Source organism: Carcharhinus amblyrhynchos, chromosome 5 (genome assembly GCF_965287045.1).
Source record: "Carcharhinus amblyrhynchos chromosome 5, sCarAmb.v2.hapA, whole genome shotgun sequence".
NCBI lineage: Eukaryota > Metazoa > Chordata > Chondrichthyes > Carcharhiniformes > Carcharhinidae > Carcharhinus > Carcharhinus amblyrhynchos.
This window is the reverse complement of record NC_137328.1, coordinates 48,837,462-48,898,409: the sequence shown is the minus strand read 5'-3', so window position 1 is coordinate 48,898,409 and position 60,948 is coordinate 48,837,462. Positions and strand designations below refer to the sequence as shown.

General features: G+C 42.6%; 2 protein-coding genes across 4 annotated transcripts; one reads left to right on the top strand and one right to left on the bottom strand.

Annotated features, from left to right (window-relative positions):
* Positions 1-609: 609 nt before the first annotated feature.
* On the bottom strand, positions 610-40,067 carry lyrm7 (LYR motif containing 7). 3 transcript variants are annotated; one of them, XM_080188744.1, is made up of 5 exons: positions 40,044-40,067; positions 39,255-39,327; positions 33,007-33,077; positions 28,730-28,811; positions 610-701 (listed from the first exon to the last, which is right to left on the bottom strand). In XM_080188744.1, exons 1-5 carry the CDS (start codon positions 40,059-40,061, stop codon positions 670-672), a joined length of 276 nt encoding a protein of 91 aa, XP_080044870.1. In that variant the 5' UTR covers positions 40,062-40,067; the 3' UTR covers positions 610-669. The 3 variants fall into 3 exon arrangements, with proteins under 3 accessions (XP_080044870.1, XP_080044867.1, XP_080044869.1); XM_080188741.1 differs by lacking the exon at positions 610-701 and adding an exon at positions 22,399-24,284; XM_080188743.1 differs by lacking the exon at positions 610-701 and adding an exon at positions 22,399-22,744.
* Positions 40,068-46,458: 6,391 nt separating this feature from the next.
* On the top strand, positions 46,459-52,340 carry hint1 (histidine triad nucleotide binding protein 1). The gene is made up of 3 exons (XM_080189662.1): positions 46,459-46,598; positions 47,745-47,849; positions 52,015-52,340. Exons 1-3 carry the CDS (start codon positions 46,488-46,490, stop codon positions 52,177-52,179), a joined length of 381 nt encoding a protein of 126 aa, XP_080045788.1. The 5' UTR covers positions 46,459-46,487; the 3' UTR covers positions 52,180-52,340.
* Positions 52,341-60,948: the final 8,608 nt, after the last annotated feature.

The window sequence follows — 60,948 nt, the reverse complement described above, 5'->3', positions numbered from 1 at the left end:
TGACTGTATAGCACGGAAGAAACAACACTTTTCGCTGTATGTTAATACATCTCGGTCAACGTTGTCTACCTGATACGCTGCAGGAAAGGATGTCCCGAGGCATGGTACATTGGGGAAACCATGCAGACTCTACGACAACGGATGAATAAATACTGCTCAACAATCATCAGGCATGAGTGTTCTCTTCCTGTCAGGGAACACTTCAGCGGTCACGGGCATTCAGCCTCTGATCTTCGGGTAAGCGTTCTCCAAGGCAGCCTTCACAACACGCGACAACACAGAGTTGCTGAGCAGAGACTGATAGCCAAGTTCCGCACATATGAGGACGGCCTCAACCGAGATCTTGGGTTCATGTCACACTATCTGTAACCCCCACGATTTGCCTGGGCTTGCAAAATCTCACTAACTGTCCTGTCTGGAGACAATACACATCTCTTTAACCTGTGCGTAACCCTCTCACCACTCACATTGTCTGTACCTTTAAGATTTGATTACCTATAAAGATTCGCATTCCAACCATTATCTTGTAAATTGAGTCTTTATATGCCCTATTTGTGAACAGAACTCCCACTTACCTGATGAAGGAGCAGCACTCTGAAAGCTCGTGGCTTTTGCTACCAAATAAATCTGCTGGACTTTAACCTGATGTTGTGAGACTTCTTACTGTGTTTACCCCAGTCCAATGCCAGCATCTCCACATCCTGTTAATACATGTGACAATAATAAATCAAATCTAATCAAATCAAAATGTTTAAGTGCAATAATGTTCGACATAGATACAGGGGAGGAAGGTAAAAACAGAACAGCCATTTGCAATTGACTGCACAGGGAAATTATTTGTCCATTTGTAAATTTAGAGTAAACCTTTCTTCTGAGGCGATGGCCATGTTAATTTTCTACTTTGCGGCCAAATTAGTTAACAGAATGCACCTTTGATAGAATGGCTGCAGCAGAACTGTAGCAAAGGCTTGCACCCAGCACTTGGCAGCTGCAAGTATAGAGCAGATCAGCTCCCAAACAGGCAATGTTTAAACCAGCTGCATTTTTTTTATTTCCTATTCGAGCAGCTTAATTGAAAACCGGGCAGTTTTATAAAGCAGTGGGTGGTGAATCAGAATGGACTCTGATGCCAAACCTGAAGTTGGAGTATAACTTCCTCAGATAAAGAGAAAATCAGCGCAGCTGTTCCTGTTTATTTAGAAGTATTCATACAAGAGCCTCAATGGAAGAAGATTGGCAGCATTTTGTGTTTAGGGAATGATGCACAATGCTGGCTGAAACTTAAAACTGGATGAATTGAAGTTCAATGTGCTTATTTTCTAATATTATGAATTCTGGTGAATATTTGATTTTAGACAAAGCAGGAGTTTGGACATCTGTTACAAAGTTAAATTTTAGAATGTTGATATTTTATTCCTATCAGAAGTCTCCATTTTAATCTGATTTCCTCAGAAGACAGTGTATGAGCAGAAATCAATGTTTTTAATTATTCTGTAGCACTATTTGAAAAAATGCACCAATTAATTCCATCAATTAACTCTGTCACTCCATGTCTCATTGCCTGATTGCAATATTGAAAGGCGTTTCATAATTTTTGCTACTTCTTGGAAATCTTAGTTCAACTAGATTAAATGCACTCATGTAACAAAACTCTTGCAAAAGTTAATCTATTCTATTAATCAGAAGCAAGTACATAATTTCAAATCTGTTTGTCTGAACAATCAATATATCTTGGTGCTGTTGTGTTTACCAGCTTTGCTGCAGTGTTTCCAGCCACAACTTGCATTATTCACTGTTTTGTGTGCAGAGCCTCAGCTTTGGGGGAATATCATCAGTGAGGAGGAAAACATAGAATCATAGAACATAGAACTTCGAACCCTACAGTGCAGAAAGAGGCCCTTCGGCCCATCGACTCTGCACCGAACACAATCCCACCCAGGCCCTAACCCCATATCCCTACATATTGAGCTATGAGGAGAGGCTGAATAAACTAGGCTTGTACTCATTAGAGTTTAGAAGAATGAGGGGAGATCTCATTGAGACGTATAAGATGATGAATGGGATGGATAGGATAGAGGTGGAAAGACTCTTCCCGCTCAAAAAAGACAGTAGGACTAGGGGGCACAGCCTCAAGATAAAGGGGGGGCGGTTCAGAACGGAGTTGAGGAGGAACTTCTTCACTCAAAGGGTGGTGAATCTCTGGAATTCTCTGCCCGTTGAAGTGGTGGAGGCTGCCTCGCTAAATATTTTTAAGAAGCGGGTTGATGGGTTTTTGATAAGAGAGGGGATTAAGGGTTATGGGGAGAGGGCGGGAAAGTGGAACTGAGCCACGACAGATCAGCCATGATCTTATTGAATGGCGGGGCAGGCTCGAAGGGCCAGATGGCCTACTCCTGCTCCTATTTCTTATGTTCTTATGTTCTTATATTATACCCACTAATCCCTCTAACCTATGCATCCCTGGACATTAGGGGGCAATTTCTTAGCATTGCCAATCAACCTAACCTGTACATCTTTGGACTGTGGGAGGAAACCAGAGTACCCCGAGGGAACCCACGCAGACACGAGGAGAATGTACAAACTCCACACAGACGGTGACCTGAGCCGGCAATCGTAGAATCGTAGAATTATAAAATCTCTGCAGTGCAGAAAGAGGACATTCGGCCCATCAAGCCTGCATTGACAACAATCCCACCCAGGCCCTATCCCCACTAATCTTCCTGACACTAAGGGGCAATTGAGCTTGGCCAATAACCTAACTGCACATTCTTTGGAGAGTGGGAGGAAACCCGTACAGACATGGGGAGAATGCGCAAACTCCACACAGACTGTGACTCAAGGCTAGAATTGAATCTGGCTCTCTGGTGCTGTGAGGCAGCAGTGCTAACATAATTAAAGAAAGTATGTGTTATGTGCTGTGACAAACACTACCTAAACTCCTTGGTATGACCTCTACATTGTAAATGGCAACTAAAAGGAGGTTCACTCAACTGATTTCTGGGGTGAAGGGTTAATCCCATGAGGTAAATTTGGACAGATTGAGCTGCTATCCTTTGGCGTTTAGGAGTATGCGAGGTGATTTTATTGAACATGTAAGAGCGTGAGGGTAATTGACATGATAGATGCTGAGAGGATGTTTGTTCTCCCTTGTGGGAGAGACTAGAACTAGGGGACAAAGTTTAAAAATAAGGGGTCTCCCACTTAAGAGGGAGATGAGAACAAATTTTTTCTCTGAGGGCCGTGAGTTTGTGGAATTCTATTTCCTGAAAAGCTGTGGAGATAGGGCCGTTGGATATTTTTAAGGATGAGGTAAATAGATTCCTGATTGAACAGGGAGTGAATGGGTATAGGGGATAAGATGGAAAGTGGAGCTGAAGCCACAATAAGTGAGCCATGATCTAATTGAATGGCAGGCCTGCGAGGGGCTGCATGACCTACTCCTGATCTTAATCTGTATGCAAAACCACAGCTATTTGTCAACAATAGCATCACAAGGATACACTTGTCGAGAGTTTTTCCGTAGTGGAGTCTTTTCACATTCAAGGATGCTGAAGAAAAATTGGCATTTAAAGCAGAGATCTGTCATCAAAGGAAATAGGAAGATAAAGATTTCAGATTTCCCCTAGATGGAAATAATACCAACCTGATAGAAAACAAATTGACCAAAATTAATTCGACCTTCATCCACCTTTATTATATCCCCTCCATGAGATGGTGAATTAATGCAAAACTGAATATCAAATGATATAATGACATATTCTGCTCTGTGCAAATGCAACCTCTAAAAGGGGACAGCATTGTGGCACAGTGGTTTGCATTGCTGCTTCACAGTGCCAGGGACCCAGGTTTGATTCCTGGCTTGGGTCACTGTCTGTGTGGAATCTGCACGTTCCCCCTGTGTCTGCATGGGTTTCCTCTGGGTGCTCCGATTTCCTCGCACAGTTCAAAAGATGTGGTGGTTAGGTGCATTAGCCACACTTAATTCTTTCTCAGTATACCTGAACAGGCACCAGAGTGTGGCGACTAGAGGGTTTTCACAGTAACTTCATTGCAGTGTTAATGTAAACCTACTTGTGACACTAATAAATAAATTAAACTCTTTCATGTTACTCATTCATATTTCGTGTTACAGAACAGGGGCAATTTGTGACACGCAACGAGAAAACAATTATCTTTTATTGCCTCCACTACATCTCATATTTAGACAGTGATGATTTGGAGTGTAAAGTTAATAGCATGTTTTGATTGTACAGTTGAATCTATTTTCTTCTCTGACTATGCCTGGCAATGATCACAGATACATCAATCCTGGAAACTTTAAAAAAATGTTTGAGAAGTTTAAGCCTCCTCATGAACCAAAAGTTATTCTCCCTCTGAGAACCATCGTTACAAAGGATAAATACTTACAAATCAACAGTACACAGCAAAGGGAGAAGTGACCTTGTCTTTTTTTGTCCAAATTTGTTTGAAATATCACTGAACAATGTTATGAATTACACTTAAATCATGCTCAGCAGTTCTATTGAAAGCACATTTTTCTTAATATATAAGCCTGTTCATGATCAAAGGATATTCAACAACAAGTTATATTTACTTACAGTCTTTAACGTCATAAAACATCCCAAGGCACTTCACGGTAGTGTTATAAGGTAAAATTTGACATTGAGCCACATAAAGCACTATTAAAGCAGATGGCCAAAAGCTTGGTCAGATAGATTTGTTTCGAGCAAGGCAGAGTGGTGGAGAAGTTTAAGGTGGGAATTCTACAGTTTAGGGCTTAAGCAGCTGAAGGCCCGGCCACCAAAGGCAGGGCGATTAAAATTGTGGACATTCAATACAATTCAAACAAGTTGGGCAAAGATGCCAAAAGAAGCCACTGCCAGTGATACTCTGGTTACTTTTAGATGGATAAGAATGGAGCAAGGCGGTTTCAGTCCCACCCAGCTGAATGACAGGGGAGAGGTGTTTGAGGAAAATGGTGGTCAGCTGCGATAAAGGATGTATTCAGGTCACAAAGGACAAAGACAGCTAATTTACCTTTCAGCTGTAACTTGTGAAGAGTTCTGTCACAGGAGCAGAATTCTTTTTGGTGGGATTCAAACATGGGATTCCAGGAAACATGAGCATGGATTTACAAACAACTTGTGAACATACAAGTTAGGAGCAGGAGTAGGCCATTTGACCCCTCAAGATTGCTCCATAATTCAATAATTTCCTCCCCTCCACCCTCACATGCCCTTTGATTTCCTTGTTAATCAAGAATCTATCTACCTCTGTCTTAGAGATATTCACTAACACTGCCTTTAATGTTGTCTGGCTAAAACAGAGATTCAAGACCCTCTTGAGAGAAAAAAAATTCTCCTCACTCAGTGTTACACAGAGGACCTGTAACTTTTCAATTGTGTCCCCAGTTCTCGTCTTTCCCACAAGGGGAACCATTCTCAGCATCAGCCTGGCCAGGTCTCCTCAGGATCTTCTACGCTTCAATAAGATTTGGGAGGCAACAACTTGTTTAAGGACTTTGGAGTAGAAAGGGAGGTTTGCAATGGAGGTGAAAGTTCACAAGTATGGTGGGGTCGTGGGTTAATATTTTTGAGGGGAGAGGTGATGACAGCAGACTTGAAAGAGAGGATGATGTAACAATAGAGAGAAATCCAATAACAATATCAGCTCATGTGGGGCTACAGAGGGAAGTTGGCTGGCCAGCAGTTTGGTGGGAATAGAATTGAGGGAGCAGGAGATGGGTTCGACGGACACGATGAGTGAAGATAGGAGAGAAGTTAGAGAATGATATAAATTCAAGATTATGGTAGGGCAACCTGTGCTGCACTCTGCTTTGTCAACAGTGGGTAGGTGGATTTCTCATACATGTGAGATGGTGTTTGCTGGTGTTTTGATTTGCCAGTGGGGGCTGCTGCTTCTGATATCATTGATGAAAACAACCTCTTTGAGGACTGTGTCAGTGCCTTGGAGACATTAAAGTCAATTTTGCAAAATGCTATAGATCATTACTGTCCATTTGGCATTGACTCAAAAAAACCACAAAAACATTCAACTAGAATTGGAATAAAATTCAACATGTTTTTCAGTGATATTTCAAACATGTTTGGCAAAGACACTAACTCAATCCATTCTTTATACTTCTGTTACCTTGCAGTCACAAGGAATTTGTTCTGTCATATCTTGGTTCAGTAATAACCCAGGGAAAGTTGAACAGAGAAATCCGGTGTACATCTTGGTAACTGTACAACTGTACCCCTCATCACCCACATGGACAGTCCAGACCCCCGCCGCACCACCCCCCCCCCCCCACCCCCAACACCCCCATCCCGCAACTTGACACTCTGACCCACCTCCAATATCCCCTGACCTGACCTTAGCACCCTACCCAGCTGCCACCCTCATCCCTCATCCACCCCACCCCTTACCCATTTATCTTATGCATTCTACTCCCTTCCACCTTCTTTCCGTAGCTTTTCAAGTAAGCTTTAGGATATTTAAACTCTTTACTTTGTAGACTACATCAGCTAGAGCTGTAAAAAAGGCAGCATGGCTTGTCTTCCCCCAATGCTCCAGTGCTACAAGGAAGCAGTTCCATTTCAGCAATGCTCCTCATTCCTGGGGAAGTTGGGGTCAGATGTCCCAGCAGAAATGCTGAGCTCTGGTGTTGGGTAGAAAGGTTGGAACAGAACTTCAATCCTATGATGATTGTCAGTCCTTGGAACATCCTTTTTAATCACTGATTCCATTAAAAGATACATGTGTGATAAGAAACTTTGAGTGAAAAGATTAAGAGAGCTAAATGTTGAATCCCCAATTGGTCAGCTGTGCGTGTCAGGAATTAGGACATGAAGATGCTGGCATTAATTTCCGGTCTGTGCTAACTTACTCAGCTTTAATCAAAGTGACATTTTAAATGCCACAAATGGCCTCTCTGTCTTCAGTTTCAGGAAGCAGGCTCCTGTTTGCTCTTGTGGAAGTGTTTTGTCAGTGAATACCACGGGAGGGCAGGATCAGACTTGGCTATAAGGGAACCAGCGGTGAAAATTTCCGACATTTGCTGTTCACTCTCATGCATTCAGAGTGACCACTGAAAATTCTGGAGACCAGGTGCCAATTCCAGAATTTTATCCAAATATAAGTCACTGCGCTAGCAACGAGGGAAAGGAGGTGGAAAAATCAAAGCCTATTCTTGTCTCCACAGCCTGGCATTAGTAATGCTATTAGATGTGAATCAATAGTCAATAGGGGAGGACTCAATCAGCATTTCTTTATGATACAAAAACAGATTGTTTACTCAGCACAAAAACAATCTGCCTTTAGGCTTAGTCAGGAAGAATTCCTTCAGCTTTTCTCCCCAATCCCAAGCCTTTCTGTGGTTGGAAAAGGACAAACAGTGAAGACTGCTTCAATGCCTTACTTACTATTTGAATTAACTTCTCATGATTGCAGTGCAGTCTTTACAGAAAGATGAAAGGCTGATCAAGAACAGATCACTGCTCCCTTGAACGTGGTCATGCAGAATTGGCCTCCTGACATTCCAGCAAATGGAAAACGTAACTCGCAGTTGATAAGGCAATGTTTGCCACTGACGTCTCAAAAACGTTTCATTTCATGCACAGAAACATTCATCTGCAGCTGGTGAGGGCAAATAGTTTCAGTGCTCCTACCAATTAGACAATTAGCACCAGATGTCATAACATTGCTCTTCTCATGCTAAAGTGATTATAACATGCACCAGCAAATCAAATTATTTGAAATGGAACTTATTTCCACTTTACTTTAAACATTAAAATATCCTAGAGTTGTGATTGGATAGCATTGTGACATACTATCAAATTCTAATCAGTTAGAAACAATATTGCAGTAAAAGTAGACAGTGAAGATTGTACGAAGGTGTACCAAAGGCTCCCCCCTGAAAGAGAGATGGGAAATGTGTTCCTCATTTCCTGCAGTGCTTCCTACCATGAGGACCATGCTTTTCTTTTCTGAACACATTGATAATTCATTGTTAATAATAAAATCGCTTCCACATGGACACATCGCAGCGAATTAAAATGTTTTGCTGATGTTGTTTGATGAGGCTTTGTGTGCATTGGGCATGCATAGCAGAAGAAAAAGATTAGTGGAAACAGCTTCAAGAGTAACAAAATATAACTGATAAACAAAACCAAATGAAAAATTTGTTCACACTTGATAATTAAGTATTTGGCACTTGCTTCTCAGTGTTAGATTCGTTACTCTCCAATTTCAGATAACAAATCAATTTATAAGAATTTTAAGGTGGGTGGTTGAAAAGCTTCTTTCAAAATTGGAAACTTCTCCCTCCCAGTACTTATCATTCTTTAAAGTGTCAATCCTCAATTTAAAATTAAACTAACAAATGCAATGTTTATGTGTTGCCAAGTGTCACAATCCACAGCGACGCCAGCCATTCCCTTTGACAAAGTGGATTTTTTTATTTGTTCATGGGACGGTACATTGCTGGTTGGACCAGCATTTATTGCCCATCCCTGACTTCATTTGAGAGTCAACACATTGCTGTGGGTTCAGAGTCACATGTGGACCAGGCCAGGTAAGGATGGCAGATTTCCTTCCCTAAAGGACATTCGTGAATCAAATGGGTTTTTCCGACAACCAGCAATGGTTTCATGGTCATATTAGATATTTAATTCCAGATCTTTATTGAATTCAAATTTCACCATTTGCCGTGATGGGATTCGAACCCTGGGCCTCTGGAGGCAAGTGTAAGCAATTTGAGACTTGTCTTTTGTACAAACAACAAGCTTTTTAAAAAATTAATTCATGAGATGTGGGTATGACTGGCAAGATCAGCATTTAGTGCCAACTCCCAGTTTGCCTTTAATAATGTGCAGATGTGCCTTCTTCTTGAATTGCTGCAGTCCATGTGGTGAAGGCACTCTGATTGTACTGCTAGGCAGGGAAGTCCAGGATTTTGACCCAGCAACAAGGAAGAAACTATGATCTAAATCCAAGTCCAATGGTGTGTGAGTTGAATTGGGGGTGTTTTTTTTATACCTGCAGACTTTGACCTGGGTGGTGGAGCTGGCAGATGTGGGGGTGCCACTGGAGATGTTGCAATAGAAACATAGAAGATAGGAGCAGGAAGAGGTCATTTGTTCTGACATTCATTGCAATCATGGCTGATTGTCCAACTCAGTAACCTAATCCTGCTTTCCCCCATAATCTTTGATCCCATTCACTCCAAGCTATCTCTTGAATACATTCAACGTTTTGGCATCAACTACTTCCTGGACCATTCAAGCACAAACTGCTTTCAGTACCTCAGGAGTTGTAAAGGCGAGGCAATGACATAGTGATATTGTCACCGGACTAGTAATCCAGAGACCTGGGTTCAAATCCCATCACGTTAGACAGTGAAATTTGAAACAAATTTTAAAAATCTGGAATTAAAGGTCCAATGATGGCCATAAAACCATTGTTGGTTATAGTAAAACCCATCTGGTTGACGAATGTCCTTTAGGGAAGGAAATCTACCTTCCTCACTTAGTCTGGCCTATATGTGACTCCCGACCCACAGCAATATGGTTGATTCTTAAATGCCCCAGTTCAACAGCAATTAGGGACTGGCAATAAATGTCCACATTCCCTGAACTAATAAAACAAAACACCCAGATCCCTCTATCTGCAACATTCTGCAGTCTCAGTCCTTTCAGATAATATACTGCTTTACTGTCCTTGCTGTCAAAGTGGACAACCTCACATTTTCTTGCATCTGCCAATATTTTGCCCTCTTACTTAACCAATAAATGCTTACAATCTCCTTATGTCCTCTGCACAATTTGCTTGCCTCCCTATTTTTGTGTCATGAGTAAATTTGGCTACAATGTCGGCTCTCTCCCTTCATCCAAGTCACTAATATAGGTTGTAAACAGTCGAGGACCTAGCACTGACCTAGCACCTGAGGCACTACACTAATTACTGTTTGACAACTTGAAAATGACTCATTTTCCTGAGTCTCTGTTTCCTCTTAGTTAATCAATCCTATATCCAGGTAATCTATCATTCCAAATACCATATGCTCTTAACTTGAGCAGTAACTTTTAGGCGACATGCTGTTGAATGCCTTTTAGAAATCCAAATATACTGGGCCTGATTCTCCCATCCCGACGCACATGTTTTTGATGCGCAGGTTGGGAGATGCGCTTGTCGACCATTTTGTGGGATTTGCGCATGTATTTCTGATGCATGCGTGTTTCTCACAGCCAGAAAGCAGGCACAGTTGGAACCACGCTGGAAACCAGAGGGAGGACAAGGTAAGTGATTTAAATCTATTTTTAATCTATTTTAAATGTCATTATCAGGCCTGGGACTGAATTCTCTGGGTCTGATAACATCTCCCACCCAACCAGGAGTATTTCACTCCAGCGGGGCTTATAATAGCTCCCCATATTTGGGGAGCTAACAGGAGGCTCTGCTGGAGTGAAGGGGGAACAATCAGGGGGTCAGGTGGTGGGGGTTGATGCTCCCTGGCACTGCCCAAGGAGGACTTGATGGCCCAGTGGTATTATCGCTTGACTATTAATCCAGAAACCCAGGTAATGTTCTGGGGACCCGGGTTCAAATCCCGCCACGGCAGATGGTGGAATTTGAATTCAGTAAAAAAAATCTGGGATTAAGAGTCTACTGATGACCATGAAATCATTGCTGATTGTCAGAAAAACCCATCTGATTCACTAATGTCCTTTAGGGGAGGAAATCTGCCATCTTACCTGGTCTGGCTTACCAATGTGACTCCAGAACCACAGCAATGTGGTTGACTCTTAATTGCCCCCTGAAACGGGCTAGAAAGCCACTTAGTTGTAACAATCGCTACAAAGTCTCAATGAAGAAATGGATGGACCACCTGGCATCGACCTAATCAGAAACATCAACAGCAAAACAAACAGCCCTGTCGACCCTGCAAAGTCCTCCTTACTACTTCTTACTAATTCCCTCCCTAACGGTATTGTGGTCAACCCACAACATGTAGATTGCATGGATTCAAGAAGGCAGCTTGCCACCACCTTCTCAAGGGCAACTAGGGATGGACAATAAATGCTGGCCAGCCAGCTACTTCATGTCCCACAAATGAATAAGAAAAAAGTGCCCATGCCCAGAGGACATCTTGGAATTGCCCACTGGCCATCAGACAGTGCCAAGGGGCAGGGCCGGATCAAGGGGACAGGGCCTGCTATCACTCTGCAGATAAGACTGGTCAGGGCTGGAGGGAGGCCAAGGGCGGTCTCATGGGGCGGGAGGGGGAGGTGGGTCTGTCTCCCAGAGAGGTCTGTCTTTCATGAGGGTAGTGGTCAGTGGGGGGGTGGTCTGCTGGCAGGGGGTGTGGCGGATTGTCACTGCTGCCGGGGGGGGGGGGGGGGGGGTGTGCGGTGCAAGGGTGGGAGAATCCAGTGCTCCGGGATGGTGGGGAGGAGGGGAGGTGGTCTGGGCTGGCCTGGGAATGCTTGTATGGGCCATGGTCGGGCTGTGGGGTGGCACTTTGGGGGTGCTGGACTGGCCATCAAACGGCAGTCCGACAGTTCGGGACCACTGCACACGCGCAGAGTTCCAGAATTGTCAGACTCCAGTGTGAATAGGCCCCGCCCTCCTGACCTTTTAATGATATTCACGATTGTGACCTCTCATTGCACAGAGTGTGGGAGATTCAGGTCTGAACTCCCATTGAGAAAACAATTGTGATTTACATCATTTTTCCCGCCAACTGAGCACTTTACTTTGTAAATCCCTCTCCGGTTTGAAAAACTCTTCACTGCTACTCCTTGCTTTTTCACTCTGAGCCAATTTTATATTCATGTTTCCATTTGTCCCTTTAATCTCATAGGCTTTAGTTTTGTTACAAACTTTACTATGTGGAACTTTGTCAATCTCCTTCAGAAAGTCCTTTTACAGAATATAAACTACAATATCTTCATCAAAGAATTCAATCCACTTCGACTTTTGTTTATTCACCTAGTTTTGAAATGCCATTTGTTGATGTACTGTAGATATGTCTGCAAGGGATCTATTGCTGCTAAGGATGCATTCAAGGGGATTCGTGTTTAAAATCAATGGGTTGGCCATTAAAATGGGGATGAGGTGAATTTTTTTCACTCCGGGTCGTGGCTATTTGGAACTCTCATTCTGAGAAGCTGAATATTTTTGAGGCTTTGAATATTTTTAAGGCAGAGGTGGGTACATTTTTGGTAAGTAAGGAGGGTGATAGGTTATCAGGAAGAGGTGGGATGCAGATTTGAGGTCCGCTGTGGGAGAGCAGGCTCGTATGGCCTACTCCTGCTCTCATGCACACACTTTGATGATTGGAGTGATGGTCTGAAGCAGCCTGGACTGCTGTGGGATGAAGGAATCCATAACTGCTTTTGCAGGAAACTGAGTGCACAGGAATCTCCTGCTGTGTTCACAGGATCAGTTCAACACTGGGGGAAATCCAGCGAAGGCAGCAAATTCCCACACCTTCTGTTTCTGAGAGGCCAGGTATGTCATGCAATGAATGCGTGCTTCAGGTCTGGCAAATAGGACACTAATGATTTGTGAGACACAGAAGTGTGCAGTTGCTTCTCAGATGCCACTTGAGCGTGCAGTCAATGCCTGGAAGAAACCAGAAGCAAAGAGGTTCAAGGCCATACTGACTTTGATGGCTGCTAGCAGGACATGGTAAGCAGTACTGCAAAGTGTGAGGTGTTCAGCAAAGAGATAGCCAGAGAGTTGCAGTTGTACATATCACTGGTTCTCCATCATCTTGAGGAAACTTCGTCTACGGCAGTAAATCTTGTGTTGACGGTTGGGCCTCCTATTCCCTCCTCTCTTGCTTCTCCCATGTTATTTCGCTGTTTGAGGTTCCAGCCTTCCTGTGAAAGATGTTGTCCTTTAGCCCCCAGAATCGAATTGACGTGCTCCCGTTGTCAGCTGCAGCATTCCTTTCCTACAGGCGGCTGCCCAATTGTCTTTGAAAGCTTTACCACCTTGGCAGCATAGGGATAGAATTATGTGGGGCTGACTGCCCACTCTCCCAAATACTTCCTTATGCCAAGGGCATCCCCTTACCAAATGCTGAAACTGCCTTTGTCCCACTGACCCCTTTTGGGGCACAAACGAAAAGGAGTAGGATTACTGTCCTGTCCCTGATTAACACTGTGCCATCGATATTTCTGAGTCATCGATTTCAGTTCCAGACTACAGGAGGGGGTGAATTCAGCCTACAGTCTTAACCAGTGGCACCTCAGCAGACTTACAGCTCCTGATTATGCTTTGACCCAAATCTCCCTGTGTACTGTGAAGTGCCAATAAAAATATACAGCACTCAATGTGACGGTGCTTCCACAAATACAGTCTGCTGAGCATAGCTTGGTCAGTTAATTATTAAATTTAAAATGCAAAACACCACATTAAAAACAAAAGTTAAGAAAGAATGTTTACAGTTTGCAACCTATCCCCCTATCGGAAACTAAATGTGCTTTGTAGTGTAAATTAACTGTGAAAAACAACTGGTTATGAAACATACAACAGTATTTATTTCAAGACTCCCAGGTCATTGGTACAGAATGTCCTACATTTGAATAAATACATTCAAAAGAATGCGACTTGTTTGGAAAAATAGCTGTTGCTGGGAGATGGGGAATTGCTTCGGGTATTTCAAGGAGAAGCTGCTGCAGCAGGGGTTGGGGTATCCGCTTTCTCCGCTCAATATTTGCTGGTGCTGCCTTTTGTTGCCTGCATGGCTCAGAATCACATCATCAGGGCAACTGGGGAACCAACGGCTTAACTGAATGATAGCACATGCATTACTTGCAGTGCACATTATATGATTTGTTCTGAGTGAACTGTTGGGACTTGTCCTGTGGCTGCCTTATGCAATTTCACTTGTAGATTTTCTGAATAAGTCAATATAGTCGCAAGTCATTTTGATTCGTGGTGGTAAAGCAAATCCAAACATATAAGATATGATACGCAGGAATGATGTGCGAGTTCTGGGAAAATTTCCCTCATGGGAACACACCTACTTATCTTGGCTCCTCACTGTGAAAAAACTTGCAGATAATGTGAGCTAGAAGTACTCTTGTGCAATATTATTAGCACTTTTGAAAATTGGCGCCAGGGTGGTTACTGTACAATCGAAGACAGCTGCTTAATAATCTCATTCACTCAAGAAAGGCTTCTGTGGTTTCAAAAACCTGAATCCATTTCAAAATATGTCGGGCAAGTCAAAGCTTAAACTACTTGTATTACTAGAAATATTTTCCAAAAAACAAGAGATAATTTTACATTTAGTAGCAAAACTTGCTCCAGACTGAAGTTGCACTGAAGTCTCAGAGGATGCGGTCTGACAAAAATTCTTCCCCCCTGACGTGCTGCTGGAATTCAGTCAAAAGTTATTGCTGCTGAGAGTAGGCATAAAACTTCTCAACAAATAATGGAAATGCTAATTCATAAGCAATTACTTCGTCTAAATATTTTCAGAAGCTATTGCAAATGACTCAGCTTTTCATTTTATCTGCCCCAGAATGAATTTTTTCCCAAATTTAGACGGGCATCTTTTAGAACATAGAACAGTACAGCACAGTACAGGCCCTTCAGCCCTCAGTGTTGTGCCGAGCTATGTCCGATCCCAAGATCAAGCTATCCCATTCTCTATAATTCTGGAGTCCAAAAGCCGCTTGCAAGTTCCTAAAGTGTCTAACTCCACTATCACAGCAGCCAGTGTATTCCACACCCCAACCACTCTCTGAATGAAGAATCTACCTCAGACATCCCTCCTATATGTCCCACCATGAACCTTATATTTATGGCCCCTAGAAACAGCTACATCCACCCGAGGAAATAGTCTCTGCACATCCACTCTACCTATCCCCCTCATCATCTTATAAACCTCTATTAAGTTGCCTCTCAGCCTCCTCCACTCTAAAGAGAAAAGCCCCAGCTCCCTCAACCTTTCCTCATAAGACCTACCCTCCAAACCAGGAAGCATCCTGGTAGATCTCCACTGCACTCTCTCCAATGCTTCCACATCCTTCTTATAGTGAGGTGACCAGAACTGAACACAATATTCCAAATGTGGTCTCACCAACGTCCAGTAAAGTTGCAGCATAACTCCACTGCTCTTAAACTCAAACCCCCTGTTAATAAACGCTAACATACTATAAGCCTATCCACTTGAGTGGCAACCTTCAGAGATCTGTGAATATGAACCCCAAGATCTCTCTGTTCCTCCACATTCCTCAGAACCCTGCCATAGACCCTGTAATCTGCATTCAAGTTTGTCCTATCAAAATGAATCACCTCGCACTTATGTTGTGTTCCTTTCAGAAGCAGACAAAATGGCAGCAGGGAAAAGGAGTAGATTGGTTCTGATGTTCTTGTCGATGACGATCGTAGTAACCTGAGTAATTAATCCCTCCACAAAAACAAAAGTTTTGTTTTGAAAACAGACATTTGATGCCAGCTTTCTATTTTGGAAAATTTCAGCCCACCCCTTTCCAATTTCAGTTTCAAATAAACATTGCTTTTGATTGGTAAATATGTGCACAATAAATACGTAAATATCGAACAGCATTGTGCATATATGGTGTGCGCGTGGTAAAAGATGAAGGTCACACACACTGAGGGTAGATGGAGATACGCGATCGTAACTTCACAAAATGAGCAGGGTTAATTTTCAACAACCATTTAAAATTTATTAATTTTGCTCTGTATCTCCATAAATTGCAAGTATAAGAAATGGTTTTTGATATGCAAATGTCTCCAGGTAACAGCAATCTTTTCCAAGTAATGAAAATAGAAATAATATGAAAATATAAATTGCTTTGAGGTAGATCATGCAAGGGGGCTCAAAGTCAACTGCTGTCAAATGAATCATTTCCAGGTAAAAATGATACCATGGCTCAGAGGGAGACAAGGCCAGATGATCCTGTGTATTGTGTTTCTTGATATGCAGCAGTGCCATCTACTGATGAAAATTAAACAGTGACCAATAGCTGGAATTACTTCTTAAGCATTATGCAGCACGGTGGCACAGTGCTGCCTCACACTGTCAATTCCAGCCTCCAGTCACTGTCTGTGTGGAGTTTGCACATTTTCCCCAAGTCTACATGGGTTTCCTCCAGGTACTCCAGTTTCCTCCCACAGGTTAGGTTGATTGGCTATGCTAAATTGACCCTTAGTGGTGGGGGTAAGTACGTGGTGTTATGGAGATAATGCCCAGGTGGGATTGTTGTCAGTGCATGCTTGATGGGCCAAATGTGACAATGATGAGTCATTGTCCCAGCTCATTTCTGAGTATTGGTGCTCCAGCACTAACACAACATTTGCACTTACCGCCATAAGACAAAAATGGCATAAAATGGGCCATTTGCCCACTTTTGGGAATTGACCCCTAACCACTGTTTTAACATCACACCCAAAGTGGCACAATGGTTAGCACTGCTGCCTCACAGCACAAGGGACCCAAGTTTGATTCACGGCTTGGGTCACTGTCTGCATGTTCTCCCTGTGTCTGTGTGGGTTTCCTCTGGGTGATCCAGGTCCCTCCGCAGTGCGAAAAACATGCTGGTTATGTACACTGGCCATGCTAAATTCTCAGTGTACCCGAACAGGCGCCGGAGTGTGGCAACTAGGGGATTTTCACAGCAACTTCATTGCCGTGTTAATGTAAGCTTACTTGTGACACTAATAAATAACTAAACTAAAACAGAGCAGCAGTTTGGCAAAGCACAGACGGTACATTAATCCCAAAACCTTTCAGCCCCTGGGGTAGTAAATAAATTGTTAGAGCTTAAATTGAAGAAAGGGCCAGAAAATTGTTGCACTCCAATTGCAGATGCCAATCTGGCTAATTCAGTTCACTTCATGTGAAACAGGCCTCAATAAAACCAAGCCAAACTTGTGCTCCAGAACAAACTGCATCACTAACCAATCTTGCAGTACAGCTACAACATGAAAAAATTGCTTCGATAAGACCTATCCATAAAAAGGACCAATGCAGCCCAGATAATTCCTGCCCCAGCAGCCTACTGCTAATCATCAAAATGATGGAACGAATCCTCAACAACACTAGCACGGGACCGCTACTCATGCTATTTTTGGACCCATTTGGCTCCAGAGCTCATTCCATCCTTGGCCCAAATAAGGACAAACAGCTGAATTCCAGAAGCGAGGTGACAGTGACTGCCCTCGACATCAAAGCAACATTCAGCTGGGCACTGTACCAAGATATTACAGTGAATCTGAAGTCATTGAGGATCGGGGGATAATTCTTCACCCGCCGGAGACAGACCTAACACAAAGGAATAAAAGCAAAATACTGCAGATGCTGGAAACTGAAACAAAAACAGGAAATGCTGGAAAATCTCAGCAGGTCTGACAGCAGGTCAGCAGAATAGAACCAACTCTCCAAGTCTAAATGATCTCGCTATGCTGTTGCACACAGATGTGTACATGCACGATTATGCCTTCTACTGAGTGCGCCAGCTTTCCAGTGAGTTCAGGCCCCGCCCCACCTCCTTCCCCTACTGGTGGGAAACATTTCCCATTAATATTTGCACAGTGATACAAGATTGGTCTTGTAGCCCCACTGCAAAAATAGATCTAAAACTCTCCCAATTTTACATACATTTGTGACTTGAAAATTTGTTTGATAAGATTGCCCATATACACTTTTACAGAAAAATATCGGACTGGAAAGGATCGCACAAATTCTGTCTGTAAGAATGTTGGTGCATCTTCTGTCGCAATCCCAGTCACTAATGGGATTAACAGGGTTGCGTGCTGGTGCCAACCCTCTGCAGCATGTTTTTCTCCACTGTGCTTTCCAGTGTCTTCCAGGATGGTGATCCTGGTATTGAAAGCAGACATTGCATGGACAAGAAGCTACTCAATCCGAGATGACTCAAGGCAAAGTTCAAGGTCTCCCAAAGCCATACTTCATCTCCTGTCAGCCACTGACTGAGCACCAGCTGTTGGATTAGAGCTGAACATGCCATTGAGCATGGCCTTGTTCTCCAATGCATGAGACAACTTTGGTCGAAACTAAAAGTGAAGTTTATTTATTATTGTCACAAGCAGGCTTACATTAACACTGCAATGAAGTTACTGTGAAAATCCCTTAGTTGTCACACTCCGGTGCCAGTTTGGGTACACAGAGGGAGAATTTAGCATGGTCAGTGCACCTAACCAGAACATCTTTTGGACTGTGGGAGGAAACCAGAGCACTAGGAGAAAACCCACACAGACACCAGGGAGAACATGCAAACTCCACACATGCAATGACCCAAGCTGGGAATTGAATCTGGGTCCCTGGTGCTATGAGGCAGCAGTACTAACCACTGTGGTGCCCTCGTGATCAGCATGAAGAAAAGTTGAGTATCAGCCTGTCCAGGAAAACCCATGACCAGAACCTGTAAGCAGCAGATAAGTCTCAGTAGCACACAGACTCTCAAGCCATCTATATTGACAACAAGACACATGCAAGGATTGCAAAAGAAAATATAGCCGTTGTTCAAAGTCTGCCATCAGTCTGCCTACCAAACAAAGTCTATAGAGCAATGGCCCTGCCCACATTGCTATTTGCATCAATTTATCAGTGCCATACCAAGAAGCTCACCCACTTTCACTTGAAGATTACACGGCTGGACAAAAATAAGAGACGCAAGATGCTCAACTGAGTCGGAATGCCATGTATCCATACAATATACTGGGATAATCTGACACTCACTAAAGCAAACCCTCTATAGGAAGCTCAAGTCTGGGATGCTCCTTCGTGAATCAAAGGAAGCATTACAAGGACACACTAAAGGTTTCACTTAGTAAATTTATCAGAAATTCAGGAGAAATTCCTTCAGCCAGATGGGGGTTTGAAAATGGAATTTGCTAGCAGAGGGAGTGGTTGAGGCCCATAGTACAGATACATTTAAGGGGAAGCTAGGTATGTTTGAGGGAGAAGGGAATAGAGGGTTATGATGAAAGATTTAGACAAGAAAAAATGGGAGGAGACAAGTGGAACATAAATGTCAATGGGTTGGCTGAATGGCCTGTTTCTCTGTCAAACATGCTACATAAAGATTAAGAGTTAAAGTGGTCACAGACGAGGTGAAATAGGAGTAGGCCACTTGGATCCTCAAGTCTTCTCTGCCCTTCATGGCTAATCTTATGTTTTGAATTCCACATTCCCCATCTAACCCAGTTGGGGGCAGGGGCGGTTGGGCTTAGGAAAAAATTTTTAAAATGCCAGACATGTAATGGGGCTAGGGTCACACCACACAGAATATCAAATGGAATGAAACTTTTGAGGGGGAGAGCAATAAAGGTCTTAGGTTGACGCTGAGTTAATCTGGGGAATGTCACAAAGACTATTTCCCATATGGGATCCCAGCTGCAGGGTTCCCTCTGGCAGGATGCGGCGCACTGTTTGCCGGTGGTGGGATTCTCTGGTCCCGCCATTGTCAATGGGAATCCCCTTGACATCCACACCCACACACCAGCGGGAAATCTGTGGGCAGGGGTTGCACTGCCAGCGGGACCAGAGAATCCCGCCAGCGTGAATGGTTGGAGAATTCTGGCCACTATTTTTAAAAAGAAAAATCAGATCCCATTTCCAATCAGTAGAGTGGAGTGCAGAGAAAAATCACTCTGAAACTTCTGAAGGGACAGAAAGCACCATTCATTAAGTGTGCGCAAATAAATCTTCAACTTGTAATTTAGGAAGTTTTGCTCTGAACACCTGAGACACAATAGAGCAAGGCTCTCAATGCCATGATTGGTGGAATAGTAGTGGCGATGGACAATGGAGGTTCTATAGCACCACCTGTAATGCAAACACTGCAAATGCATCAAGTAACTGAATAGAGTTTGTACATCAGCAACTTAATGGGAAAGTTTGACAATATATATCAAAAATCGTAAGCAGGAATTGTGGATAACCGTGTGCACTTTCAAAAAAGTAGATATATACATGCAAACATTCTGAAAACAGCAGTAGAAGTGCTGACTCTGCTATAGAAAATACTTTAAAATCAATTTTGACAATGTTTGTATTTAAAATCCATTCTTTATCTGTACAGTTTTAGTTAGTTCCCAGTTTCTCATGAGCTGTAATTAGTCAAATCCTGATCAGCGCAATCTGTAAATTTCCAAATTTTTTTAAAGCTAAGTAACATGCTGTAGCTCAAACTTATTCTCAAAAACACCTTGACAATTAAAATTTTCTTACATACATCATATTACTTACATGAGCTTTCATAGCAGATCCAGAATTACATCATCTCATTTACATGATCTTTCACACTTAATTTGAATATGTAAACCATTGGTAAACTGCACTTTTGAGGCTCCCTTTTTATTAAAAAGTCAAAATAATAACAAAAAACAAGAAAATTAAGCAAAGGATAGATTCAGAAGTAGGCACAGAAAGCAAGTTGGAGTCGTATTCTCCCATTTTGAGGATAAGTGCCTATGCTAATGGGAAAACAGAAGTGGTTCCTGCTGGTGCTGGCAGCAAAAGTGGGATTCACTGGAAAGGTTCAAATGAGGTTGTTTGGTGCAATCCACCAGCTAGCCCCGCTGTTCCAAGACCAGGCTGCCACCCTTAAAGCACATCCTGAACTCTGAACTTGGAGACAGGTCTCTTCCCCCCACTGCCCCCACACTCAATTGGCCAGGGAAGCACCACCAACCTTTCATGAAAGAGGGGCATCCTCCCTCCAACAGGCATGAAGGTGATGGCACCCCCTCCCCAGATCCTTCATTCAAGCCCTCCCACTTCACTCAGGTCTCCTCCCAGACCCCTATGCAGACCTTCTTTAAGGTACTCATATTGGTAGTGCCCCTGGTGCACTATCCTCTGGCACTAACATCCTGGCCTATTGCCTTGGGCCCAATGGGCCATCTGCCCTTCTGCTATTGCTAGGCAGAGGATGGGACCTTGAGAGATCCTGGGGTTGCATGGGCTTGGGCTGGGAGAAAGGGGTTGACCTTGCCACTCTGCCCCAGGACTGGAGTGTCATGGCTACACTGCCCCTTCTAGTCCTGACAGTCCAGAAGATCACCCCGGCATGGTGATTTCAGGGGGCCTTGTGATCAACGACTGCATTCCTGCAAGTCAGCTATGAAAATTCTGAAATGGTCAGGTCACTTTAATCTCTGGTCACCTGGCAGGATTTTAAATCATTGCAGCACTCCTAAAAGCATACTAATGATACCTATTGTTCGTGAACAGAATCTCATACGAGGACTTCAATCACCACAGAGGATATTCTAATCAGTCTGTCCTTTGAGACTTATTCTTGTTGATTGCTGGAACCATGTTTAATACCTTCAGTTTGTCTCGAGACCCTTGCTCTGTCAAACATACATTAGTGATTTGGCTGAATGTTTCAAACAAAATTCCATGTTTGCATGTGATGTCAAAATTGGAGGCAGGGCAAATATTCAGCAACATTGCAGATTAATGAGGAAACAAGGCATTTCATCAACTGTGCCAAATAAGTGGTAGTTAGTGAGGATAAATAGCATCTTAGCAGGGAATTGAAATGTTTAAACATGTGTATTAAAGTGTTCTATCTTGCTGATCATAAAAGAGATTTGAGGAATTACAGGAGATAAACCTACAAAACAGTCAGCATTGTTCAGCTGTAGCTAAAAGAAAGTAAATAAATTACTTAGCAACATTTAAATAGGTGAACTTAGATCCCGTCTTACATACTGTGTGCAATTCTTAGTGCTGGCTCAGAAGGATATTGTTCAAGGGAAGGAGCGATTACGACAATTCCAGAAATCAATAATTCAAGTTATTTGAAACAGTTAAAGAAGTTGGGTGCATGGTTGAATGAGTTAAGATATCAAAGTTAGGCTTTAATTGAACCAATGGTATTTTCTCATGTTCAAATAAGATGAGGCTAAAGGGCAACTCTGCATAACACAGCCCCATAGTAAGAAGTCTCACAACACCAGGTTTATTTGGAATCACAACCATTCGGAGCACTGCTCCTCCCTCAGTCACCTGATGAGGGAGCAGCACTCTGAAAGCTTTAACCAGGTGTTGCAAGACTTTTTACTGTGTCCCCCACCCCACCGCCGCCGCCGCCACCACCACCCATCCAATGCTGGCATCTACACATCACTGTCCCATGAGCAGAGCTAAAAGGATAAACTGACAATTTTTGTCTAAAGCATTTTTGTCCTTAAGAATAACAAGTCATTTTTGTACAGCATGTAATAGGGCAGTTTGAAAAGAGAATCAACAATGCTGGTTGAAGTAACAGTAAAGATTCCAGTACTGGGCATCTCTCAAGGAAGAAGAATACTGTAAATTAAATAATGGAAATATACATATGGACAAAAAATGAAAACAAAACACAGAAAACAGCAAAGTATACTCCAAAATTGTATTGGTGTGAACATGGAAGAAAAAAACCAGCATAGTCCCTAAAAACTTTCCTTAAAATCCTAACCATCACAAGATAAAAGTTCAAACTTGTTTTACATATTAAAAAATGCTTCAGATTGGTTAACAATGCTTTAACTGTAACCATGTATGTAAACACATTCCTTACTGCCGATCCAGCAATGATTTAATTTGGATAACATTATCCAATTCTAAATTGGCAGAAAAGGAGGGTTAGGTTCGCAAGTCATTTTGTACACTTGGGTAAAACCAATTACAACAGCACAGTCCTGTAGTTATAGAGCCACTGAGGATGATCTTGTCTTCTCCCAGCTGAAAATAGTCCAAAAAATAAATTTTAATTGCGAGGTGTTGACTTTGAAAACAAAAGTGCATCAACTCTAGTGGCCGTGATCACACTGCCCCTTTTTTTTTACAAAAAAAAGAACAAATTATAGATTGAGAACAATATTCCAAACAAACACATCTTTGTTCGGAATTGCAAAGAGGACACTGACACTCCATTCTCTGAAGCATCCTCCAATGCATCACCCCCATGTGTGTGCGGACAAAGGTTAACAAACGGACAACTCTTCTAATTAATAAAAAAAATAACAGTTGCATGTCTGCAAAAATATGGAGAAAGCTCAATTTGCCACGCATGTTCCTATCATAATGTAATTTTACACTAACACAGGCACACCAACATGCTGCACTGGCTCAACATGTTTTACAATGCAACAGGGAAAATAACAAAGAAACACACAAAAAGCTGAGCGATTCTGTCACGTCATGCAGAATTCAGTGCCATTGGCATCCTGCACCAATTTCAGTGGAATTTTTTAAAAATTCGTCTATAGGAACTAAAGTGCTGAATCTGAAACACACTGCCTGGGGGAGGTAGATTTGATTGTTGCCTTCCAAAGACAAAGTTAGATGAGTATTTGAACAGAAAATATTTGCTGGGCTGGAAGAGAGGGGATCGGGCGTGGGCTTGGGGGCGGGGGGGGGGGGCAGCGTGTGGTGTACAACCAGCAGCTTTGCTCTAGCAGAGAGCTGGCACAAACACAACAGGCTGAATGGCCATCCTCAGTGCTATAACAATTCTATTTCACCCACAGATTTTCTTAACGTCACGTCTGGGTCTGTGATCATCTAATTGAGAGAGGTTGGTTGTAATGATTAGTTGACAATCCATTATCACTGCATCATGCAATACTATGACAGTAAAAGGCGAAGTAGATGAACAATACTTTGTTTTTCATCTATGAGTTCTTAGAAGTATATTATTTATTTGGTAATTATTCCATAACTTGGTTCCTGGACTGTCAGCTCAAACCAGGCTTCTTTTAGCTCTAATGAAGGAGGGATGCCAAAGGTCAGGGAAAAGGAAATTCCCAAATCCACACAACATAAAATATTTCACAGCACTGTGGTCTCCTGTATACCTACTAGACTATTGTACACAATTGTATTTGGAAATACAATAGGAATCTTAAGTCTTATGCACCATTCGGCATTACAAATAGGTCTGGTGAAAGACTATCAGCCTGAAATGTTAAATGTTTCTCTCTGCCCACCAGCTGAATGCTTCCAACATTTTTCATTTTTATTTTCATTGCTAACGAGCCTGTACACTGGGCAAAAACAAATGAGATGTTGTCTCACCACATCCAAGCTAGTTTCATTACAAATGTTATCTACACTTAACATCTTCAGAAAAGGCAAACCTCATTTGTTCCAATACAATGTTAGAGACATGGTAATAAATTAAATCCAGCACAGCAATATTTTCTACACTAAGTATCTTTCTGTGTAGGATTTTCATTGAAAGGCAAGTTATCCAGAAGAACTTCTTTCCTGGGTGCAATGGCTGTGGGGAAAGAAAAAGGTAAGTTATTTGATCGGTATCTTATGAGAAGGGAAATTGAGGGCTAGAGATATTAATGGCACTTTGAGATTTTTATGAGAGAGGTAGAGGAAGGATTTCAGTATTCCTTTGAAAAGATCATTAAATGTGCATGAAAGTCAAGTCCATGATAAAACCATTATTTACCAACTCTGGGTGGAGCATTTTCCCACATCTTTCTCGTTTCTCAAAAACAATTGTGTTGATTCGAATACTGTCAGCTTAATAAAACACCATTACAGGTTATGCTGTAGCTTTTCTGATCATAATTTTGGGCTGCACGGTAGCAGTGTTAGCACTGCTGCTTCACAGCTCCAGGGACCTGGGTTTCGATTCCCGGCTCGGGTCACTGTCTGTGTGGAGTTTGCACATTCTCCACGTGTCTGTGTGGGTTTCCTCCAGGTACTCCGGTTTCCTCCCACAGTCCAAAGATGTGTGGGTTAGGTCGATTGGCCGTGCTAAGAAATTGCCCCTTAGTGTCCAGGGATGTGTAGTTTAGAGGGATTAGTGGGTAAATGTGTAGGGATATGGGGGTAGGGCCTGGGTGGGATGGTGGTCAGTGCAGACTCGATGGGCTGAAGGGCCTCTTTCTGCACTGTAGGGTTCTGTGATTCTATGATAATACTGAGACTAGCCAACTGTTACTACAATTGGGAAACTTGGGCCTCATGGAAGTTAATTCAAAAAAAATCAGAAACAATGAAAAAAAAAGTTTGAAAATTGATAAAAATGATTTATTTACCCAATGGACTTGTGATGGGAGTCTCTTATTAGTTTAATCTGATATTTAATTAGATAGACAATGTTTTATATAGCGAAGATGGTTACTGGACGTCAATCACGTCAGCTCACGGCAGGGATTCCTTAGGGGAGTGTCCTAGCCCAATCACCTGCTTCATTAATGACCCTCCTTCCATCACAAGATCAGAAGTTACATGACACCAGGTTACAGTCCAACAGGTTTATTTGAAATCAAGCTTTTGGAATGCTGCTCCTTCATCAGGTGATGAGTAGTACGAATGTTACTTGACACTGAAATGCCAGGCAATTATCATTTCCAGCAAGGGAGAATCTAACCATCGTCTCTTGACATTCAAAGACATTTCCTTTACTGAATTTCCTGCTATCGACATCTTGGGCTTACCATTGACCAGAAAGTGAACTGAACCAGCCATATAAATACTATGGCTACAAAAGCAGGCCAAAGTCTGGGTATTCTGTGGAAAGTAACTCACTTCCTGACTCTCCAAGGCCTGTCTACCATCAACAACGTACAAGTCGGGAGTGTAATAGAATACTCTCCACTTGCCGGGATGATTGCAGCTCTATTGACACAAGAAACTTATACCATCCAGAATAAGGCAACCCATTTGATTGGCATCCCATTCATTAGTTTAAACATTTGCTCCCTCCACCATCGATGTACAGTTGCAGCAAGACGAACCATCTACAAGATGCGCTACAGCAACTTATTAAGGATCTTGCAAAAACGTCTTGCAAACTCCAACCTCTACTACCTCGAAGGACAAGGGAAGCAGGTAGATGGGAATAGCACTACTTGCAAGTTTCCTCCCAACCATCCTGATTTGGAACTATATTAATGTTCCTTCAGTGTCACAAAGTCAACACCCTGCAACTTCTTTCCTACCAGCACTGTGGGTGCACCAACAGCATATGGACTGCAGTGATTCAAAGTGGTGCTCACCACCACTTTCTCAAGGTCAATAGAGATGGGCAACAAAAATGCTGGCCTAGCCAGCGACACTCATAGTCTGTGAAAGAATTTTAAAAAATTACAGCCTTCCATCACTACTCCAAGCAAGCTTTCATACAAACTGGCAATTGTTGTTAAGAGCACAGCAGCATCTGATCAAACACGCAGCAATTTTCACCAAGTGACCAAGTTGCTCAAAGCAAAATCCCCTTCAGCTGGAAAGTCAATCATCATTTGGAGAAATAGGTTATTTAAAGACATACATGCTTTAAGAGTGAAGATCTAAAGCTATTAACTTTAGAATGTTATTACGAAGCGCTATTACAGATTCCTTTTAATACCAGATCTTTTGGTTTGGAATACAAGTGCTCAACACTAACCTATCCAAAGCAACCTCAGTATTCAACAAAAGACAACTTGCATATTGTTGGGAATATTTAACAATAAGAAACTCAATGCTGGGGGGCTTCTGAACTTCTGAAACAGAAGCACACCGATTAATTTATAATTCACACATTTAATAGATTATTATTATCCCGAAGACGTGAAATTTAAAAGTAAACTGCAAAATTACAAGTGATTTACAAGCCTCTCCAATGGAAGATCACTGGATGGAGAATGGGTACCTAACATTTGCGTTCCACAGTGCTTAAGTTCAACTGGGCATGAGTCCAAGTTAATTTAATGATCAAATCCCAAATGGGCTGCAAAGCAGTCTTGTTGGAAGAGGATAATTTAACCTCCTATTCAGCAGTAACTTGAGGCAATGGTGATTTCTACAATGGAAAACCTCCCAGGGTTTTGTGGATATTGTGCATGTGGAATCTGTTTATATGCATTTGCTAAAAAAAAAACACATGGTCTTAAAGGGAGTGTAGCAGCATGGATAAGAAACTGGCTAAAGGGCAGACAGAAGCAGTTAATGTTTAAGGGACACTTTTGAGGCTGGAAAGGATATAGAATCGTGCTCCCTCCCGTAACCTCAGAGATACATGGATGTTATTGTCACAGCGGGAGTTATGCTAAGCCTGTAACAAATGCTAGTTAGAAAACGCAGAGTACTGGAGAGGATGCAGAGAATCCTAAGAATATCAGAAATGCATGGGTAAAGTAGTGTTTCAAGTCAAACTGTCTAAGAACCAGTTATTTTTCCATGTGCCACACATCAATTTTAATTGAATAAAATAAAAAAGTTACCTGCATAATTTGGCTGGTGCACATTGGCACAGTGCAATGCCAGACTAGTTCTCCCCTTCACCACTTGTGCCCCATTGGTTTATTTCCATGCTTTGAACAACTTTTGACCTCACCCAACTTGACCAGAAATGCTCATGACTTGAACCACCTGACTGGAAACCCATCACGATCTTGCTGCCCCATAGCACGGCAGATTCTGAATCATCAAATGATTTCAAGAAGGCGATAGATGTATTTCTGATAAAAAACAGGTTAAAGGGATTTGGGGAACTGGTGGGGAGGTGGATTTGAGACCAGGAAGATCTGATCTGATTGAATAGCACAGCAGACTCGAAGGGCTGAATTTACCTACTTCTGCTCCTAATTCCCCTGTTCCCCAGCATGCCACTGTACCACATACAGGCTGACTCTCTTTACTATAAAACAGAAATCTTTAAAATTATGAAAGGCTTGGACAGAGTGGATACAGAGAGAATGTTTCCTCATGTGGCAACAAGCATTACTAGAATTAATTAGAAGAAACTTCAATCACTCAAAAGGAATTTAACTACCACAGGAAGTGGTTGAAGTGAATAGTATAGATACCTTTAAGGAGAAGCTAAACATATGAGAGAGAAGGGAACAGATAGTTACAACAAGAAATGATGGAAAAGGCTTGACTGTAGAGTATAAACCCCAACATGGACTGAATGGGCAGAGTGGCCTATTTTTGTTTCATATCCTATAAACTGGAAGGTATCAAGGCTTTAGTTATGAGGAGAGGCATGAGAAATCGGATATGATTTTATTTAAGCAAAGAAGGTTAAGGAATGATCAGGCAGAGGCGTTCAGTAAAAATAATTTACACTGCAATTGAGTTGTTAAATGAAGGAAAGATGTGGTTTTAAGACTGAAGGAAAAAAAAATGAAAGGTTGGATTAAGAGAACACTTTTTAAAAACGCAGATAGTTGTTTCATGATAGAATGACCCAGCTCATTTGTGGTGTATATATAACTTAAATTAACTTTAAAGAAGAAATGAGAAGATGAACAAGATCAAGTGAGTAGATGTTTCAAGGAGTTGCCATTGTCGCAACGGCCCAAACTTTTGTTGCATTTGTCCTGCACTCTATGGTCTTATTTTCTTATTCAATTCTATGAAAGTGGCTTGGACTTTTGATTAAAAGTAGCAAAAGGAAATCTCCAACTAATCTCAATTTTAGTGGTTTCAGACAAAGAGGCTGGAATTTTCTGGCCACTTTTGCCGGCAGGATCTTCCTGTCCAGCTGATGGGTGCAAGCAACAAGAAACCCACCCACAGAGATGGGACCAAAAGATGCCATCGCTAGCCAATGGCAAGCCACCTTTGCCGCTGCAAAACTCACTGCAGGGCATGTGGAAAATCCTATCCAATCTGATCATATGCAAACAAAGATCATAAAGCATGCAATTGCTGTCTTAGCAGGCAATTCATTCTTTTGGTTAGATTTGTGTACTTGAAAGAAAGGACTTTACTTACTAATTGTATCATGGTTTGAGAGAACTCCCTGGATTACTGTTTTTCGGAGAATAATCTCAACATCTGAACCAAATTTAAGTAACTGTGAAGAGAACAAAACACTTAATTCAGAAATAATTACTAAACAAATTCAAGAGGCATTTAACCAAGCCTACAACACTGTCATAAACAGACCTTTGAGCAATTATACAAACACAGCATGTCTACTATACCAAGCTCTATCTCCTCCATCTTTTCAACATATATTCAATCAAAGCCAAGTCTCTTCCACTTGTCAGCTGCGTGTGCTAGCCTATACGGAATCTTGGTTCTAAAATTCTTGATTCTAAAATTCTCATCCCATTTTCAAATCTCTCCACAGCCTCGCTTCTTGCTATTTCTGTAATTTCCTAGATCCATTCAAGATCCTCTGTGCTCCTTCAATTCTGGCCACTTGAATATTCCCACCTCTAACTGCTCCACCATTGGCAGCTATATCTTCTGTACAAAGCTCTGCATCCCCTCCGTAAACCCTTCAACCTATCCCTCCTTCTTTCAGATGCTCTTTAAGACCAACCTCTGAACTAGCTCTTAGTCCTCCGCCCTAATATCTCCTTGGAGATTTGTACTGATAATGTTCAGAGTTTTCCTTCAATTAAGCCACCATATAAATACAAGCTGTTGTTAAATAATCCATTCAACATATTTGAATCCTCCATCAGAAGCATGCTTAAAATGTACACCGTAATGCAGATGCAAAAAAAAAGGAAGAGAACTTTGCATAATGAAGTTTAACATTTCTGTTCAATGAAGTAGACTATTTACAATTGGTTAGATTCTTGTAGATGGATAAATGGGAAACGTATCCATTTTAATAACAAATACAGAGGTGCAGGCCACAAAACTGCACAACAGACATAGAAGTATTAGGAAAGCAGTTGTAAGATCTAGTAGGAATGGGAGAGGGGCAGCAGGACAAAGACAAGGACCAAGCACCGATAGGGTATGTTTAAAATGCCAGGGCAGAAGGCTAGGCTTGATGTGGCAACACTGGGATGGCAGTGACATGGCACTGGAGAACTGGCAAAGGTATGTTGGAAGAGGGTGATGATGTACCATTGACAAAAGTTTCAAGTTTTTAAGTGTCCAGACCACGAACACTGTGTCCTGGCCTCACCACGCCAATGCTGTAGTTGAGAAAGCCCACCAACACCTCTGCTTTCTCAAAAGGCTAAAGAAATTCGGTATGTCCACTATGACTCTTACCAACTTTTATAGATGTACAACAGCTCAGTTTGGCTCCTGCTCTGACCAAAACCACAAGAAACCACAAAGGGTTGTGAACATAGCCCCGTCCATCATGCAAACTCCCATCCATTGACTCCATCTACATTTCCCACTGCCTCAGGAAAACAGCCAGCATAATCAAGGACCATACGCACCCCGAACATAGTCTCTTCTACCTTCTTCCGTCAGGAAAAAGATACAAAAGTCTGAAAACTCATACCAACAGATTCAAGAACAGCTTCTTCCCTGCTGTCAGACTTTTGAAAGGTCTACTCACATAGTAAGCTGATCTTTCTCTTCACACTACCTGTAACTGCAAGATTATACATGCAAAACATATCAGGGAAAAGGATAGGGTGCAGAATATAGTGCACAAGTCACAATACTTTTCATGACGTACCAATACATGTAGAAATATAAATCAAAGTTTAGGATTTTTTGGGAAGAAGGGTCAGTGGTCTGAGGTATGGACAGGTGCTTCATAGGGATAAAATGCAAAGAGAAATAACAGAAGGGAGCAAGGCACTCAGTGAAATAATTTCCTCAGCAGTAATGAAGAAAAATAGAATCACAATTTGATAACATAATAGAAGATCATTCAGCCTAATATGATGGAATCAGCTCTCAAAAACTAGTTATCTCCTCAGAATCATGCTACACTGCAAGAGGCCATTTGGCTCATTGTGCCCATGCTAGCTTTTTGCAAGCATTACAATAACTAGTCCTATTCTTCTGTTCTTTCTCCAAAGTCCTGCAAATGTTCCTTTTCATGTACATATCCAATTACTATTGAACCAATTTCCATCATCATTTCAGGCAATGCAGATCACAACTCACTGTGTAAAAAATATTCTCCATATCTCCCCCATGGTTTTTCTTTGCCCATTTTATCTCTTAGATTTATTTTGTTCTTTGATGTGACATGGCTATTACCAGCAAGACTAGCATTTGTTGCCCAACCCCAATTGTCCATGAACTTACTGGCTTTCTGGGATATTGCAGAAGGTATTTCAGAGTCAACTATATTGTTGTGGGTTTGGAATCGCACATAGGCCAGACCAGGTAAGGATGGCAGATTTCCTTCCTTAAAAGAACATCAGTGAACCTTTCAATTCCAGGCTTTATTCATTAAATTTCAATTCCACCAGCTGCCATGTTGAGACCTGAATCTATGTCCATAGGGCATGAACTTGAACCTATGAATTACTGCCTCAGCGACATTACCATTATGCCAGCTTCTCTCCCAGAGTCCCCAATTATTGAACCTTCTGCCAATGGAAAGAGTTTCTCCCTATCTACTCAATCAAAGCCCCCCGTGATTTGACAGTCTCCATTATTGCTACCGTAACCTTTTCTCCTCTGCTCCAAGTATAATCCCAGCCTTCTCCAGTCTCTAAACAAATGAAGTCCTTCATCCATGCTGCAAGTCCAATAAGTCTCTCTTGTATCTTCTCAAAAGTCTTGAAATTCTGTATCCCATTCCTTTTAAAACCTATTGAGCCATCTACAATATCTATATATTGAAATCTGCAAAAGGAAAAGTGGATCCTTGCAATCTCTCTGCCACTCTTTGACATGATAAATGAATAAATTCTAGCTGCTTGTTGTGGCCTAATTATATTCACGACTAAATCTTTTCATTAAACGTTTAATTTCACAAAGGCAAAAAAAGTTTATTCAGTTCAACGAAATTCTTCAATTAAATTAGTTTTTATTAAAACATTGAAATGTTAGAATCAAAAACATTACAAATGAACAATATTCAGACAAACATACAATTAGGACAAATCTCATTTTGGTCAAAATGGGAGACCAATGGTTCCGCCTACACAGCTAATGCGTTAGCAGGCTTTCACAAAAGACCTCAGATTTCATGCCAAAAATGTAGAACAGTTATACTTTTTAATCAGATTAATCTGCCCAGCACTTAATTAACAGCAATTTTATTCATTCACTGATCTATCAATTACTGATGACATGTCTTCCAATCAATAATTCTCTGACACCTTCAACTCTTATTAGTCAGTCTATTTTACGGAAGTTCTCTCCCAAAAAAAGGCTTATGATTCAGCATTTTCTCTAACCAATTTAAACCAGTTCTATTGGACTTATTTTTCCTGGCTTAGATATGCAATGGTGATTTACTTTGTTGCAGAATTTGTGCTGATATCTTTCATGAATACATCTTTCATTTTAATGGCATGTTAAAAACCATTTCTTAGAGACATTAAAATGTTTCTTACATATTTTGTATTATTCTCAAACTTCATATTAAAACATTAGCTGCTAATTATCCTCATGTTGGGTATTTAGAATTAATCAGAATTCTCAATTACACTCCTGATTTACCGAAGAGTGGAAACAGATTTTCAGATTCACCCTCATGCTGGCTATGTCTAACTTCCACATTTCTAAGAGTATTAATTTTTAAAGTTTATTCATTAGTCACAAGTAAGGCTTACTTCAACACTGCAATAAAGTTACAGCGAAATTCCCATTGATGCCACTTTCTGGCACCTGTTTGGGTCAATGCACTTAACTAAAATTGATTAATTTTACCTTGCACTTTGGATTTCACAAACTTACCCACTAAAATCTGACCACTGTCAGGGAAATCATTTCAACAAGTGCTGCCCTCTGCCATCCCCACCCCACCCCATACAAAGCAATATTTATTATCCCATCAAGTTGCTCAAGTACTTTCACTGCTCTTATAATCAACATGACAGCTGCAAGGAGAGCAATAATACATTTAGACCCATATTATTGAACAGAATGTATGATTTTTCATTACAGTGTAAATAATTACAACTGGCTTTACATTAACACAGCTGCTCAATCCAATTGTAGAACTTGATCACAAGTAACCTTGATCTTCTAAAACCAATGTGCACACACATGCCAAACATATGTAAATGTAACCCAGACACATCCTTGTGCAATTCGTCACTGAGCTCATGATGAATATTTGGTAGGGGAAGGCGGTGTAAAAATTGCCACAATGAACTGACCTCAGTTATTTTCTCTGGAGACAACCCAGTAAGGTTGCGCCGGAATTCAGAGTTAATCTTCTTTCTTGCAGCTAAACATCAAGTTACAAAATTAGTTTCGCTACACAATCAAATTTGAAATACAAATATTCATAAATCCAAGTCTCATGTATTAAAATAAGAATCCAGGCTTGAGTAATTCTTTCAGGATCCCAAGAAACATCACACAAGTTTTCTAAACTATGAAATGTCCTCTAAAGGCAAAGTTCTGTGTATAACTAAATAAAGAACATGAGTCTGGAAATTGCAGTTTAAAGCACAATTACAAACAAAATATAATAAACATAGCATTGGATTTGTTTCAAATGTCTCTGTATATAATTCTCCCAAATAATGGAAATTGGTATAAAATACAGTCTTTCGATTCTGACCTTATGCACACAATCAAGCAATATTCTTGATAAGGGGATGAAGCCATGCATAGCACAAGTCTTTCTTGGGTTGATGGACTGCATCAAGCTAAATCTTGAGAAGGTTAGTATTGGAAGACTTCCCCAAAACAAGATTTTGTTTTATAAAAATTCTGGCAGATAACCAAGATGGCAGACACAAGGAAAATGATTAGTAGGCCCGTGAAGTTAGAGATGCTTGAATGTATTGAGATACAGTGGATATATACTTCAAAAGCACACTATGCAGGAGAAGGATTATTATTACTGTGATGGCAAAAAAGAAAAAGGACACAAGACCGTGGGCAACTTTATTTACTTTCGCCCAATTCTCTCCAACATTTTGAAAATACGTTGGATTTTTTTTTGAACCTTGCAAACAGATGTCAGAATAGATGACTCCTTATGGCCTGCTGTACGCAGAATGAATTGGCACTATACCAATTCCTGAATCTGTTACCGACATAAATCATATATTTCACTTTAAATTTGTGTCAAATTAAAATGATAATTAGCAGAGGAAGTGCAGATAACAAATTTCCGCTGAGGATTTTGATACTTTTTTTTAATCCAAACTAAAATTTTATTCTGTTCCTTCGTAGTTGCTTAAGTAACAGAGATAAGTATTTCCAGATGCAGCATTTCTGTGACCTCTACCTCCCACCTGTACACTGGCAGGCATGAAAATTACAGATGTATAGGAAGCATGGCTGAATTTAAGGGTCATCAATCTGAAGTTGAACATAACTCTTCTGGGAACCCAACTTAAAATAAAAACTTCCAGCTGTACATAGGTACGTGACTATCAAAGTTCTCAAAAACCCAAAACGTGGGCCTCCAAAAACAAATTGGTTAAAATTTCAGTTAGGAGTAACTTGAGTTGTATCACTGAAAATGAAATGTCTGATTTTATATCAGTGAACAATCAGGCATTTTCTTTAAAAGATCATCCAAATCAAATTTTGCAGAAGACAAAATTTGACAAGGGAGAAGAATTGGATTGGTTCACACTAATTCACAACTGAAACCCAGAAATGTTAACAATACAGTAAATTGCACTTCAATATACAGCAGGTAGAGCTTTGTTTCAGATCTTGTTTGCCATCATACTATATTGTCTATTTAAGAACGTTTTAACCTAGCAAAACAAAACTTCTGATAGCTGGAGTTTTCAAATTATGACTCAGTGAGGGATTCTCCCCCACTAGCTTGGAGTGGAGGATGGTGCATACAGTGATTCCACACAACTGTAGGTTGCATTGGCTCACGGGCTCCCAAGAAATCTGCCCTTTTTGTAATCTTGTGGAGTCTGTGGACCATGTCCATGTTAAGTGTTATAGGCTGCACTCCCTTTTTAATTACTTTATTGATGTTCCGCTTGCACTTCAGTGACGTGCTCCTGATCTAAGGGCACCCAGAGTGGAGAAGAGGTGGGGAAGGTGGAGGACCTCCTTGTGAACCTGCTCCCAGGTCCAGGCAGCAGGCAACTGAGGGGGTCATCTGGCCCAACTATCTGCCCCTCTACATTCGCAGCCAGGTGCCCCCAGAGAGGGTGCATGCAGCGTCCGAGGACGCTGCAGGGGCCGAGATGCATCACCGACCCCTTCAATCACATTTTGGTTTGATGGTTTAAGTTTCCTTTCTGCTTTGTCTTTTGTTTTGGGTAGTTCCCTTCCTTTTGGGGGCTGCCCCTTTTAATTTGTCCCTCAGTTAATTTGATTGACAATCAATCATTTTGACCAAACCATTTTCCAATCCACCCTGGTGCTGGAGAAGCAGCACCAGCTAATGATGTACTGTTGCTGTAAAAGAGGGGGAAGGAATATCTCGAGGAGGTACAGGCCAGTCACCCTACTGTGGGTAAATTTTTGAAAACCTTGAGGCAGAATTAACTTTTATTTATCACAGGCACAGATTAACCAAGGACATTTAGCACAGGTTTGTCAAGTAAAATTGTGTCTAATTATCTTTACTAAACTTGGTGATGAGGTAATAAGGAGGGTTCATTTACATGGATTTTAACAAGACTTTTTAAAGGTCCCATTTGGCAGACTGGTCCGAAAAGTGAAGTTCATGAGAACCAAGGAAAAATTCCAGTTTGGTCCAAATTAACTCAGTGGCAGAAAACAATAAAAGACGGGTCCACAGGAATGGGCGTGACTGGAAGGCTGATTTCCAGTGGAGCTCAATACTGGGTTACAAATCTTGTGCTAGTATCAACATGCTGCGTTTGGCTGAAGTTGTGAGGTTACATTTTAACTTCATTTGAAGCAATTTTTAAAAACGGCATCTCGGCCTTTTGGCTAAGACGCAAATGAGATCAAGCCTTGGAGGCAGAGCTACACCTACTCCAATCAGCTTGGATCATGTAGATCAAGACAGGAGGTGAGAGCCCTGTCTTGTCAGCTTGGATCAGGAATGTCCCAACTTGAGACTCTGAATTGGACTTGATTTGATTGAATTGAAATAAAAACAAAAAAAAATTAATGACTTTGATTTAAATGTAACAAGTCCGATTAAGAAATTTGCAGATAACAAGAATTAGCCTTGTAATCAATAGGAAGAAAAGCTGTAGTGTGCAGGAAGGTACCAATGAACAGAACAAGCGGGCAGAAAAGTGCAAAATGGAATTCAATCTGGACAAGGAGAGAAATAGTGCATTTGGGGAAGACAAACAAGGTAAGTGAATCTTCCACTGTGACTACTCCAGCTCTCTCATATGGTGAGTACTAAGTTCAATTGAGAGCGTGGGCTGGACCTGTCTTCCAGAGTCTTCTGGGTTCTACGCCAGCCAGATATTCAGATGAAAATGGCTGCTGTCCCAAATTATTGAATCATGCTTCCACATTAGATATTGGGTTAGCGCAAGCCGGGGGGGGGGGGGGGGGGGGGGGCACAGTCCCATCTGTTGTCTTTTAGCAGAGATAGTTAAACTTTTAAATGTCTCAGCCTTTTAACTCGAATGGTTCCCATTCTTCCAGATTTGGTGAAGTGGAAGGAGCTAGTCACACCTCCATGGAAGGGATTGTCAAAGAGTACCTGTTTACCCTTGTAGGAATGCACATTGAATTTCAAATGACTTCCCATATCTGGATATGTGTACTTGTGTTCCAGAAGCTTGGCAAACATTGCAGTTGTAACAAAGTCGGGTACTTTTTGGCAACCCCTTTCTCAGTTCCTTTTTTTACCCCCTAACAAAATCCATAATATCACAACTACGCATTTGTACCATTGGGATTATTTTATTTGGAACAGAGGAGACTGAGGGAAGATATAAATTTAGATGTAAAAAATTGAGGGGATACAGATAAAGAGAATCCATTTCTCTAAAGAGGAGCCAAAAACCAGGGTCACAGATTTAAAGTAATTCAAGTAGTGAGTAGAATAGGTGGTGGTTCAGGAGAAATATTTAATATTTTCCACCACCCCTGGGTGAACTTGGCCTGGAAGGTTGGGAGAGGAAAAACCCTCATGTTTAAAAAGCACTTGGATATGCGCAACCTAGAAGGTGACAGACAAGAGGGTTGGATTAGGTCAATAGGTATATTTTTATCCAACAATGACACAACGTGCTGAATGGCTCTCTCCTGTGCTATACATATGATTCTATTCCCTGAAGTAGAGATCCAATGCACTAAGTGTAGTTTGCAAAAATTTCAATTCCATGCCCTAAAAGGTCGAGGTAGAAGAAGAAGCTTCATCATCTCAATGTGAAGAACCAAACTGCTTCCATCATGAAAAATTCATCTGCTACAATGTTTAGTTGACCTGTTCTTATCTCAGTGTCAGTAAAATCAGTTGGGAGTGCACAAGTCCAAGTTATAAAGTTGTGAGCCGAATCCTCAAATTTGAATTATAGATATAATCTAGCTTGAAACGTCCCAGTTGTTATCCAGTGTCAGAAAGTGCAGAAGATTTCTATCAGCCATGCCTGCTAATCACCAACAGTCAAATAGTTTGCTGACATTACGCGGGCAAGACATAAACCAAGAATGGTCGCACGTCTGACATACCAAATGACTGCATTTCCCTGTGAAGACCTAACCTGCACCCCCAAACATGGGGCCAGGACAGAAATGTATATTATATAAAAATGCTTCAGTGGCGGTCACATTTGGCAGATTGGATCTTTTCAAATTAATTTAGTAACGGTATATTTTTTCCATAACTAGATACTTACTCTAATTTGGAGCTCAAGATTACATTGCAAGATAGAAGCAAATATTTGAAAGTTTGGTAGGCATTACAAGTAAAGTGAGGAGGATTCACAAATATCCCCAACGTTGGAGGAGCTCGGCATATCAGTACAAAAGACAAGGTTGAAGCATTTGCAACAATCTTCGGCCAGAAGTGCTGAGTGGACGATCCATCATGACCTTCTCCAGTGGACCCAAAGTTAGAGATCCCGGTCTTCAGCCAGTTCAATTCACCCCCTATGATATCAAGAAATGGCTGAAGGCACGGGATTGCTGCAAAAGCTGTAAATACTGACAGCATTCCAACACCAGTATGGAATGCTCGTGCTGCAGAAATGTCTATTCATGATAGTCATGAAGAACCAAAACCCCGAATCGCGTACCAATATATTGAATGCGATTTTAAAAAATGAATATATGAGCCAAAGATGGCTGAGGATGTAAATTCAGGGATACCATGTTTACCTTTTAGAAAGGTTTTTTAAAAACATCATGCAGCTTAAGCGATATCATTGGGGGTGGAGCTAAGCAGTCATGTAATAGGGCTTTTTTTTGGAAGCAGCTCAGCAGCAAGCTAAGAAGCAGTCTCTTTCTCTCTATTCCCCCCTCCCCCGTTTGGTTCTGCCTTAAAAGCTGTGTTTTGAGAAATAGATTCGACTACAACCATTTCTGAGTTTCTTCACTAGAGATTTTCAGCACCCAACCCAGGATGCGGGATTCCTGTAACAAGTGGGCATTAACCTATGCTGTACTGCGTTCATTTGGAGGGGTGTGTGTATTGGATGTTGGCTTTGGCTGGAACACATTAGAGATATTTCACAGATTTAGTAGCTATAAACGCACTGTTTCGTTAACTCAAGAAAGCTTGGTTAAATTGATTCCTCTGAAAGTGTAAATAATTTGAACTAAAAAAAAGGAAAGGAATCCTTTTGAAGTAACCTTGTTGCAATCAACTCAGAAGGTTATATAAAGAAAGGGAGCCAATTCAACCCTCCTCACCCAAGGGTATCCCACCTGGAATTTAACAAACTGGGGTTCATAACAAGACAATTTCCACAGAGGGAACAGAGTAGTTGGGCAACTTGTCAAAGGCCCAGTCAAACTGTTCCAGTACAGCGGCAACACTAGCATCTACCTGAAAATGTGGAAAATTGCCCATGTGTGTCCTGTCCACAAAATATGGATAAATCCAACCCAGTCTATTAGTGCCTTATCGATCATCCCTATGAATCCACAAACTCAGCTGATGTTCTGGGGACCCAAGTTCAAATCCCACCACATTAGATGGTGAATTTTTGAATTCAATTAAAAATATCTGGAACTTAAGAATCTACTGATGACCATGAAACTATCATTGATTGTCAGGAAAAACCCATCTGGTTTACTAATGTCCTTTAGGGAAGGAAATCTGCCATCATTACCTGGCCTGGCCGGGCCTATATGTGGCTTCAGCACCTCAGCAATGTGGTTGACTCTCAACTACCATCCAAGGGCAAATAAGGATGGGCAATAAATCTGGCCAGCCAGCAATGCGCATGTCCCACAAATGAATTTTTAAAAATTTTTTAAAAAATTAAATATTACACCAACATCAGTTCTATCAGCTGTATTTAATTAAGCATACCTTCTAGAGCTTGATTGTCATCTTTAAACACTTGTTGTCTTGTTCTATGTAAAGCCTTGAAAAGCTGCAATACCTTCCAATGCAAAAAATACAAAGAAACAGATATAGTCCAGCAAAATATTAATATATAACCTGCAATTTATAACCATTAATTTAGAAAAAAAATCAGGTCTATCATCAGCTTACATGCTAATCTTACTGCATAGTTGGTGTCAATAGTTTTATAACTCTGCATGAAAGCCAACTACATTGAATACTGCAAAGAGGCACATGACTATTTCATCTTTATCCTCACAGCTGGTACAAGACAAGCCTCAAAGTGTTAAAGCAAATATGGAGAGGTTGGAAATTTGAAAAAAAAACACTCGGAAGATTTGGCAGCATCTGTAAAGAAACGAGAGTTAACGTTTGGAGTCCAAATAACACTTCTACAGACATGGACAGTCTGTAATACAACCTGAGAACGTGCTAAATTGCTTATTAGGAAAGAGTCCTATTATTATAACATTAATATTAAACTTAAGAAGTATGGCTTGTATATATTGACTGGACAGTAGTCTTTAGCCGGTGGTATAATTCAGGTTTATCAGACAAGAACGTAAAAACCATTTAAAAGCAGGGGGAAACGTTCTGTGCTTTGCACCTTCCCGCTCTCAGTAGATGCAGCCCGGGCTCAATGTCACTCCGGAGTGATCTCTCACTGCCTCAGTACACATTAACAAGTGAGCCGGACCCTCTCCAAGCTCAGGCCAGCTCCGTAGCGGTCCCTGGGGTACAGGTGACTCTCACCTTGCTGCGAGTATCCATCCCACACATCACCCGCCCCCCCGCCGCCGCCCTCTTCCACCGTACAGGCGCTGCCCAAGGACAAACAAGCACACAGCCTTATCGAAATCGCAATTCTGCAACCTTACTAGGCAGGCAGACCAGCACCGAGACAGAGACATCAGTTTAGCAAGAATGGGACATTTTGTAAGTAATTGTACTTCATGGAAGATATAAATTTATATTTCAAATGCATGTCTAAGATACATTACACATTTTTTTAGAAATAGAATTTTGTTTATATCAAATTTCTATTTTTAAAAAAAGGTGTAAGGTATCTTAGACATTCATTTGAAATATAAATTTATATCTTCCATGAAGTACAATTAATTGTGCACTTTTACAAAATGCCCCTTTCTTGCTAAACTGATGGCTCAAAGGTTTATGAGATGCCATCATCTCACATGAGAACACCATCTCCCAAGTTACTTCTGTGACTCGGCCAACATTGTCTACCTGATATGCTGCAGGGAAGGATGTCCCGAGGCATGATACTTGGGGAGATCACGCAGAAGCTACAACAACAGATGAATGGACACCACTCGACAATCACCAGGCAGGAGTGTTCCCTTCCAGTTGGGGAACACTTTAGCAGTCAAGGGTATTCAGCCTCTGATTTTTGAGTAAACGTTCTCCAAGGCGGCCTTCATGACACACAACACAGAATCACTGAGCGGAAACTGATAGCCAAGTTCTGCACACATGAGAACGGCCTCAACCTTGGATTCATGTCACACTATCTGTAACACCTACGACTTGCCTGGGTTTGCCAAATCTCACCAATTTCCCTGGCTGGAGACAATTCACACCTCTTTAACCTGTGCTTAACCCCCTCTCCACTCACATTGTCTGCATCTGTAAAGACTTGATTATCTGTTAAGACTCGCACCACAACCATGATCTTGTAATGGAGTTTGTGTCTATATGTGCCCCGTTTGTGAACTGAACTCTTCACTCACTTGATGAAGGGGCAACACTTTGAAAACTCATACTACCAAATAAACCTGTTGGACTTTAACTTGGTGTTGTGAGACTACTTACCGTGCTACCCCAGTCCAAAGCCAGTAACTTCACGCCTTTGAACGTAAGAATAGGAATGGTTCATTCAATTCCTCAGTATCATTCCCCATTCAATTAGGACATGGCTAGTTTGCTCCATCATCCACATTGGCTCCATAAATCTCACCCTCCCACCCCCCATTACCAAAATCTATACATCGTTTTGCAATCAGTGATATTAGCCTTGTTCTTATACAGGACCGCAAACTTTGCCTCATGCTTTATCCTGGTAAAGAGCCCTTTTCCTCCAGCAGAGATAGAAAAGGCTTGACTGATGCTGCAGCAGTGGTTTTCCATGCTGGATGAGTTCAGGTGATATAGCATCAACACCTGGAGCTTTGCCTGTGGCAAGCGAATAAATAACTTTTCCCGAATAGCAATTCCTGAATTAGGAATGGTGGACAACTAAAGTGTCTATATGTTACTCACTTATTTCTTTTAATATCCTAGGATGGAAACCATCATGAACATTTGCCTATTTTTAGTTTTGTTATTTCCCTATTCCCATTTTCATAGTACATCCAGTAAGTTTCCCCTTTATTTAGTTTCACTTTTTCTCATTTTATCTTCATCCTCTAGTATGAAACTCAATACAAAATAAGGTATTTAGCAAGTTGCTCATTTTCTGAAATTAAAGTTAAAGTTTATTTATTAGTCACAAGTAGGCTTACATTAACACTGCAATGGTTTCTGCGAAAATCCTCTAGTCGCCACAGTTCAGGTAGACTGAGGGAGAATTTAGCATCGCCAATACACCTAACCAGCACATCTTTCAGACTATGGGAGGAAACCAGAGCATCTGGAGGAATCCCATGTGGGCATGTGGAGAATGTGCAAACTCTGCACAGACCCAAGCTGGGATTTGAACCCAGGTTCCTAGTGCTGTGATGTAGCGGTGCTAACAACTGTGCCACTGAAATTTGACAGACAAAAAGAAGGACTCACATTATACAGCACTTTTCACAAATACTGGACATCCCAAGGCGCTTTGCAGGTAATGAAGCAATGAATATAGTCATCGTACTAATTCAGGAAATAACAGCAGCCAAGTCTGTGCACTGCCAACTCCCACAAACAGGGAAATTGTTGAATTGAAGGAGAATACAAGATATGGAGTGGTAGTTGTGAAATAATACAGGCATTATGATGGAAATTTTCAAATTAGGTCACTATGTGACTATGTGATAGTTTAAATCCATGAGAACAGTAAAGGTAAGTAAGACCTGATAGGGAATAGGAATTAGTGACAGAGCTTTTCAAGAGCCGAGATTTACAAAGGGTGAAAAATGGAATGCCGGCCAGAGCACTGCAATAGATGACAAAGACATGGGTGAGTTTCAGCAGCCGGTGGACATGGGTGATATTCCAAAGGTTGAATCTCCTCTGCACGCCATCCAGTGCAATCACATGCTTCCTATAATCTGTACATGGTACTCTAGCTCTGGCCTCACCAAAGTTTTATACAACTCCAACATGACTTCCCTGCTTTTGTAATCTATGCCTCAATTGATAAAGGCATCATGATGGAAATTTTCAATTTAAGCATGTGACTAAGAGACAATATAAATCAGTGGGAAAATCAATAACAGGCAAGTAAGACCTAATAGAGAATAGGATTTAAATGACAGAGCTTTTCAAGAGCCAAGGTTTGTGTTGGAGAGGATATGGCATCAGAAAACTAATTCCAAATTAAATAGGATGCTAAGATCTGAATTGTCTGACTCAGATTGTTTGGACTGAAGCAAAGTGGAATTAGTCAGAGGGATTTTGTAGCTAATATAGAGTGCTAATATATCATTCTACATTACTAATGTCCTAGTTCCAACTACATTAGCAATGACTTTCCCTCAATTATAAGGTCAGAAGTGGAGATGTGCACTGATGTGCTGCTGTCTGCACCATGATTAACACAATTTCAACACCTCAGATACTGAAACAGTCTGGGTCCATATGCAGCAAGACCTGGACAACATTCAGGCTTGGGTATATAATTATTCACTGAAGTTAGATTGGCTGAGTGGTCAAACTCTGGAGAAATTCACCCTCTTTATCCTTGAACAACATTTTTACAAAAGCTGAGCATAGCAATGCCATCTCTGAATGACAGACAGCTAAGCTTTATTAAGAGATAATAAAAAGTACCAACTGAAGTCATCAAGCTTCAGTTGTGTCAATTGTGATACTCACAGTGGAGGTTGCTAATTAACATAGATTATTTGGGCTGAATGCACTGGTTCTGTGTTGTAACTTCTGGTTCTGCAGATTTGGGTGGCACAGTAGGACAGTGGTTATCACTGCTGCTTCACAGCTCCTGGTTTCAATTCCTGGCTTGGGTCACTGTCTATGTGGAGTTTGCACATTCTCCTCATGTCTGTGTGGGTTTCCTCCAGGTGCTCTGGTTTCCTCCCACACTCCAAAGATGTGTGGGTTAGGTTGATTGGCCATGCCAAAATTGCCCCTTAGTGTCCTAAGATGCTGGGATTAGTGGGTAAAATATGTAGGGATATGGGGGTAGGGCCTGGGTGGGATTGTGGTCGGTGCAGACTTGAAGGGCCTCTTTCCGTACTGTAGGGTTCTATGATTCTATGATATACAATACATGTGTATGGCTAAGCTACATCCCTGGTTAAAGATTGAAATATTTATTTTTCTTTCACAGAAAATAAGTGAAAAAGCTTTCATTTAATGTAGCAGCTTCTACAACTCCAGGACCTTACAAAATGCTTTAATGCGACTGATACTTTTGAAATGAAGTGTTGTAATATTGGAAATACTCGCCAGAATTCTACTGCCTCACCCGCCACGAAAGCGGAGTGGGTGGGGAGGCGGACAACGGAAATATCCATGGACCCCGGGCTGGATTTTACGGCCTCACTCAAATGAGGCTGTAAAATCCGGTCCATTGCCACTTTTCATGCAGCAAAGTTCCACAACAGCAACGTGGTCATGATCGGGTAATCTGTTTTAACGTGTTGGTTGAGGGCTAAATAGAGAGGTTGGTTAATTGGACAACTGTGAGAAATCCCTCGCACAAGACTCCTAAAATATTAAGTGCTATTAAAACAAAATGCTGATTATTTGCTTTAAAGGGGGAAATGTCTGATTATGAACTGAATTATTGATTATGTACAGGAACAAGTATTGAACAAACTAATCAAATATTTGATTTAAAAAAATTGATGCCCTGGAATTAGTTTTGTGAGTGTTTAACCTTCCCTTGCTTTGTGCTGGGTCCATAATGGTCTAAACTGTGCATGAACTTTTATATTTAATGGACTGAACAATCAGCTCAATTTGCAGTTTCCTGCAGTTGTCAATGCAACAAAGTTTAGAATTTAATATTGATGGAACATCTGAGAATTTCCAGTGTAATCTGGAAACTATGCTTTTAATTGATCATGGAAAGTTCTAACAGCGGTGCCTTTTTTTTAATTCATTCGTGGGACATGAGCATCGCTGGCTGGCCAGCATTTATTGCTCATCCCTAGTTGCCCCTGAGAAGGTGGTGGTGAGCTGCCTTCCTGAATCGCTGCAGTCCATCTTCTGTGGATTGACCCACAGTGCTGTTAGGGAGGGAATTCCAGGATTTTAATCCAGCAACTGCTAAGGAATGGCAGTATGCTTCCAAGTCAGGATGGTGAGTGACTTGGAAGGGAACTTGCAGATGTGGTGTTCCATCTGTTTACTGCCCTTGTCCTTCTAGATGAAAAATGTCATGGATTTAGAAGGTGCTGTCTAAGGATTTTTGGTGAATTGTTGTAGTGCATCTTGTAAATCGTATACACTGCTGCTACTGGGCATTGGTGGTGGTACCAACCAAGCGGGCTGCTTTGTCCTGGGTGGTGTCAAACTTCCTGAGTGTTGTTGGAGCAAGTGGAGAGTATTCCATCACATTCCTAACTTGTGCCGTGCCAATGGTGGATAGGCTTTAGGGAGCCAGGAGGTGAGTTACTTGCTGCACTATTCCTAGCCTCTGACCTACTCTTGTAGACCACTGTGTTTATGTGGTGAGTCCAGTTGAGTTTATGGTCTGTGGTAACCCCAAGGATGTTGACAGTGGGGGATTCAGTGATGGTTACACCATTGAATGTCAAGGGGTGGTTAGAGTATCTCTTATTGGTGACGGTCAATGCCTGGCATTTGTGTGGCGCGAATGTTACTTTCTATTTATTGGCTCAAGACTGTGACTGCTAGGTCCTCTGGATTGCTGAAGTGTGGGACATGTACAGGCAACTGTAACACAGATGGAGGTGCTGGTAGTCTTAAAGCGCATCAAGGTAGATAAATCTCCAGGACCTGATGAAGTGTATCCCAGGACATTGTGGGAGGCTAGGGAGGAAATTGCGGGTCCCCTAGCAGAGATATCTGAATCATTGACAGCCACGGGTGAGGTGCCTGAAGATTGGAGGGTGGCAGATGTCATGCCTTTGTTCAAAAGCGCTGCAGGGAAAAGCCTGGGAACCTGCTGATCAGTGAGCCTCACATCTGTGGTGGGTAAATTGTTAGAAGGTATTCTGAGAGCCAGGATCTACAGGATTTAGAAATTCAAAGAATGATGAGGGACAGTCAGCATGGCTTTCTTTTCTGGGGCAATCTCAAGCAAGAGGTCACAGGTATAGGTTGACAGGCAGTAGATTTGGGGAGGAACTACTTCTTGCAGAAGGTGGTGAATTTATGGAACTCGCTGCCCCATAGCACGGTGGGGACTGAATTATTGAATGGTTTTAAAAAGGAGGCAAACGTATTTCTAATTTAAAAAAAGGAAATGGGGATATGTGGAACAGGTGGGGAGGTAGATTTGAGACCAGGGGGAGATGAACCATGATCTGATTGAATGGTGGAACAGGCTGAAAGGGCTGAATTGGCCTACTTCTGCTCCTAATTCCCATATTCCTAAAAATCTGTAATTGTGGAGTACAATCACACACAACCCCTGCAAAAGGCAGCTCTAAATGTGAGTCAGTTCAGGGCTGGGGGGGGGGGGGGGGGAAAAAATTGCAGACAGCTGTCAATCAAATAGTGAGCCCCGCCCCTTGCCCGTCCAGAGGAGGTGTCTGATGATTGACAGCTATGGACGGGGTTTCTGGTGATGCCACCGGGGGCGGGGTTTCCGGTGATTGACACCTGAGGGCGGGGTTTCCAGTGATGACGGCTGAGAGAAGGATTTCCGGTGATTATCGGTCGGAGGCGGGCTTTCCGGTGATTGACAGTCGGGGGCGGGGTTTCCGGTGATTAACAGCGGGGAGCAGGATTTCCGGTGATTGCAGGCCGGGGCGGGGTTTCCGGTGATTGACAGCCGGGGGCGGTCGGATCCGGAGCGGAGCCCGGGTTGGAGCCGGAGCCAGAGCCATGGCTGCGGAGACAATTAAGGCGCAGACTGCACAAGCCGGGGGCGACACCATCTTTGGGAAAATCATCCGGAAAGAAATCCCGTGCGAACTGTTGCATGAGGACGATAAGGTAGCAGCAGCGAGAGTGTTGATGTGAAAGGCTGTCAGGGTGCAGGTGGCAGTGGTGGTGGGGGGAGTGGCCCTCAGTCCCAGTCCAGTCAGGGTGGATAATGTCGCTGTATCTGTTGCAGGCTGTTTATCAAAGTCTCTCCGCCGTTAGCAGGCCTGATGCCAGGGTCTGTGTTGCCGGTAAAGCGCGTGTCTCTTGTGCTGAGTCAGGGCCCCATCCCCCAGGGATAGTGCAGGTTCCGCAGTCCGCCCTTTACAATATCCTCTCAAATAACGGTGTTGGCTGCCAAACACCCAGGGGCCGGGCTTTCCTTATCAAACCGGGCCCACCATTGCTGCCCTGCCCATGGAGGGCTCACAGTCATAATAAAACTAGGAGCAGGAGTAGGCCATTAGGGCTCATTGAGCCTGCTCCGCCATTCAGTAAGATCAGGGCTGCTCTTTTTGTGCGCTCAACTCCGCTTACCCGCCTGCTCACCTTAATTCCCTTATTGTTCAAAAATTTATCCGTCCTTGCCTTAAAAACATTTAATGAGATAGCCTCAACTGCTTCACTAAGCAGGGAATTCCACAGATTCACGATCCTTTGTGTAAAGCACCTCCTCAATTCAGTCCTAAATTTGCATCTCCTTATTTTGAAGCTATGCCTCCTAGTTCTAGTTTCACCCACCAGTGGTCTACCAAAGAGTCTTACCCGCTCGATGGGTTTTAAGATCATTTATTAGTCACAAGTAGGCTTGTATTAACATTGCAATGAAGTTACTGTGAAAATCACCTAGTCACCAAAATCCTAGACCTGTTTGGGTACAGATTTTTGAATGGACCAATCCTCGCATTAAGTTGATCTTTCTCTACATCCTGGCTATGACACTACATTCTACACTCTCCTTTCCTTCTCTATGTACGGTTTGCTTTGTCTGTGGAGCATGCAAGAAACAACACTGTACGCTGATACATGTGATAATAATAAGTCAAATCAAATACACTGAGGAAGAATTTAGCGTGGTTGATGCACCTAACCAGCATGTCTTTTGGACTGTTGGAAAGAGATAAAGACAGGGAGTTGGCACGAATATTCAGCAACCTCTCGGGAGCGAGGAACTGGGTTAACATTTCTCTAGAAATTAAATGGATCATCTTTTTGCAGTGCATCGCTTTTCATGATATTCAGCCACAAGCTCCAACACACTTCCTGGTGGTCCCCAAGAAGCCCATCACCCAGCTGTCGAAAGCAGAAGACTGTGATGCAGAGGTGAATGAGTTTTTTTTATGCTGTGGTCAAACAATTGTAATTGCAAGTTTGTAATTTCACTTCTTCAATCAAGGTTTTACCGGTGTATGCTCATAGTTTTTTGGGAGATTACTTTATAGGATACATTGACTGGAATTTTGCCAACTAGCAGGGTATGCTGAAAGTGTGGGCGGAGGCCATGTGATAAGGCTATGAACAAAATCATGATTGGCTAGATCTCAGGAGCTGCCACCTTTGGACTTGCCTGTTAATTGTCCATGCTTGTTAAAACTAGAATGTTTTTTGTTTCTTCAGATTATTGTTTCAACTTTTGTTACATCAATTCCTTTCATATAAAAATAATCAACCAAAAAACATCTTTCAAGATGCTTTGCAGAGTAAATTGAAAATGGATGTTAATATAGTAAAGGAGATTAAAGTAAAGTTTATTTATTAGTCACAAGTAGGCTTACATTAACACTGCAATGAAGTTACTGTGAAAATCTTAGTCGCCACACACTGGTGCCTGTTTGGGTACACTGAGGGAGAATTTAGCATGGCCAGTCCACCTAACCGGCACATTTTTTTGGTTTGTGGGAGGAAATCCACATATGTGGGGAGAATGTGCAAATGCCACACAGACAGTGACCCTAGTTGGGAATTGAACCCAGGTCCCTGGTGATGTGAGGTAACAGTGCTAGCCACTAGCAACCATCTGGAGTTGCCCAGATGTTTTGGTTGAAGAATTGGGTTGAAAGGATGTCTTTAAAGGAAAAAAATGTGGGAGGGGGGCATTCTCCCATCCTATTGCACTGCTTTTGTAACACCAGGTCAGGCACCTCGAATGGAGACCGTTTAGTTGACTCCCGCTGTGCACCATGGCCACCACAAGTCTCCGGCAGCAGATTTCCATCTTTGTCAGCTGTGTGCCAGAAATCGGTGTGGTGCTGCATAATTTTTGTAAATGTGTATTTAAATGTATTTTAAATGTCATTAACGGTCCCAGGCCTGAAGCCTTTGGGCACACTGGCATCTTTCATCAAGACTAGTTCACTCCAGCAGGGGTTAGAGTAGCTCTCCTCCACTTGCGGGGAGCTAGCGGCCCAACCGTGCTGGAGTGAAGGTGGGGCAATCAGAGCTCCCCAAAGGGTTGTGGGTAAAGAGGAGTGGCAATGCCTGGGGGCACCTTGGCACTGCCCACCAGGAGGTGCCAAGGGGGAGGGGTCTATAAGGGACAAGGCCTTTGGGGATGGCAGGGTCCTGCTGCCACATTGCATAGGTATCTTGAGCAGTGAGAGGCAGGCCAGCTATCAGGGCTGGGGGAGGGGGGGAGGGGGGGCTGGTGGTGGGGGTCAAGGCTGGCGCAGCCATGTTTGCGGGGCCAGTGATGAAGTTGGGGGGGGTGTGGGGGGGTGGGGTCAGTGATTGGCTAGTATAGTAACTCCCTATGATTGGAAGGCCAGCAGTGTGGGGCTCCTGCTCATGTGCTGATCTCAGTGCTGACAAATCAGCATTTGCACTGTGGCCCATTCAATGCAATGGAGAGGATGAGGGGGTGGATATAAGTGGTCTCTGGGGAGGATGAGGGGGTTGATGTAGGTGGTCTCTGCGATGGAGAGGATGAAGTTTGAAGCACAGCTAAGAGCAAAGCAGGATGCTGGGGTTACAGAGTATTTGAGGCAAAGGCTTAGAAAGGATCCGAATTACTGAATAGGGAGTGGAGGGTTTTCTGGGGAAATTGAGGATTATTGAAGGACTGGACTCTGGACATTAGAACATAAGAAATAGGAGCAGGAGTAGGCCATCTAGCTCTTCGAGCCTGCCCCGCCATTCAGTAAGATCATGGCTGATCTGAAGTGGATCAGTTCCATTTCCTGCTTTCTCCCCATAACCCTTAATTCCCTTGTCTATCAGAAACCTATCTACCCGTGACTTAAATATATTCAGCGAGGTAGCCTCCACCACTTCAACGGGCAGAGAATTCCAGAGATTCACCACCCTTTGAGTGAAGAAGTTCCTCCTCAATTCTAATCTAAACTGCCCCCCCCCCCCCCCCACCCCCCACCCCTTATTTTGAGGCTGTGCCCTCTAGTCCTGCTATCCTTTCTAAGCGGGAAGAATCTCTCTACCTCTACCCTATCTATCCCCTTTGTTATCTTATATGTCTCTATAAGATACCCCCCTCAGCCTTGTAAACTTCAACGAGTACACACCCAGTCTATTCAATCTCTCTTCTTAGGCTAACCCCCTCATCTCTGGTATCAGCCTAGTGAACCTTCATTCTGGCATTCTGATAGCACAGAGGAGTTGAGAGATGGTGAGGACATTGTCAGTGAGCGAGATCTCATTGAGATGTATAAGATGATGAATGGGATGGATAGGATAGAGGTGGAGAGACTCTTCCCGCTCAAAGGACAGTAGGACTAGGGGGCACAGCCTCAAAATAAAGGGGGGGGGGGGGCGGTTTAGAACGGAGTTGAGGAAGAACTTCTGCACTCAAAGGGTGGTGAATCTCTGGAATTCTCTGCCCGTTGAAGTGGTGGAGGCTACCTTGCTAAATATTTTCAAGAAGCGGGTTGATGGGTTTTTGATAAGAGAGGGGATTAAGGGTTATGGGGAGAGGGCGGGAATGTGGAACTGAGCCACAACAGATCAGCCATGATCTTATTGAATGGCGGGGCAGGCTCAAAGGGCCGGATGGCCTACTCCTGCTCCTATTTCTTATGTTCTTATGTTCTAAGTTGGATGACTTAAAGGAGTAGTCCAAGGGAGGATTTTTGGATGCATGGATGTTGGCTGTGGAGAATGTTTGGCTACGTTAAGATTAGTGGGAGTGAAGTTGCAAGCCCAAAAGACCTAAGGAATAAAGATGTGGGAAGACAAAATACTGATTTTAGTTTGATGTGCTGGGATTTGAACAAGGATATCACTATGAATTAGTAGGCAAAAACATGTTGAATGATCTAAAAAGAACTGAGGTTGGAGGTGAGGAGGTAGGTAGTGATGATGGAAGAGTCAAACTTGATTCCTGAAGAATGGGACTTTGACAATTTTGAAAAAAGATGTTCGAGGAGGTGGATGTACGCAGGTGATATCAACTAAAATAGGACCAGGAAGAGAAACTGAGAGAGCAGGAGATTGTGGGAGTAATGCTTGAGATAATTTTGAATGCGGCAGTAGCAAGATGGAGGGGAAGCTGTGGATTGTTGGCAGTTTAGAACTAAGCCACTTTTGGCTGATTGCACCTTCGAAGTTCCTTGGGATATTTTCTATATTCAGAGTGTTATATAAATATAGGTTGTTGTAAAGTGAGAAGAAATGAGGATTTTGGGCCAAATGGAACGGAAGGATGTAGCAAGCAGAGGCAGCTGCACAGTCAGTCTTGACTTGTGATGATGAGCCCCAGGAGTTTCTTGCATTTTATGGTATGGCAAAAGATGGGTATGGGGGAGTGATTGGTTGTAAAAGGAGCCTGAGAACTTGTATAGCTTGTTATCTGAATGTAACCTTTCCTTTTTCTTCTGTCATCCCTTAATCTTCTAAACTTGGGAATATAAACCAAGTTTGAGAAACCTGTTTTCATTGTGGGATCTAGATTGACATGATCTCATTGAAAAGGTTTAAGATTTCAGGTGAAATTTTACTCAGTTATAAATCCATTCACTTGAATTAAAATCAGCGTATTGTTTCTATAATTTGGTAGGGTAACTGTAGTAGATTTCTAGGATAAGACATGTGTTTATGCATTTTCCTAATTTTCCCATTGTCTTCCGAAGATGGTGGCTGAACAAATTTACAAACCTATGCTACCCAGCAGCCTTGCACTACTTAAGTGCTCATTGTTCCTGTGTGGTGCTATCCTACTGTGGCAGCATTGCAGTTAAATCAGTCCTGTCTGTTTAGGCCTATCAGTCACTGGAAACCCATTTCTTCCTGTTTTCTCTTGCTCACTGAGCAAAATTTTAGCAACCTGAAGTGCTAAGTGCAATCAGAATGGGGGGGGATCAAACCTGGTATCTTTGTGGCTTAGTACCAGGCCGTATTGGTATTGATCTATGAGTACCATCTTATGTATTCAATGCTGATAATTGTATACTGGTTGTATTTTACACAGTAAATCTATTTTGATAATTCTGTGGTGAAATATACTGATTCTGTTGTGCATCTTTTTCCAATCACCTTCTAGCTTCTTGGACACCTGATGCTCATCGCTAAAAAATGTGCAGCGAAGTTAGGCTTAACAAATGGCTACAGACTCATTTTGAATGAAGGCCGGGATGGTGGACAGTCTGTCTATCACATTCACCTCCACGTATGTGGTGGGCGTCAAATGCTTTGGCCACCAGGCTAATCGCTACTTGAATGTCACTTGACCTGTGGAACAGATAATGCAGCCTCTTAAATAAAGGTGATGTTGCATGCAGTACATGGCGTGCCAATCTGAAAACACCACTGCTGTCTTCATGTTTTAGTTGCTGTAAAGCTTACAAAATAAATTCAGTTCATAAAGAATTTGTTGTGCAAGTACTGTGTACTTAAATGAGAATGCTGTAGAAGGAAATTTCATGGCTCCCTGCCCCAACTAAGATTCCCCTTGGCACATTTAGTAATGCTGGGGGATCATTCCTGCAGCTGTCTGGCCATGTGCGGCTCTCTGGCCGATGTTAACAGTTGGGCAGCTGCTTCATGATGACTTTCCCATCTGGGAAAGGAAATCAATTCCTGCGAGTATGAACCATATTGCAGTTTCTGACTAAGTTATTGTACATATAACATGGATGTGTGTGTTGCTGAGATGGAAGACAAAAAGGTAAACAATTAACTAACACTTTCAGGAGCTTATACCTCTTTCTGTGGGCCATAAAAAATATCTTTCTTTAGCTTCTGGTCAAACTTCTTCTTCTCAATAGGTTCCAGAGTACTATTTGATCTGTCAGTGCACAATTCAGAACTGGTCATTATTGTTCCATTGTTCCATGCAGATGCTTAGTGGTGAAGAGACTGTACTCCTTGGGTCTCAGGAACAGACTCTTGAGATGCAGGACAGCTTTTAGGGAGGAGTGCCAATCTCCTCATAACTTTTATATTTGAATCACCGTATGGTTCAGATTAAGATTGCATTCTGAGATGTGGACTGCAGTTGCATGGAGCAGGGGAGAAGTTAAGGAGCATGTTAACGTTATGCTCTCTCTTTCTCTGAACAGGACAAATGTGATCTCAAATTTCATTAATGAGAAATTGATTTTCTGTAAAACACAAGCTGCAAATTCTTGGAAATCAGTGCTGAATACCAATAATTTCAAAACAATCTTTCATATAAGCCAACTTTCAACTTTTGCTCTGAAATTTGAGTGTAGGTTAAAAAAAATCAGCTTGTCAATATATTCTTTTGATCTCTACTGTCAGAATTTTCATCTATTTTTCCTTATGCTGTTGAATAAATTTTGATTTTGGTCTAGACTGAAATCTTATCCTTGATTTTCAGTATTTAACAGATTCAAGATCAAAATACAACTTTGTGTTAAAACAGGAATCCAGTGTTCATTTCTGTTGATAGAAAACACAACATTCTCAATGGACCTAATTCTCCATTTCTCTCCAACCCAGTAGCCAGAGAAGAATGAGGAATGAGATTGATCAATTAAAATCAATCTAACAAATTTAGTAGACATCTTGGTTACTTGAGGCTTAAAACAAAACTTTAGGTTCTAATCAATATTGAATAGGCTGGGAAGCAGCCAGTGTTTCCACACTCCAGCCCTGTGGTTTACAGTTGATTAATATATGTATACCTTTAAGTTGTGATGATCAACTGGTGATTTCTCATTAGGTTGGAAAGTTTTCTTAGATGACAATATGGTTGTTACTTGGCATATTAATATGTCAAACTCAAGTGTTCATTTCCTGTTATGAATAATTTATTCATAAAGCAACCAGAGCAAGTTTAGCCATGGAAAAATGCTTTTATAGGCATTTTAAGACAAACTTAATTGGTGTGGTAATATATTGATATAAGAACGAAACAGGTAGGTTTTCCATATGAAGTATCAAGGTACATATTGCGCTGTATGTGAACAAAAGTAAAATCAGTAGCTGACGTGTATTGAATTGTAATGTTGATGAAATCCATGGTGTTAAGACCACATTTCTATGGTACGTAGTGTTGACTGACTTTGGAGCTTTAAATGCTCACATTGAAAACCAGATTTGCAAAAAAAAATCATTACTGTGTTCAGGAACTTTATTTTCCAGACGTCGCTGGATTCCGGGGAAGTGCCAGAAGATTGGAAAGTGGCTAATGTTACCCCGTTGTTTAAGAAAGGTGCCAGGCAAAAGGTGGGGAATTATACGCCGGTTAGTTTAACATCTGTTGTAGGTAAAATGTTAGAATCCGTCATCAAGGAGGAAATAGCGAGGCATCTTGAGGGGAATTGCTTGATAGAGCAGACGCAGCACGGTTTCGTTAAGGGGAAGTCGTGTCTGACGAATTTACTGGAGTTCTATGAGGATGTGTCTAGGGCGGTGGATAGAGGCGAGCCGGTGGATGTGGTCTTTCTTGATTTTCAGAAGGCGTTTGACAAGGTACCTCACGAGGTTATTGCAGAAGGTCAGGGGACATGGAGTTGGGGGTAGGGTGTTAGCGTGGATAGAGGACTGGTTGTCAAATAGGAGGCAGAGAGTGGGGGTCAATGGGTGCTATTCGGATGGGCGGTTGGTGACTAGTGGAGTGCCCCAGGGGTCGGTGCTGGGGCCTCAACTATTTACCATTTATGTAGATGATCTGGAGGAGGGAACCGAGTGTATGGTGTCGAAATTTGCTGATGACACCAAGATTGGTGGAACGGCAAATTGCGCGGAGGGTGGTGTGGAGAGTCTGCAGAAGGATCTAGATAGGCTGGACGAATGGGCCAGGAACTGGCAAATGGAATTTAATGTTGGCAAGTGCGAGGTGGTCCACTTCGGTAGGAATAATGGTAGAAAGGACTATTACTTACGTGGGGAAAAACTGCAGCAGGCGACGGTGCAGAGGGACCTCGGGGTCCTTGTGCATGAGTCGCAAAAACCCAGCTTGCAGGTGCAGCAGGTGGTCAGGAAGGCGAATGGGATGCTGGCCTTCATAGCGAGGGGGATTGAATATAAAAGTAGGGAGGTCTTGCTGCGGCTGTATAGGGCATTGGTGAGGCCACAGCTGGAGTACTGTGTGCAGTTTTGGGCGCCTTACTTACGCGAGGATATTTTGGCCTTGGAGGGAGTGCAGAGGAGGTTTACTAGGATGATGCCGGGGTTGAGCTATGAGGAGAGGCTGAATAAACTAGGCTTGTACTCGTTAGAGTTTAGAAGAATGAGGGGAGATCTCATTGAGACGTATAAGATGATGAATGGGATGGATAGGATAGAGGTGGAGAGACTCTTCCCGCTCAGAAAGGACAGTAGGACTAGGGGGCACAGCCTCAAGATAAAAGGGGGGTGGGGGGCGGTTTAGAACGGAGTTGAGGAGGAACTTCTTCACTCAAAGGGTGGTGAATCTCTGGAATTCTCTGCCCGTTGAAGTGGTGGAGGCTACCTCGCTAAATATTTTTAAGACGCGGGTTGATGGGTTTCTGATGAGAGAGGGGATTAAGGGTTATGGGGAGAGGGCGGGAATGTGGAACTGAGCCACGACAGATCAGCCATGATCTTATTGAATGGCGGGGCAGGCTCGAAGGGCCGGATGGCCTACTCCTGCTCCTATTTCTTATGTTCTTATGTAACACAAACTCTGTCCCATCAGGAATAAACTTACATCTCCAAAAATCTCCATCGTATTATGAGGTTATGGGTTGGATTTTCTGGTCCTGCCAGTAGAGGGCATCATGGCAGTGAAAAACTTGAAGTCTGGCTAAAAGTCAGTTTTCTGCTAACATAGAAATTGTTTGAAATTTTCTGCTTCTGACTTCCATGTGTGTTAGGAAGCCAGCAGTGCCATGTGAGCAGCCATCTTTGTGTGTATTTGAATATTATTAATACTTACTGAAAACCAAGCTGGATGAAATCATGCCTGCACTCCTGTCGATGAATAATTGGATTGGTGTGATACATGACTGTATGTAAGTGATGTGCACTTGGCAAGCTGCACTTCACTTGTGACCTTGAGGCATTTGCACATAGTGCTTGCCTACCTTTCAACGTGCTGCACGTAGCAGTTCTGATTTTGTGTCAAGGTTGCTCAGGTGAGACCAGTGGGAGTACATGGTGATGTGGTTGAAGGGCAAAGTTTGACTGGTTGGAGGTGGTTAGACAATATGGAAGGGGCTGGAAGGAAATGCTTGAGTAGTGGGAATGGAGGGGAGGAACAGGTGGGGATGGGGAGACTACAGAGATATATGAAGGGATAATGGGAGGGGATTAGATGGGATAAGAATGCATAGTCAATCCTGAACAGAAACACTATACTTAGAGGGCCATGCGTGGAATGACAGTCCTGGTCCAGTCCTCAGGGGGAGAACCTGTTGGCACTGCCAGTCATACCTAGTATGCTGCATAAAAATTAGTTGTTCCCTCATACAGGTTCGTCCTGGGTTGATGCTAGGCTGCAAATGCCAAAGTCATAGTTGGGAGACATCTCCAGTCTGCACAGGGGCAGCAAATAAAGGGAGGGGATGGAATTGATGGTCTTGTGGTGGTTGGGGATGGCAGGGGGAAGTCACTAATGAACAAAGAACAACACAGCACGGGAAACAGGCCCTTCGGCCTAACGAGCCCATGCCACCATCTTAACAATGTGTTTTTCCTTCTCCACCCTTGACCCTTGTCTATGCTTATGGTACCCCCACTGGAAACCAGCTTAAGGGGAGAATAATTTAGGGACAATTTGTTACACCAGTCAGCCTAAGACCACATCTTTGTGGTGTGGGAGGAGACTAGAGCAGCCGGAGGAAACCCATAGAACCACAGGGAGAATGCGCAAACCCCCCACAGACACTGGCCCAAATCCATGTATCTGCACAGCAAACAGTGATAGTCACTGAGCTGTCATGGTGCCCATCTGCTGGTCCAGTTTTAAGTGTACACAAATGATGCAAAGTACTAGGCTACTCTTGAAACACCAAGAGCAGCTCACGCATGACCCGCTGTGTGTATGCCCATCGTTAGACAACAAGGTGGACCAACGCGCCTGCGGAGTAAAAGAGAAAAACATCAACACATGTAACAGTTGATTTTCAGGAACGTCCTGAGGATCTGATCCTTATTTAAAACAGTCTCCTATAGCCTTCCATCCCTATTTCGCTCATGTGTCTATCTAAGTAAACCTTAAACAAGTCCAGTGTGCCTGCCTCCACCACCTTACTTGGCAGTGCATTCCATACCCCCATGACCCTCTCTGTGGAAAAACCTCCCTCTAGCATCCAAATTATACCTCTTTTCCCCCCCCCCCCCCTCACCTTAAGCCCGTGGCCCCTCGTGATATTTGTCTCCAATCTAGGAAAAAGCCTGCCACTGTTTACTCCATCTATACCCTTCATTATCTTATACACCTCTATTAGATTCCCCCCTCAATCTCCATCTTTCTAAGGAAAACAGCCCCAATTTACGCAATCTTTCCTCATAACCCAGTCCTTCCATACCAGGCAGCATCCTGGTAAACCTCCTCTGCGCATTCTCCAGGGTCTCCACGTCCTTCCGGTAGTAAGGTGACCACAACTGGACGCAGTACTCCAAATGCAGTCTAACCAACATTCTGTACAACGGCAGCATTAGACGCCAGCTCTTGTACTCTATACCCCTTCCTACAAAGGCTAGCATACCATAAGCTTGCTTTGCAACCTTCTTCACGTGTGTACCTTCAAAGACTTGTGCACTTGGACTCCCAGGTCCCTCTGCATTTCTATACTCTTAATAGGTCTACCCTTTATCATGTAACTCCCCTCTACATTATTCCTTCCAAAATGCATCACCTCGCATTTATCAGGATTAAATTCTATCTGCCATTTATCTGCTCAAAATACCAGACTATCTATATCCTGCTGTGTTGCCTGACACTCCTCCTCACTGTCCGCCAATCCTGCCATCTTTGTGTCGTCTGCAAACTTGCTGATCACACCACGTACGCCCTCATCCGAGTCATTTATATATATATTACGAATAGAAGAGGTCCCAGTACTGAGACCTGCAGCACACCACTGGTGACAGACCTCCAGCTAGAAAAGGACCCTTCCACTACTACTCTCTGTCTCCTGTTACCTAGCCAGTTTTCAATCCATCTAGATACCTGTCCCTGTATCCCATGAGCCTTAACCTTTTCAACCAACCTACCATGAGGGACTTTGTCAAACGCCTTACTGAAATCCATATAGACGACATCAACGGCTTGTCCTTCGTCAACCGTTTTTGTCACCTCCTCAAAAAATTCTGCCAGATTCGTAAGGCAAGACCTCCTCTTAACAAAGCCATGCTGCGCATCCCTAATCAGATCGCAATGCTCCAAATGTGTATACATCCTATCCCTAAGAATTTTTTCCAACAACTTTCCTACTACTGACGTCAAACTCACCGGCCTATAATTACCAGGGTTATACCTACTACCCTTTTTAAACAGCGGTACCACATTCGCTATCCTCCAGTCCTCTGGGACCTCACCTGTGTCCAAAGAAGAGACAAAGATTTGTGTCAGAGGCCCAGCAATTTCATCTCTCACCTCCCTAAGCAGCCTGGGATAAATGCCATCAGGCCCCGGAGCTTTATCAGTTTTTATGCTGCTTAAAAACCCTAACACTTCCTCCCTCGTAATGGATATTTCTTTCAACTGGTCTACAGCTTCCTCCAAGACAGTACAAGACACCAAGCCCCTCTCCTTTGTGAATACTGACGCAAAATATTCCTTCAGGATCCCCCCCCATTCCCTCAGACTCTGCACAGTTCCCCCCTCTGTCCCTAAGAGGACCGATTTTCCCTCTAACCACCCTTTTGTTCCTAACATAAGAGTAAAATGCCTTTGGATTTTCCTTAATCCTATCCGCCAAAGACATTTCATGCCCCCTTTTCGCCCTTCTAACTCTCCTTTTGAGCTCCCTCCTACTCTCTCTATATTCCTCCAGTGCTCTCTCCATTCCCAGTTGCTTAGACCTAACATATGCCTCTCTCTTCTTCCTGACCAAGTCCTCAATATCCCCTGTAATCCACGGCTCTCTAATCCTACCTTTCCCATCCTTCCCCTTAACCGGCACATGTCTTTCCTGCAACCTTTTCAGTTTTCCCTTGAAAGCCTCCCACTTGCCAAACGTGGACTTACCCGCAAACAACCTCTCCCAATCAGTATCCATCAGCTCATGCCTAATCTGGCTGTAACTTGCCTTCCCCCAGTTTAGCACCCTCCCCTTCAGACAGCACTCATCTTTTTCCATTACTGTCCTAAAGTAGACAGACTTGTGGTCACTGTTAGCCACATGTTCACCCACTGCAACCTCAACCACCTGACCCAGCTCATTACCCAAAACTAAATCCAGTATAGCCCCCTCCCTAGTTGGGCTAGTTACGTACTGCTCCAAGGATCCTTCCAGCACACATTTTACAAATTCCTCCCCATCTGAACCCCCAGCTCTAAGCACCTTTCAATCCAGTCCAGGAAGATTAAAATCTCCCACTACAACAACCCTATTCTTTCTGCACCTATCCAAAATGTCTTTACATATGCCTTCTTCCACTGCCCATGGGCTGTTGGGTGGCCTATAGTACACCCCTATCATAGTAATCTCTCCCTTCGTATTCCTTAACTCCACCCACAGCGACTCAATCCCTAACTCCTCTATATTATCCTCCCTCTGCACCGCTGTGATGTGCTCCTTAACTAACAACGCCACCCCACCACCTCTCTTCAACCCTCCTCTGTCACGCCTAAAACACATACCCAGGAGTATTTAGCTGCCAGTCCTGCCCTTCCTTTAACCACGTCTCCGTCACTGCCACCGCATCTAAATTCCTCCTGAACATTAAGACCTTAAGCTCATCCGTTTTACCCGTTACACTCCTCGCATTAAAACAGACGCAATCCAAACCTCTAGGCCCACTTGGATCTTCCTTCCCCCGGATAATTTTCCTCTCAAACAACCTACCCTGTCCCCCAACTCGCTCCCAACCCCAGTGCCTACTGAGCTATCAGTCTCAAACCCACCCCCGCTCCGTTTAAGTTTAAACCCTGCCAAAATACTCCAGCTAACCTCCCAGCTACGATATTTGTCCCCTTGCCATTCAAATGTTCCCCATCCCTCCTGTACAGGTGCCCTTCTCTCACAAATACTTCCCAGTGATCGACAAAAGTAAAGCCCTCTGCCTTGCACCAATCCCTCAGCCATGCATTCAGCTGTAGGATCTCATTATTCCTAGCCCTACTGTTCCTAGGCAGCAGCCCAGAGAATGCCACCCTGGAGGCCCTGCTCTTCAGCTTGGCCCCCAGCTCTCTGAATTGACTACATACATCCCCCCTGCTCTTCCTACGTCCCTCTCTCCTATGTGCACAATTACGTCAGCCTGAGTCCCTTCACCCTTCAAAATTCCCTCTATCCTCTCTGATACGTCCTGTACCCCCGCTCCAGGGAGGCAGACTACCATCCTGGAGTCACGCTTTTGTCCACAGAACCACCTATCTATTCCTTTAACCCTTCCATCCCCCACCACTATCAACACTAATGTGATGAAAATGAGGAGGGGACCCTGGATGGAGCATTGGGATATTAATATCAATGGTTCTGAGGGGTGAACAGAGATATCAGTGATAATCGCGATTGGCTGTAGGTTTGAGAATGATTGGGGAGGGGGATTCTGCTCTTCCAACACAATGAGGAATTTAGCCTTCACTCGTGAATTTAAGGCATAGGCACACAGCATTTCCCTACTTTACAGTGTGCTGCACTTATGGCTGTTCTGATTCTGTGCCAAGGCTGCTCAGGCAAGACCAGCAGGAAGGCATGATGATATGGTTGAAGGGCAAAGCTTGACTGGTGAGTGTGGTTAGACACCACTGAAAAGGCTGGGTGGGTGGAGAGGTTGGGGGGGGTGCGGTGGTCAGTTGAAAGCAAGTCTTGGCGTAATACCTCAGCACCATTTTTCAAGCTCATACAGTGATGCAGTTGGAAAACAAGCAGTG

Bases quoted from the DNA above. Each gene is read 5' to 3' on its own strand.
- hint1 (XM_080189662.1), top strand. From the start codon at position 46,488: ATGGCTGCGGAGACAATTAAGGCGCAGACTGCACAAGCCGGGGGCGAC. The intron at 46,599-47,744 runs GTAGCAGCAGCG...ATCTTTTTGCAG, and splicing joins TGTTGCATGAGGACGATAAG to TGCATCGCTTTTCATGATAT. The intron at 47,850-52,014 runs GTGAATGAGTTT...ATCACCTTCTAG, and splicing joins CAGAAGACTGTGATGCAGAG to CTTCTTGGACACCTGATGCT.
- lyrm7 (XM_080188741.1), bottom strand. The intron at 33,078-39,254 runs GTATGCTTAATT...CTTGATGTTTAG, and splicing joins TGACAATCAAGCTCTAGAAG to CTGCAAGAAAGAAGATTAAC. The intron at 28,812-33,006 runs GTCAGTTCATTG...TTCTCTTCACAG, and splicing joins CTCCAGAGAAAATAACTGAG to TTACTTAAATTTGGTTCAGA.